Below are 72,089 nucleotides of genomic sequence, written 5' to 3' on the forward strand. Positions count from 1 at the left end.
TGCTACATTTGCTAATAGGAATGATGCATGAGTTTCCAGTAGTCCATTCAGTTAAGTGACAGTTGTGTCCAACAGAATAAAGGGCACATAATGGTACAATGACTATATAGAAAACAACACTATTACTAAGTCTCATATGAGTGTCACAGGTAAACCGCAACAGGAAATTTTAATTGAAAATGTGTGTTCCTTCAATGCTAAACTATACTAGCAGCCACAAACTATCATTTTTCATTTTTATACTTAGGGCAAGGAACATTACAGAAGAATTAATTAAATACTCCTGTTTTGGGACTAGCCCATGTAATTTGTTCAGTCACAAAGAGTTATGTGTTTTAATTGAAATACTTCACTGAATTTTCCACATAACTATTTTAAGGAAGCCCATATTATATGTACCACAAAAACACAAAATTCTAGTTCCAAACTACATCCTTTGTTGAATGATTAAATGTCATATCTGTAGATACAGATTATTTTGCAATTGGCTTCTGCTTTTCTTAAAAAAATACCATTAACAGCTTTTGTGCTTTCTAAACTTTGTATTTAAAATCCATTTTCTATAATATAGGTAGCTTATATATATTAATTGTATGCAAAGGGTCTTTAAGGACTCTGAATAATAATACACCAGATATTTTAGCTTTAGCTTTACAAAGATTTTTGCAATGGTTGACAGTGGGTATGCATAAAAGTATTTCAGATAATGTATTTTATCTGCCACATTTTCCCTACTTCTGAATAGGATATATTGTGTCTGAGAATCCCTCAATCATAAAAATGTACACAAGATAAAACATATAAAATGTGGTGTTCCTTTGCAGTGAAGCACAGCCCAAACCAAAGTCTTGCAAAATTAACATTTATTGTATAGAAAAAGGAAAAAACAAGGAAAAATAGACCTAGGCCCAGCCACTTAGCAAATACACTTACTCATCATAGTACACTGAACTCCATTGAAGGGACATGGCACTATACGATAGGAGGCAATGCAAGGCCAGAAGTAAGGGGGGGCATATGTTGGCATTTATGTACAATTGTTCAGGCTCACTTGAGCTTTTTTTTTCATGAAAAGCACTCATTCAAAAAGCAATTTGTGCCTTTTTGTTCCTTTAGTGATTTGTTCGCATATGATATGCTGCCTTTCCAATGATTATTCTGCTGTTTCAATTGGAAATTTAAAAATAGTTTCAAATGTTTTTCTAAAATCTATATCCATAGATTCGTGGAATTATAAATACAGTACATAGATTATGTATTTATTTTCAGCTGAAAAGGTCAAGAGTGTCTCCATGTCATTAACATCTTTGAGATTCCAGCTACTTAAATGCATTTTATTGCGGTGTCTTACAATATATAGGCAAGCAGCGCAGAAGAATATGACTTATAGCTCTTTATCCAAAGAATACTTCAAGGGGGGAAAAACATGTTTACCATGTTCTATAAACTCCAATACAGAAGTTACTGGATATTATGTCAGTGTGGCACCATGTCTTATAAAGAACTATGATGAAGATAAAAATGTGGTAAATTATTTGATACCAGAGTTTATGGAATAGAATAATTCAGGATATGGGTTTTTCTCATCATACTACTTTAACATTCATTTAAATAAAGCTGCTCCTACAATGGTAAATTTTCTGATACTGAAAGCAACGGCTTTAGATTATTTTAAAGCGTACTGTTGCTTTATTCCATGGGTGTCAAACTTGTGGCGTTACGTTGCTGTCACATGACGTATCATGTTTTTTCACGGAGCTGAGGTGGGCATGGCCTGTGTGTGATACATCCAGTCCACGAGCCACCAGTTTGACACCCCTGCTTTAGATCATAGAAGAGAAAGTCCATTATTTCTTTTCTTCCCCCCTTGGGGTGACTACTTGACCACACTAACAGCAATTGCACTGTATAAGATATTTATACAGAAAACTGGATTTTGCATATGGGTCTACCCGTGTGTAAGGGGGCCCTTGGTGTTCTTTGAGCTTGGTTTTCTTGCAGATATTTCATTATCCAAATTAGGTTAACATCACTAGTGCTGAATGTGAATAAGCTCTATGTAACTCAGTGGGACTCTGAATAGAAGTGCATTAAATTATGCTGTTAAGTCACTTAATCTTGAAAAGTAAAATTAGCAAAGGTAGAGAGGCTCGTGATTCTAATGGTTAAAAAATCACAATATTTGGCTCACACTAGGGTGTCATATGAGACAATTCCTGTTTTTCTAAGTCAGAAAAATGAGAGCTTGGCATGACATCCTGAACACAGAATCTGAGAGATAATGCTCTTCCTGTACCAGTGTCAAGCCTGGATATTTATTCTCTGAAAGCAAGGAGGATCATTTACTCCATTGTTGACTACCCTTATAGAGACAAACAAGTAAAAGGCTGCCTCAGCTCCTTGCATTCCCTTTATTTCATATATACATGCTGTCATCAAGGAGGTAAGCATTAAAATACTTTCTACAATGTACTTTAAATTTAAGTCCATTTAAATCATTCAGTCTGATTTTCACAATTACTAGAATATATATGATTCTGAGAATTCAGACTAGTTTTTATAAAGTCATTTTGTCTCAGAGGCTGCCAGCTCTTTGTATTCTTGTGACTTTCCCTGAGTATTCTTTTTTCTTCATGTACGTAACCTTATGTGCCTTTAAAAATATTTTCAGAGGAACAATGCTGCTTATAGAACATAATTGTACTTAATTACCTGCTGAGCCTAGATTTCCCTCTTAACATATCCCAAGATGCTTTTTCAGGAGGCAATGGGACTTTCTTGTTTTTTCTTTGAAGACATTTTGCTTTTTATCCAAGAAGCTTCTTCAGCTCTCTGTTGCCTCCTGAAAAAGCACATTTGGGACAACCATGACCTGAATGACTGAGAATCTATAGGCACTCTCTAGTTTTTGATAGCTCTAATTTAACAAACCAACCATATATGATTTAAGGGTACATATTATATGATAGATTGAATGTGGAAATATATTGAAATATGTTTTAAAAGCTCACAGCTGTCTGAAATGAAGCATTCCTTAATGCATTTTCTATTTCACTGTTAAAGAACAACTCTTTGTTTTGTTGTATCTATAAGTTTATTATTATAAAATTTATTATGACCTCAATTCAAACTGAAACTGTCATTTTTTATAGGCTGTTAAGGAAAAATGCCTCTTTTGTACTGCTGCTTAAAGGAGAACAATATATCTGTTTAAATCTAACACAATTAGGCTAAATGATTCACATTATTTAGAATTATGAATATCATTTCAAAGGAAAATAGATTTTTGGAAAATATATGCTGATTATTGATGTTTTTCTGCTCGGCATCAATGTGGATCATCAAGAGCAAATAAAATGTTGAGCAAATGACAAAGGATAAATTGGTTTTTAAATCATCCTCGATCATATATGCTCATTCCCTGTAATTAACAAGAGAACCCATATTATTTCTTCATTTCAGTTATTGGGATAGTGCAACTTCACCCACTCATGGTCTTTAGGCATTGTTCAGGTAAATTGACTTATGACTGTTTTCAGTAAAAAAACAACTCTGATCAAGTCAAGGCTACAACTTCATGTTTCCAAGAAGTCATTTGATTTCTGTCCTCCCTGAAAGTAGGCATGCACAAGTAGTGCTTTGTTACACCAAAGGCTGTGTTTTACATTTTTTCAGGGTCTCTATCGGGATTTTACCTTAGAAAGCTTATCAAGGAGTCCTAGGACAGCAACTGATGCTGTTTGGGTAAGTCATTCTACACTGTAAACTAGAAAAGGAAAAGCCAATTCTATCCCTAACACTGGTAAACAATGATCTGAGGCAGCAGGGGACCGAAGGGTGTCTTGGGCTCATGAACTGAACTAACATGGGGCCTTCCATTCACATGATGCTATTCTATGACCAGTCCTCAAGAGACTTAAGTATGTAATACTGGAAAAGTGCATAGAGCTGTTATGCAATATGCAATATGTGCATTAAACTAAATAATTCATAAAGGAATAACTCAGAAAATAAATGAAAAATATATTTTATATGGTGGTTGCCACCTTAAAAATATTAGCACTAGAATAGAAGGAACAACATTAGTCTAACACAGGTCTATTCAGTTGTAAAAATATTTTTACTTTTGCAGTTGAAGTCCTTGATTTAAAACTACTTTAAAAACCTGATTATGAACTTGTTAACAACTTGCATTAATTCCTGTGGAGCCATTGCAGGGCTGGGATAGTTAGGAGAGAAAGTGATTTCATGGGTGTCCCTAAACATAAAGTCCTGGATTCTGGCTGTAATGTTGCCAAGATCTGACAATCTGTTCTTTGTTACAGTTTCTCTGTAGAAACTCAGGAAAACCACTTCAGTTTGGTGGCAGTTCCTCCATTTGACAACTCAAGGTGATTGAGGGGGGTCATGCGGCTTCCAGGGGCAACAACTGCAAAAAGGGCAGGAAAAACGACAAGGTTTTCAGTAGCACATGACAAGGTTATCTTTCCGTTTTCCTGAGCCCAGTTGTGGGAGGAAAGGCCCGTGTCTGTGGCCTACTGAACCCTTGTCCTAACCGAAAATTTCATCACAACTAGCAGTCTCCCCCATCTGTCAGGATGAAGGGACAATAGCAGTCCTGCTAACGGGCTCCTTGTCCTTGTGCAAACTCCAATTGCTTCATGTACAAATCAAGGGAGCAAGTGGCGTTCGAGGAATAAACCCTTCTTTCGGGTAGTGAGGAAATATTTTGCAAAACGGGCTCGCTTTCTCCATGGGGGAAAGAAACAAAAATAATTAGTGGAAGACCGGTATGTCTTTTGTTAACTGGAGTAGATTCAAGATTAGCCAGCACACCCTTTGAGAGCTCTGGAAGGCGACAGCCACAATCGTGAGCGCATTGGCTTGCAAATAAGCCAAGTTTTAAATTCAACGAAACTGTTTGCTTCTGATTCAATCCGGCAACGGAGTCAGTTTAATTTCAATTTATTCTCAGTTGCTGCATTCCCGCCGGGCCGCTTCCAACCTAAGGAGCCCCGTAACTCGGGGATTGACGAGAAAACAGACGGCGGTATTGTAGGCGGACTTCATGCGTCCATTGTGCCTGGCTGTTGCCCAGAAAGGCGTCAGGTGTTGTTTGGCTAAAAGTAAGATTGTCTTCCGATCTTTAATAACGCCATCGCCTCAGCAGCAAGCCGCTGCAAAAGACACCGCGTTGTTCAAAAGCCCGGCAAATCTAGTTTGGCCAGAGGCGAAGCAGCAGCAGCAGAAGAAACAACAATGCGCGTGGGTGGTGGGGCGAAAGCCGGCCGTGCCTTTTGCTTTGGTTAAGGATTTCCGAATTGGCCGTGCGTCCTTCGCGCTCGTTGCAATGCCATTGAAATACGCCGAGCGCTTCCGAGTTGGAAACTCGTGCGGTCGGAGTGGGGTGGTTGGGTATGTTAAAAGTCGTTCCCGAAGCCCGCCGCGATTCCCCTCGCGCAAATAACCTTCACGCGATGCTCACGGCGGTTCCTTTCCAGGGCCCTGCCGGAGAGGGGCCGCGAAACCTCCCCGGGCGCCGTTCTCCTCTGTTCCTTCCCCTCCCGCCCCCCAACAGCCGGGGTGGGACCTCTCGGAAGGCTCCACCCCGCCAAACTGAGGGGAAGAAAGGAAGGCTGGTAGAGTCTCGCCGGGGAGACGCGGGCAAATGCTGTTGGGGGAGGTGGGGAGAGGGCGAAGGAGGCGCTTGCAGCCGACTGGGCGGAGCGGCTGTTGCGTCGGGCAGGGCTGTTTCCCCGCCAGAGGGACGCGAAGGGATTCGGTGCCATTGGGAGAAGAAGCGGCTACGGTGCACGACACACAGTGAGAGAGAGGGCACCATGCCTCAGCCACCTCCGCCCTGAGCTCCTTCCCACCGTCTCTTCCTCCTCCCCCTCTTCCTCCCGCCGTCCTCGAGGCCCCGGTAAGTGCCGTCTTCCTCCTTCCCGCCTGCGGGGCGCAGCAGGCAGGCGCTTTCCCTCCGGGATCTTTTGGAAAGGAGCCGCGCGCCCCGCATTCCTGGCCAGCGCTTCAGGACTCCCTTTCCCCACCCACTCACCCACCCACCCACTGGACTTCCCGCTCTGCCTCCTTCCCCCTCCGGCTCTTTCTGTCTTCCCCGGGATCTTTTCTCTGATGCCTCTTTTTTTTTTGTTGTTCTTCGCTCGCTGCCTGCCTCTCGCCCTTCTCCCTCCTCGGCTGCAGAGGCGCCTGCTTGGTATCCCGCGAGCTTTCTTTCAAATGCAGAGCAGCTGCCCCTGCCTCCTTGCAAACCCCGAAGGAAGCCAAAAAAAAAAAAATTGCTCCAGCCCCAAAGAATGGGGCCACCTTTTCTCCCTTTTCACTGAAGACCAAAATATGTCTGTACAGGTAGTCCTCGACTTAAAACAGTTCATTTAATGACCGTTCACAGTTGCAAGGGCACTGGACAAAAAGTGATTGATGACCGTTTCTCACAGTTACGACCTTTCCCAGCATCACCATGATTGTGTGATCAAAATTCAGATGCTTGACAACTGGTTCCTATTTATGACCAGCCCAGTGCCCCAAGATCATGTGATCCACTTTTGGGACCAACTGACAAGCAGAGTCAATGGGGAAGCCAGGTTCACTTAACAACCGGGTTACCTAACGTATCAACTGCAGTGATTCACTTAACAACTGAGGCAAGAAAGGTCATAAAATAAGGCAAAATTAACTTAAAAGCGGCTTGCTTAACCAAAATCTTGGGCCCAATTATCATAAGTTGAGGACTGTACTTCTCTCCCAAGACTGTTTTGTTAAGCTAACCCCTCAACAGTCCTCCCAACTCTCTTTGAATGCCCTACTGCAGCCTTTTCACCCCATTTTCTAGTTGGTGGTTGGTGACTGGCTTCTTAAAAGCAGCTGCTTCTACTGCTTAGCTGAAGGGAAAATATTTTAGAAATCACTTTTAAAAAAAGAAAAAAAGTGAACACAGTTCTCCATCCCCTTTTCTTTTCTTTAGAAATGCTCCACCCCAGTTAGGAACTTTTTGTGGTCTACAGCTTCCACATTCCTTACCAGTGGCTTACCTCAGGCAGCTGTGGCCACTGGTTGGTTAATGGTGTGCCATCAAGCCCATATCAGCTCTTGGCAACACTTAGATTTTCTCCATGATGATGTGTGTCTCTAACCTGACCTTTCAGATCTTCCAGTGGTGCAGCTATCATCACTGAAACTGATCACTTTTTTCCCCTGCTGCCTATCCCAGTATAGGGAAATGCTAGACATGCCTTTTAAACTTAAAGTTTAAAACTTAACCTGAAACTTAAACTTTTGTTGGTTTTTCATCCAAAGGTCAGTTTTTTTGTACTCCTGGAAGATCAGTTAAGCGCTCCCACCTAATGGGGCTAATTGAATAATGCTGGTTTATAAAACCTTGAAATTCTATGTATATATTTGGTCGCTGAACTCAAGAAGGATATTGCAATTTGAGAGAGTGCTGAAATTGGCAACCAAAATTATTAGAAAATTAAAATACGTAGACTAAAATTGGCAGCTTTTACCTGAGAGGGGAAACAGATACAGTATGGAAAGCGTGGAAAGAATTCTTTGTCTTCTCTCAATGTTAAATCTTAGTGTCATCTACTATGAGATTCAAGATAAATCATAGAAAGTTCTTCTTTTAAATCTGTCACAATTAATTTCACCAGCTTAGATGGTTTTAAAAGGGGTCTACCCAAGTTCATGGAGGATTAATTTCTGGCCTTGATGCTTGTAACTTGTGTTTTTCACACGTGTAACTCTATCTTGTCTATATCAAGATTGTATAGACCAGGGGTTCCCAATCTTGGCAACTTTAAGACATATGGAGTTCAACTCCCAGAATTCTCCAGCCAGGTATGCTGATTGGGAACATCTGTTATAGACTATTGCCAATGGTAATTCCACTTGCCATTGATTATTGACTGTACAGAGTGGGGTTGATGGAACTTGTAATCCAACATCAGAAGAATTCCAGGCTGATCCTGGATTGGACTCAAGGATCCCTAAGAAAGAAACTCAACATTGACACACACACAAACACAACAAAGGGAACTCAACACTCAACTGGCATTCCAGTTAAAAGCTACAGAGGAGAAAAAATACTATTTGTTGGCACAACATACATACACAAACACACACATACACATGTTCTCTGTATTGTAAGTCCGTCAGTCCATCTATTAAACATGATATCCTGTTCAAGACTGACAAATGGGATGTGGTCCATAGATTGGTCCCCTCAATGACTTATCACAGGGGCAAAATTGCCAGCACTCCTTTAGCTCTGCCACCTACTTTACAGGAAAGAATTGCTATGGAGTACTTGGAAATCACTGACCTGGCAGCATTTAGAAACTAGCTTGAAACAAGCTCTTGCTCAATGTTAGCTGCCCTACACTTGGTTTTAGGAAAAGTGGAAGATAACCAAAACAAATGCATTTCATGTGATAGTTCTAATGAGTCAAAAAGCTACGTCTTTTAAAATACATCTTGAATTCTTTAATGGAAAGTATTACATTCCTTACCTGTGCCAAGATGGTGTGTGGGTACTTCTGGCATGTGCATTCTTGCTGAAACAAAATGGAAAATCTTCGTTTAGTGAGTTCCTAGCCAAAACTTAAGTAAGAATACTCAGTATAATGAAATTAGACAAAAGGAAAACTTATTCTTACAGCCTTGGAGATGTTCGCCTCGTGGGAATTCAAGCGTTAGATATTAGCTCCTATCTAGTTTTAATAGTTAGCATGCTCAGTCAATCATAAAAGATAATATAGCAGTTACGATGTAGAAATGAGTTTTACAGTGATAGTGTACTATGCTGGCATTAACTCTGACAATATAAAGCTAATTAGTACAAACACTGTGGATGAAGGCATGATTAAGACCATTGCCAGAGGCTAGTTTAAAAAGTATCTTTATTTGCATTCAACATATGGCATAGTAGGTTACAAAGTTTAATTGATTAATTAAAACTTAAAAGGGCTCTTTAATTCTTGAAACAATGCATTTTTAATACAAGCACTTCAAACATTTACATGTTGTCTGAACAAGGATTCTCTTTGGAAAGGAAGAAATTTCTGTTCCTCTTAAAGAATATAGTATTGATTATGGGTAATCCTCAACTTATGAGCACAATTGGAGCCAGAATTTCTGTTGCTAAGCAAGGCAGTTGTTAAGTGAATCACACTCAATTTACAACCTTTTTGCCAAGGTTGTTAAGTGAATCACTGCAGTTCTTACTAATCGTGTAATTAAGAGAATCTGGCTTTCCCTTCCTGTTGCCTAACATATACTGATGCAAATTAGTAAAATGGAAAGGCCAACACATCTAGAAAGCACAAGCTTGGGCAAGGTTGGTCTAGTACAGGGGTCAGCAACCCTCGGTTCTGGAGCCACATGTGACTCTCATTCCTCTGCTACGGCTCCCTATCGCTCAAAATATGTGTCACAAGAGCCAATGTGTGATACCTGCCGGCACCAATTTATTGAGCTATTCAGCTCCTGGTAGGCCAACCATCGATAAATCCAAGAAAAGTTTCAGAAGAAAACAGAACATTTAATTCAACTACATATGCTAGTTCTGTGGCCACTCAGGAAATAGTCAGGCACGGGAAAGGTTTTGTGGCTCCCGGTGTTTTCTTTTCTGTGGGAAACAGGTCCAAATGGCTCTGAGTGTTTTAAGGTTGCCAACCCCTGGTCTAGTAGATTTGCAAATGAACCTGAACATTTAAAATCAGATAAAATCAAGGGAGCTATTTACTTCTTTCATTGTGCACCAGAATGTGTTAATTATTTAACACATTCAAGTTTATCTGCTTTACTTTTAAAACCATCATTAAGGCTGATGATATGAAGAGTGAAAGAATAGTAATACTTTAAGTTACATTGTCATATATGATTAGCATAGCTCAAGACTGTTGATACCAGTAAGATAATTAGAATCTTATTTTTTTTATAGCTTGGACATGTGGGAAAGATTTTTTTGTCTTGAAGAAAAATATTCAGTAAATTGGTTGATATAGCAAATCATTTACATATTCTGATATTTATTCATGAGGTGGGTCAAGATACTTTCTTAGATTAGCAGTGCAAGTGAAAGAAAATTTACATATAAAAATTGTGATTTCATTTACTAGACTTCTGACCTTCACTGACTAAAATGACTGCCATACTTATATAGACATACAGACAATCATAATCCATATTTATTATAATCTTTTCTCATATCCCAAAGACAATTTTTATAAACATTTAATTATTCCAATTTTGAGCATAATTGAATATTTGTTGAATTATTTTTGTATGCCTACATCTAAATCTTTTGTATGCCTAACTCTATAATGACCTAAAAGCATATCCCAATAGTGTGTCATATTGTATTACTGAATACAGTGATAGAAGTCCTTTAAATGTTGGTGAAATTTCCAAGCATGTTTCCTCAAACTTATGTGTTTATTTGCTTGACAAATCCCTGTATAAAAATAAATTGTGGTCAAGCTCGACTTAAATTGGGAAATTGGTTTCAGGTTTTTTTTTTTGGTATATTATGCAAAAGATGGGCCTCCTTTCATTGTAAGTAATTTTTCTTTTAAAAAATCATTCATTTATCCATTCTTCTGTCTTTGTATTATGTTTGGGGCTGCTGGAATAATCCTTTTTATTATTATTCTAGTGATTGTATAACATGCACACCGTTGGTCCCAGGGGAAGTTCTCCTTCCTTCCTTCAGGCACAGAATGGAAGCAGCTATAAGTCTGGTTATGTCCCAGGAAGAGTCGTCCCACTTCGTCCTCCACCACCTCCAAATAATCAAGCTTCAGCCAAATTTTCCTGTGCAAGACAGGAAGCTCGTGCCACAGTAGCCTCTTCAGGAGATCCACAACGCTGTCATGCAGAAGCAAGCAGAAAGAATAGGCACAAAAATACGTTTATTTGCTTTGCCATGTCCAGCTTTTCATTTTTTATTGCACTTGGAATTATTTTGGGCATAGCATCAAAGTATGCCCCTGATGGTAAGTTTCAGTAAGTCGTGCTCTTTATTGTATATTGCTACTGATTGGGGGGGGGGGGGCTCTATGTTGCTGTTATGTAAAAAACTATGCAGATTTTAAGTGCAATGATATTTATGATAATTAAAGCACAAATAATTATCCTAAATTTGGAAAATAGCATTTTTTTAATGATGACAATCTACTTTAATAGATCTCATTTCTCTGATATAAAAAAATCACAGAAGATACTGTAGTTGGTATAAGAGTTGGTTAGTGTGCATATAGTTCTGAAGTTGGTTTTTGGTCTGTTTTCTGAAAATACATTACATGCAGTCTCATCAACAGATAAAGCCTCTCCGAAATACAAAACTGCATTTTATACTGTACAGTACATGACATTTGCCACAAAAGCACAAGAAATACAAGCTTCACCTTTTTTTCCAAGCCGCTTAATTAAAGAGTGGAACTCAAGACAGCCTCAGAAGCGCCACCAAAAGTGGTGGCCAAATTATGTCATTAAATAATTGGGAAGATAACTTATATTTAATACAATTAATGTTAATTAGATTATAATGTAAATTAAATTTAATTTCCATGCTTCTGTAACCTGGACTTGACATATTTTGTACCTGACTTTTTTCATAAAGGCCAAATGCCATTGGATATCTCCAGTGTAGGAGTGACTCTGATACTCAGGTTTTTCTTAAATGTTAATACACACACATATCCATATGTGTTCTGACCCCCCCCCCCCCCGCCTCTGAATACACTAGAACACAGGCTTGGCTGTTTGCCACTGCTCAATTACTGAGATAACGAATCCTTTGGCTGAAGGCCCAGGCTACTCACAGTTCAATACAGTAGCTCTGCTGCAACTCAAATAATCCAAACGAAGCAACCCAGAGAGTCCAAACGAACAGATACGGCTAGAATACACGGATAGATTTTATTCACTACTAATTCGAACGGTTGCTTCCTGCAAACGTCCCCTCCCAAGGCCTCACCTATAATTGCTCTTGGGAGGGGCCAAACAACAACCACCTGTGCTTAAATCATCTTCTGTGAGGCTGCCTACGGAGTTGCTGCTTCCCTTGCATCAGGGACAAACTGCCTTTGATCCTCCCCACTGCTCCATGCCTCAGGCGCCTCCTGGTGGCCAACCAGCCTCTCTGGTCCCTGCTCTGAGCTGAACCCTGCCCAGAGTCCTCCACATCTTCCATGGCAGACTCATATTGTTCCTCACTATCTAAGTCCATCAGCAGCTCAACCAGATCCTGCTGGGCCACAACACATAGGTATATAAATATGTTTTCACATACAGGTGAAACTCAAAAAATTAGAATATCGTGCAAAAATTCATTTATTTCAGTAATGCAACTTAAAAGATGAAACTAATATATGAGATACTCATTACATGCAAAGCAAGATAGTTCAAGCCATGATTTGTCATAATTGTGATTACAGTCCATGAAAACCCCAAATCCACACTCTCAGAAAATTAGAATATTGTGAAAAGGTGCAATATTCTAGGCTCAAAGTGTCCCGCTCTAATCAGCTGATTAAGCCATAATACCTGCAAAGAGTTCCTGAGCCTTTAAATGGTCTCTCAGTCTGGTTCAGTAGGAATCACAATCATCGGAAAGACTGCTAACCTGACAGTAGTGCAGAAAACCATCATTGACACTCTCCATAAGGAGGGAAAGCCTCAAAAGGTAATTGCAAAAGAAGTTGGATGTTTCCAAAATGCTGTATCAAAGCACATTAATAGAAAGTTATGTGGAAGAAAAAGGTGCACAAGCAGCAGGGATGACTGCAGCCTGGAGAGGATTGTCAGGAAAAGGCCATTCAAAAGTATTGGGGACTTTCACAAGGAGTGGACTGAGGCTGGAGTCAGTGCATCAAGAGCCACCACACACAGACAGATCCTGGACATCGGCTTCAAATGTCATATTCCTCTTGTCAAGCTGCTCCCGAACAACAAACAACATCTTACCTGGTTTAAAGAAAAACAGACCTGGTCTGTTGCTCAGTGCTCCAAAGTCCTCTTTTCTGATGAGAGCAACTTTTGCATCTCATTTGGAAACCAAGGAACCAAATATGGAGAAAGAATGGAGACGCACACACTGCAAGATGCTTGAAGTCCAGTGTGAAGTTTCCACAGTCTGTGTTGATTTGGGGAGCCATGTCATCTGCTGGTGTTGGTCCACTGTGCTTCATTAAGTCCAGGGTCAACGCAGCCATCTACCAGGAGATTTTGGAACACTTCATGCTTCCTTCCACAGACTAACTTTATGGGGATGCTGACTTCATTTTCCAGCAGGACTTGGCACCTGCCCACACTGCCAAAAGCACCAAAACCTGGTTCAATGACCGTGGGATTACTGTGCTTGATTAGCCAGCAAACTCGCCTGATGTGAACCCCATAGAGAATCTATGGGGCATTGCCAAGAGAAAGATGAGAGACATGAGACCAAACAATGCAGAAGAGCTGAAGGGCACTATTGAAGCATCCTGGTCATCCATAACACCTCAGCAGTGCCACAGGCTGATAGCTTCCATGCCACGTCACATTGAGGCAGTAATTGCTGAAAAAGGGCCCCAAACCAAGTACTGAGTACATATGCATACTTATACTTTTCAGAGGTCCGATATTGCTCTATGTACAATCCTTGTTTTATTGATTGCATCTAATATTCTAATTTTATGAGATTGTGGATTTGGGGTTTTCATGAGCTGCAAGCCATAATCATCACAATTATGACAAATCACGGCTTGAACTACCTTGCTTTGCATGTAATGAGTATCTCATATATTAGTTTCATCTTTTAAGTTGCATTACTGAAATAAATGAACTTTTGCACAATATTCTAATTTTTCGAGTTTCACCTGTATACACATATATACATTTGAAAAGTAAAGGCTGTTAATTTCAAACTAATCTTATCTTTCAGGCAGTGTAGGAGCTCTTTGGAAGTGTGGGAGTGCAATGTGCGGTTGTCTATGATTCATTAAAGCAGCCATATCTCTTTGCAGGAGTGCATGGCTGCTATAGGGATGCCTCCACATTCTGGGTAAACCACAGTGTTTAGTTTGAGGGTTAGTTTAATCTGTAAACTCTGTATTTACTTAGTTGTTTGAAGATTGGTGACCTAACATACCAGGTGATTTGCATCTTAAGAGCTTAGTATTACGTGAGAACCAAGCCACTGTGGCCTTACTCAGTCAACTTTTTGTTTTTTAAAAACATGATTTTAAAATGTTCATGCTGAGTTTCAACATGCCTGTACAAATGAAATGCCCCTGCATTTTCAAATGCACTCTAAAAGCTCAAATGTATTCTGATCAGCACGACTAAAGCATATCAATATCTTGCAACCTATCCCAAAATGTAACAAGCCATATCGACATAACTTTTAACTAAGTTTTCTATGCTGATGGGTTGCCTTGGTTTGGTTGGCTGCTTGAAAAGCCCATTCTGGCTTTTTTTTTTTAGTGTCTTTCAAAAAGTAAAAGCTATAACTGGCTAGTTTGATAAATGCTTAGAATCTATATGATGGCTCTTCAGCCCTCTTTTTAGAAACTTTGGAGTGTAGTTAAAGGTGGAAAAAAAACACCCTATTTTGATTTGTAAACTTAAAGGGTGCAATGATGTCTGTATTATGCACTTGCGCATAGTGGATGCAATCCTTGTTACAGTTTGCTGCTAAGATTCATTTGAAGTTTTCCCTTTCACATTTTAGCTGCAAAGGAAAGAGTTACAGTACATTGCTGAGTAAGGATGTACCCATGATTAGTAGAGATTCCTTTGTTTTGCCTGCTACTAAGCAATGCAAATACTGGAAAGTCTACCAGGAAAGGATGTTTTTGGGGTTTTCCAGGTGGAGATTCTTTCCTGGCCATAGCAGCACAGCAGCTAACAATTGCTTCTATATTGTTCCATTCTGCCAGGCAAAAATTGCAACACTTGCGGGATCTATGACTAGTCAATTGATGAGAACAATTGGGGGGGGGGGGGATAGGACATGATAGCTGTCTTTCAATATTTGAGTTGCTGTCATAAAGAAGTAGGAGTGACTTATTACCTAGGGCACCAGCAAGCAGGAGAAGAAGTAATGGATGGAAGCTTGTCAAAGAGAAATACAACCTGAGGGACATTTTCTGACAATGAGAGCAACCAATCTTCAAGTGACTTTAGTAGTGGTTAAATTTGTTTGTCTGGAATCATTTACTAACTGCTGTAAGACTTTCTACTATCAGCACCTTCCCTACTTGTTGACTTTGATCCTTGTCATCCTTAGTCAGGCCTTTACCTACTTTTAATGACAGTAGTCACATCCATCAGTGGCTATGGCAACTGTTGATGACTGAGAATTTAGTCCATCATGTCTGGAGAAGACAGATTTAGAATATAGTTTGATTTCCGTACGTAACTTCTGACAAAGGGCACCTTACTTACCAGATAAGTTTTTGTGGAATATTCAAAAATTAATGGATTATAACATTAAAATATCCATTAGATCAATGTGAATTTGTTTTCAATTGTTGGCATTTTATTTTGATTTAAAAATTAACAGAGTAAGTGGTATATTATCACTGCTGTATTAATTTCCTGACTACTATAGCACTTTAATTGTAATTATTATCCCATTGTATTACAGAGAACTGCCCAGATCAAAATCCCCGCCTTAAAAACTGGAATCCAGGACATGATAAAGAAAAGAGAATTGTAATCCAAAAAGGAGATCTCTTCCGTCTGAATGTGGATGCCACGATGCATTCCATAGTTATACAGGATGGAGGTAGGCAAAGCAATTCATAATGCTAAACCAAATGGCATGAGAGCAAGGTCTTATTTGTTTATTTATGCATTAGCTGTAGTTACTTGCTGAATAGACTAGGCATCTTGGGTGGGGGGGAAATCTGCATTGTGCATTAAAAGTTGACAGAAGCATAGTTCCCAGCCATCTTTCTTTGCTCTGTTAGTGACTCCCAACCTTTTAGGCACCAGGGTCGGGTTCCGTGGAGAGAGTTTTTCCGTGGATTGAAGGGGGCATGGTTTCGCATGCTGCTAGCATCCGACGGATGGGGCTTCACTTGTTTGCGTGCCCAAGTTCTAGCGTGCCAGATACCGGTCCACAGAACAGGGGTTGGGGACCCCTGCTCTATGCAATCACTTTAAATACAGTTTTCCTCACCTTCATTCATTTTTTTCAAGAAAACTGGCCTTTTGTGATCAGATGGCTAAAGCCATGCTCTTAATTTCTTTTACCAAAAATATATTCTCTTTACCCTAGTTTTATGTCTGAATTTGGCAATCATGTATATAGTTAAGTTAGACTTTGATCCTTGACACCATCTTTGTTTTATGCTAATAGCTGTATGCTGCAGTACTACTATTAATTGAAAGGATATGAATAGGGAGCAGCAAGAAAAATGAATAAATAATCTTCTGCCACAGTTTTATTACAATAAATAATATTCATTGGCACAAAGGTTCCATTTTTCCCATTGTTACCCACAAAGAAACTTGCCTGGCCAGAGAAACTGATAGAGTCTTATGACAGTCCTAGCTATTGTGTCGTACTTTAAAATCTGATATGATTAAAGAGAAAGGGGAAATATTCATTGAATGAAAGTAGTATGAATTGGCTCATTGCTAAGATGTTTTTCTCTACTTTGGGTAGTTACAACAATTATCATGTTCAGTGTTATTTCATTTGACATCTTTTGAAAAACTGTATCCGTTCAGGCTATTAGTAGAGTTCCAAGAAACTACAGCTGTCATGCTGCCAATTACAAAAATCCACCCACATATATCAGGATTGCTGTGCATCTTGGCAGTTATCCATATTTACTGCAAGTGATATCCCAAGAAGGAAAAACAGTTGAATAACCACCCAAGTTTAGAACAGATACTTCAGATCATTTTATCGGAAGGAAGTTTCCTCCCAGTTCATTTCCTGTCCTTTGGAGAAGGAACACACAGTTAGTGTGATAATATATAATGGTGGTTCACCAAGCTGTCGCCTAGATGGTTTGAGGCAAGAATGTCCCATGTTCCAAGCCAGGAGAAACAACTTAGAAAGGTTGCTCAAGAATATTTCTAGAAAGAAGCAAAGGGAGAAAATGCACACGAAATTACAATAGTAAACTCTATAAAGAATCATGTAGAAAATAATGACAAATAAGATAGATTCCCCCCTCCCCCAAATTATTTGCCTGAAAACACAATTTTTTCTTCTTTTTTATACATATAAAACTAGTAGGCACCCATTTTGTAACTTGTTTTGTTTCTTGATATCTTTTCAGCAAGTAAGTTAAAAACAGTACTGCGCTGTGTTAATAAGTTTTCTTTTTCTCACTCTCACTATAACTATAGTAAATAGGACATTAAGTAGCTATTAAAATTGTGTACCCAATTCTTTTTTTATTTAAAACCACCTTGGTGTGTATATATAGTTATTTTGCCTTGCTGTCTTCTACTGTTGTGTCCCTTTTCAGTTTTTATTAATACATGGAATTTTTTATTGTATTTCTTGCAGCTCTGTCAGATATACCAAACAAATGAAATACTGCTTAGACATCAGTGTTTTAGGAGACTTACATAATAAGCTAACTTTACAAGAAAGGGACCAGATTTAGCAAGATATCCTTACATTTTAATGCATATTTACATTTTTCAATTCTGTTTAGTCCTTGTCCATCCTTTGTATGACCAAACCCCAAGAATGTACTACTTTCATACTGTGGATTCAATCCACATTCATTCGTTGCATATTATAACCTATTGCTTCTTGTTCTAACACCCACATTTCTCATTGCTTTCAACTTACTTACCCTGATATATTTAGTCCTCACTTCAGGAGAACAAGGTGGCATAAAATTTCTTTTATATATTCACATATCTTTGCAAACGTTCACACACAACACAGTATTTTTGAATCTGCATTTCAGTCATCATTTGCAGACCTTAACATTTCTTTCTCCATTTCCCCATCTTTAAGTGACATTTTTAAAAAGGTATAAAAATTTGTATCCTTATTCTAGATTTTTGCATTTAGCTAGAACTTTCAATTCATCATTCTAACAAACATTTTCATACTTCCCATTGATGAAACTCAGTAGTCTTCTATGCCATTCTATAACATTATTTTCATTTGCTTCTAAGGTGGGGGGTCTCAAAGCCCATTTGGAACCAGGCCATGGAAGTGGCAGGTGAACGCATATGTCAGGGGTGCATACGTGGCTCCATTTATGTGAGCAGCGGGCATGCATGCGCAAATGCCATTTGCACAAGTGGAGTGTGCACGTTGACCCATTGCTCATGCAGAACCATTCCTTCTCCCTCCTTACCAGTCCATAAAACCTGAAAGGTTTGGGGAAAGGATGGGGACCACTATTCTAAGTAGTTTCCCAATCCGTTTTTAAAATATCCATTTCCCATCTATTCTGTAGTGTATATTCTAATGCATTTTCATACAGAACTTTCACTTTGTCTCTGTATTAATTCCCCTTTCACTTGTACTTCTTCCATTCTATTTTTTCTCCAGGGTCCACTCTTGACCCCATTAAATGCTGTTATGTCTCACATTCAAAACCTCTCATTGTTTTCAGTGTCCATAATTCTTTTAACTCTTTCATCATAAACAATAAAACCATAAATGATCATCATAAACAATCAAAACATAAACAATCAAATTAATTTATTATTCATTCATTTTCCATATATATGCATGAAGCAAATAATATTTAAATCACATATATTTCTAAGCAGGTACTTGCCACTATTAGTCTCATTCATTCTTGGGTCTCCAAATATCCAGATCACTTTTTTTCCTATGCTTTTTATTTCCTGATATCCAATCACGTCACCTAATGGAATAATTTTTTCCCCTTTCACATTTATTCAGAATGTTACACAATTTTCCCCAAAGCTTGTTTTTCCCATTACTATTATTCACTGGAATCTAATAAACAGTGCTCATCTATCTTTCAACTCCTTTTTTTGGAGGGATCCACAACAACCTAGATAATATATTTTCTAGCATATGTTTTAGCCTTTGTTTCTCTACATGTATTAATCAACCCTGCTCAGCAAGATGAGATTATTTTTCTTCAGTTAGATTCTGTCCTTTCCATTTCTCTTACCTTCACCATCCGGAACATGTTTATTTTTCCCTTCATTAATTAATTCATTATTTTTACTCTATATTCTTCATGCTTTCCAAGTTGTAGTCTGCCATACATTGACTGCCAACAGAAGATTCCTGAAGAACAACCATGAAGAAGGACTTTATTATCCAGCTTGCTTTTGTTCAATAAAGTAGTCTTAGGTTTTTCAGCTTTACCATATCAATGCCTTATTAGCATTTATATCTAATAGTAAGGAAAAGTATCCATTTGTTTTGGGGTGTTTTAGAAAGTATGCTGCAAACATGTCAAAAGCCCAGTATAACTCCAAATATACGCATGGTATTTTATGCAAACTGGGAGCTCTAATCTAAAGGTTATCTGTATGGTGTTAATAGGAGTATATCCAATGATTTGCAGTTCTCAATTAAAGATAGACAGACAGACAGACAGACAGACAGACAGACACACACACACACAGATGGATGGATGCTAGATAAATAGATTGCTGCTATGTGTTTAAGAATTGCTTACCTAACAATATTATTTCCTATAGGATTACTTGTCTTTGGGGATGATGAAAGTGGATCTAAAAATATTACCTTGAAAACACGTTTTATCCTAATAAAGGATGGTGGAATGCTTCATATTGGAGCAGAAAAATGTCGCTATAAGTCCAAAGCAACTATAATCTTATACGGCAAATTAAACGAAGGTGATTATGTGCCAACATTTGGTGAAAAATTTGTGGGCGTGGGCCCTGGTGGAACACTGGAATTGCACGGCTCTCAGAAATTATCATGGACATCCCTGTCAAAGACGCTGTATCCTTCAGGGCTGGCCCCTGGATCCTACACATTTGAAAAGGAGTTTTTCCGAGCTCTGAACGTTAGAGTGATTGACCAAGACACCTCAGAAGTTTTGGAAAAGGGGAAGTTTGATACTCATGAATCTCACAATGACAGCAAAAAACTTCAGGATTTTCTAAAGGCTCAGCATTTCGGTCGCATTGTTGCTATTGCTGTAGCAGACTCGGCTGCTAAAAACCTACTAGAAGAAACAAAAAGAACCATTCAGGATCTTCTGGGAAGTAAGCTCGTCAAAGGATTGAGTTATAGGTAAAAAAAAAGTGTTTTGGCAAAAAGCCTCTGTGCTCTTGGTTAAAAATTTATTTTAAAGGTGATCCTTATATTATTTGAGATCTGACCTCAGCTTATTTTAATGCATAAATATAAAGGCTAAACACATTTCTTTTGGGGTATGATTTGCAGAGCCGCATCAGGAAGTTCCATAACACTGATCAATGCTTCACAATTGTGATAATCCTTACAAAAGACATCAATCTACTCCTAACTCCAACCTAAGTGATAAATTTATTTTTTGATGCGTATGGCTATCTTGGCAACTTGCCATCTTGGCAATTAATGTCTGGTTGAAGTGAGCAAAATCAACAAAAATCAAAATTAATCATGTCCCGTCATGTATTGAAATTTATACCCTTGTAAAACAGATTCGGCCAACTTACTTTCCTCCTTAGTGTCTAGAGGGGGAAAAAATCATATATTTCCTACCCCCACCCCAGGACACTTGATTATGGCATTAAAAATAAGTAAAGCAATTTCATGTTCCAAATCTAATTTCCCAGTATATATTTAGACAAATGCTGTTTATTTTCTCTTCAAATTCACACCACTGTCCCCACTCCCATTGTTTGTTTGCCACGGCCCGGTTTCTGGCATTCCACCGACCAGTACCTGTCCACAGACCAGGGGTTGGAAACCCCTGTTCTAAAAGAGGGCAAAGGAAGGGATTATGAGAAGATAAAAGATTGGGAAACAAGTACCATATCATGGTGAAATAACATGTTATATCATGACTATATTTATCTTCTATAGTCCTTAAATTAAAAATCATGAGAAAAACTTGGTTTGAGTGTCATGAGTCATAGGTACTGCTTCTGTCTGTCACAATAGAGAAACTACAACAGAAGGAATTTCCTCCCTCCCCACATCCCCATGGGTGAATGGGACAACTTGCCATGGCCAACTAGCCACAGGACAACCACTATGGGACAATTTAACATTTCTATTTAATTATTTACAATAAATAAAAATTGTTATATTTTTTGCCATTTACATTTCATTCTGCCCCTCCTTTTTTGCATCCTTTCTTTAATTCCATTCTATTCCATCATTTCTTTGATATTAGTGTAACTCTTTGTCGTACAGTGAGTTGTCCTGTGGCGAGATGACCGTGGCGAGAGTTGTCCTCCAGTGAGTAGGCCAGGGCAAGTTGGCTGTGGCGAGTTGGCAGCAGTGAGTTGGCCGTGGCGAATAGGCTAAGGCGAGGTTCTCATAGACCCTCCCCATGGTGCCAATTCTGTTCTGGAAGGTTAATGGAATATCATAACATGTGTAGTTAATGATTCAGCATTGAACTATATGGAAGAATGTCCAATTTAAATATTTTGTACATATTATAATAAACTCTGCTCCTTAATATTCATTAATGCATCAGTATTTACAAACAACAACCCATTCCCCCTCCATCCTAAATGACAGCCGAGGAGAAGAGAGCAGCTTTAAACTATTTGTAGTACTAAAAAAAGGGGAAGCCAGCCAGCCTTTAGCAAAATGCCTAAAACCATAAATTTTCTTTCAAAAGCTGTGGTGTTCTTTAATAAACACTTGGGTAAATTTTCTTAGTATCTAGGAAACCTGGTATTTCAGGAATAGATATTTCTGCTTTATTTTAGTATGGCTCTATCTTTGGATGCGTTTCTTATAAGCTGTTTGATCCTTGCAGAGGAAATGTTAAGAGTTTTAGCATGTAGAGAGGTAAGGATGTAGTTAGATATAGAGCTCTGTAAAAGCTTGATGTCCAATTACATCAGTTTGAATTGCATGCCTAAATTTTCAAGGCTGCCATTTATCTGCCTAACTAAGGACATGTATCTTTTGCGTAAGACTATAGTCTTACATTAATAACTGCTTTTTTCTTCTAATTGAGAGTAAAGTTGCTTATTAGTCCAAAAATCTTAAGCATTGGCATAAACTGAGCAAATGCTGATTATTTAAACTTTAAGTCATCTCTCTTTCCTCTTCTCCTTTGCAAATTATGTAAAATTTTGTTTTGATCAAGTGTTATGATAGTTGCAAAGCACACACATTTCTTTTCACAATTTGATTGGTCCTAATATTGTCTTATAGTGGATTTCTTCCAAAGTTTCAGTGTGCTGTATAGGTAGTCCTTATGATCACAATTGAGCCTAAAATTTCTGTTGCTAACCAAGACAATTGTTCTGTGAATTTTGCCCTATTTTACAACCTTTCTTGCCACAGTTAAATGAATCACTGCAGCTGTTAAATTGGTAACATGGTTGTTAAGTGAATTTGGTTTCCCCATCGACTTTCCTTGTCAGAAGGTCACAAACGGTGATCACATAACCCTGGAACAGTCATAAATATGAATCAATTGCCAAGTGTCTGAATTTTGATCATGTGACCTTGGGGATGCTGCAATAGTCATAAATATGAAAAATGGTCATAAGTCACTTTTTTTGAGTGCCATTGAATTTTGAACGGTAGCTAAATGAACCATTGTAAATCCAAGATTACCTTTAATAAGCTATTGCTTTCAGTAAAATAGAATGGCGGTTAAAATAATCTTTCCCAAATCAGATATATTGACTATAACTCCAAAATTTTTCAACAATGATTATACTAATTAGAGGATTATGAGAATTGAAATGTACGTTTCTAGAGGGCTCCAACACTGAGGAAAACTGAGTTAAAATGAGATGTTAATACATTAAGCAATATTTCAGTAGAAATGATTGAATTGTAATTATAATGATTATACAAGTGACTGGGTAACATTCAAGCAGTTATTATTTCTGATTGATTTGAGGGGGATTATTATGTTTGCTACATTCCTCACTGGAGGAATTACTTCATAGCAACATTATTAGTCTTGACTGCTATGGGATTTGCTGAGCTGTGGAGATGAGGCATCTGTTAAGTAAAATGAGTTTAGTGATTACTTAAGCATCCTTTCCTACTAACTGTTTAAACATAAATTAATAATAATGCCTAACTCTGTAGAGAAACATGTTACGGTTTTGTGCTATGTACAGAAAAATGCTTACATTTCATTGTTAAAAATAGTTGTGAATTTATCATGAGCCTTTTGTATCAGTGGTGGATTGTAGGCTGTACACTCTGGTGTGGGCGTATCAGAGCCTGCTCGGAGCACTGGATACCGTACCAGTACGGTGCTCCAGAAGGCCCACCCGAGCTCCTTACCGGTCTTTTAAGTCTTTGCCACTTATGCACATGGCATGTACAGTGCCTGCGCGACGCTCCGCTGAGCAGCTGGAGTGTTGAGGCACTAAGAGGCATGCGTGCACGCTGCATGCATCCATGTGGACGCTGCGGGCCCGTTCCGGAACCCACCACTGGTTTGTATCTTAATCAGTCAAGCTGTGGACTGCCAACACAGAGTGAGGTAGAGAGAGGGAATAAAGCAGAGAAAAGATAGAAGAAGGGGGAAAATACAAATTCACATGTGTTTTCAGGCAATTAGTATCACCTTAAGAATCTATATCAGGTCATAGCTGAAGCAGGCAAGCAAACAGCCTCTCTTTAGAAGAAATAAATCATGAATCGGGCCCCCAAAACATGGTTGTACAAACTGGCAAGTCTGTTATTTTGGTAATATGGAAAGAAATATTCTGCACATTGCCACAGAAACACTAATTTCTGTGTTTTACCAATGCTTTGAAATACTTGATTTGCAGATAGCCCTAAAACAAAGAGAAACAATCTGGGCAGTGTGTTTTAACATAATTTATTTTATTTGGTTTATAGGCTGCTCAATTTGAAAATGACTCATGAAAATTCCCTGAACTAATTAGAATTTGATCATAAAAATAATCATGTTCAGTGTATTAAATTTATTAGAGCACCAGTGGCATATTTCTGACCGTGAGAGCAGTTTCATTAATCCTCCTCTAGAAATTGAAACTATAAAGATGTGTTTATTCTATTTTCAAAATTAGACATGTCCTCAAAATTAGATTCAGAAAATTTCAGTTTTCCAAAGCAGATTTGGAAGAGTGGGAGAAGGAAATTTCATTGTGCAATTAAAATTGGACTGAATTCCATCCACAGATGGAATTATTTTTCCTTTGAGTGAACTGGATATTTTTTAATCCTTTGACTCAACTGAATATCCTTTACTTTTTTAGTTCCATGTTGTCAAAACAAATTAAGTCACATTGTTCCTCTTTACATCAATTTGCTGACTTGTCTTTGACCTGGAATTGGGGGTCTTGGAAAATGATGTTTCATTCTTGCTTTAAAGAAGCCTGTAATAGGTACACATTGATAAGCTACAAAGCTAGCATCTCTCCGGGAATTTTTTTAAGTTTAAGAGAAAAAGGCAGTAATTTAAAAGTATGGGAAATTTTAACATCACAGTAAAACAGAGTTGTTGTATATTATGATCTTGGCCTTTTCTAAACTGAGGTACCAAACTCTAGATCTGATATCAACAAAAACTCTTTTTTTCCTTCTTTTTTAAAAAACAGTTTGATGGAAACAGAAATACATCTTACTGTTGCATTTGAAAGTTGCATCTTCAGCAAAGTAGTAATTGTAATGGACTTAAACATCAACTACATTTCTAAAAGTTATTATCGTCTTAAATTTATTCACCTTAAAATAATATTTTATAATTCATCCTATTTTTAATTAAATCTCTGTAACATTATTTCAATGTTTCCATCCCAAATCTGTACATCTCTTGTATTTCCAGAAGCTGAGTTGCAGCAGAAGGATTCTTTCTCTTGTGGGTCTAAGAATAATGAATGAGTGTTTTTTTTAAAAAAAAAAGTTAATTGGATAGCGTGCTTAAAAGATTCTTTTAAAAAATGTGGCCAGTTCCTTCCCCAACTGTTCTAGATGTTGTAAATGAAATTATTGCTAGAAATGTTAATACCTATTAGCACACAATGAAAGGGTGGGGAGAGAAAGGGGAGGGGAGAAAAAGGGAAACCAGAAAATTGGTTCTGATTTTATAAAATCAAAAGTGTCTTAGTGTAGACCCAGTGTATAAACCAGGAGTGGCTATAAAGACAGAAACTTTCTGTCAAGAATGTATAAATTTTCAGAAGATAGGGAGGAGTAGTTGATCTTGGCTTACTTTCTAGCTTGAACAAGTAATTTATAGGGTATCTACTATGAGGCCTTCACGGCCAATTGAACTAAGATGTTCAACTGTAGCACTGAGACACTGATTCATTTCCTTTCTCTTCGCCTCCCACCCATCCCTGCAAATTAATAAGATTTTTGTGGGTATTTATAACTTCGTCCTTATATAATCTCCCTTTTTGAGGAAGTATCTTCAGTTCAAAGTTGTCTTCCTTTTGGGTAAACAAGCATGCACAATGCTTTAGCTCCATATGTTAAAAAAAAAAAATCCTTGACACACATACTGTCTCCATCAATCCTTACAGTATTACATAAAACTAAATCTATAAAACCACTGGTGCTTTTTAAAGAACACAATGTGTCCTTTGCACTTTTCATAATTTTGTTTTATTATCAGAGAAGGTTCATATTTACAGTAATGGGCTTTTTAGGTTAGAGTAAGTGAGAAGTGCTAATTTACAAATTGTGAAATAATTTGAAATCTAATATTTCTCTGCAAGTGTTTTTTTAACTGAAGCTTTTATCTCTTGGTTTGCATGTGAGCTTAGGAGTGTAAAGAATTAAGTTCAAGAGACTTCTGCAGTCCTTTCTTCGAAAGGAATTCTTGAATACATCAAAACAAGGTTCTTCAGCCACGTGACAACCGGATACTTGTCATAATGAGAATGTTATAATCTCCATTAGTCCCAGGCAATATGTCAAGTGTCTGCGACTGTTTCGTAGTCATGTGGCAACAATTACAACTGAAGGAGGTTAGGCTGGAGAAAGCTACTTTTCTGACAAATGAAATTGAACAACTAGGAAATATTCCTTAATGCATCAAAGTGAAAAAGTATTTTATTTGTTTTTTTAAAATATACTGATATTTTTCCATGCATTATTATTATTATTGGGATTTTTTTTTAAAGAGACCCTATTAGGGTAAGTATTTAAAGCTGTTCTCTCTTCTTACAGGCAAGCCTGGGCTTTAGTGAGTGTAATTGGTGAAGGAAATTCATCTTGTAATGAATCTGTGAGAGACTATGAAAATCACAGTACAGGAGGAAAAGCTCTTGCAGAAAAAGAATTTTTCACAGTGGACGGCCAGAAATTTATTGTGAGGGCTTTCAGTGAATGGATTGCTGGTAGGAATATGCTATTTTTATTTTATTTTAGAAAACAAAATTTAGTTTGATTATTTTGTGCAGCTAGATTTGCTATACTTAGAATGCATCTTTATTGCTATGTACCTTATGTTGATCATAAGAAGCTGTAGTCTGTTTGGAGGCCAGAAGTAAAAGAAAGAAAAATCTAAAGTTTAAAAATAATCAAAATGTCTGTTTTGTGTCGTTGTTTTAATAAGCGCAAGAAATATGGAGCTTTGGGATAGATATGCAAGATAGGTCTGCTGGCAAGAAAACCCAGTATTGCTTTCTTCTTCAGTTTTTTTACAAAATGTCAACCTTTCTAATATTTGTGAAAGGACTGTTATTTGTAGCAATCATATAAATTTTTTAAATCGAAAATGTTTACAAAAAAGCCACCAAAATTAATTAAAACGTTTTTCCCATAAGGGCATACATATGTCCCCTTCATACTTTTAAATAGGGAAAAATAAATCATGGTTTTGATAGCTATTTAATCAATTAGCTTAAAGCATGATGATTTGTCTACCTACATTAGAAATATTCCATATTAAAAATGTGCTTTGTTGAAAACTATCAAGTATGAAAGAAAAAATAGATTCCTATATTCCTGTCTGGCAGATAGGCAAAATTGGGAGGCTCATAGCTTATACCAGAGGTGTCATACTCAAGGCTTAAATCTGGCCTGCGGGGCTGGCCTGGAAATAGCAGAGGGCTGACCCGCGGTTCCTGTGGCAGCCAAAATGAGGTGCAGGGGAGCCTCATACGAACACTTTCTGCCCTGGACAGCCTCCTGCAACACTTTGCCTGGCAAAGTTTTGGCCAGTAAAGTGCTGCAGTAGGCATCTGTCCCGTCTCCCCCTCTCCCACACCGACCGGCCTGCAGAGGAGAACTACAATGCTGATCTGGCCCTCAAAGAAATCCAGTTTGACAGCCAAGTATGTAGTCCCCTAATTTGGGGTAAAGTCAGGGCAACTAGGTGGAAGTGAGTGTTTACTGGCCGGATGCCCTTCCTGACACCATGTGCAGTTCACAACAGATATTTTTTCTTTGTGCCCTAGGAAAGAAATATCTGCTGTTATCAAGAATTGAAATTTCAACCTTCTGTGTGGGAGGCGAATGTCTTCACCACTGGGTTACAGACAGTACTGGCAGATAGTATTGTAAAATAAAAATAATATGAACTTCAGAGTATTCTGCAGTTGCACCCTTGTTTTTCATCCAAGAAATCATTCTCTATGTGAGACAACCCTAACTTCTTACAAGTGGTGGCTCCTCATTCATAATCCACAAGAATAAACTTAAAAATACTACTGTAATTATTTTTGGTAGATGTTGGTGAAAAAACATCGGGAGTTTAGCTCTGTACTATCTTTGATCTTGCTGATTTGATTTGCATGTGCATTAAACTATTGTGATGTACTACAATTTGAGCATTTGCAAAGGTGGCAACTTTAAAAGAAAATTGAACCAAGAAATTATTTTTTTGTTCCAAGGTGTTCCAAAGTGGGGTTTTCAGGTTAAAGCTGTGCATGGAGTGATAATGGATTTGTCAGAAGATGTTAGCAGCTGGAAGCCTGGAGATCAGATTGTTGTGGCAAGCACTGATTATTCTATGTATCAAACAGAGGAATTCACACTCCTTCCTTGTCCAGAATGCAATAAATACCAAGTCAAAGTAAAAGGTACGAACTGAGAAGTAAAAATGAGTGTATCTAGTAAGCTTTGTTGTTGTTTTTCCCACAAGGAGTGGTTCTGCTGTTTCACACTCATGGTGATGTTTTGCTTTGAGAATATTTTTCTAGCTGCTTAATATCCACTCCTATCTAAAATCCTCAATTGACTCTGATGTGGCATGCATTGCATTGATTCTGTAGGCACAGTGCTTATGAAAGAAAAGACTGCTTTAAATTTATTTACTCTAAGATGCAAATCAGAGATTAGATGCAAAGTGAATTTGATTTGATCTGAGTTGATTAAACATTTGCATCCATGCTTTTATAATCCAAATGATGATTCTGTTCAACTAAAATTGAAACAATACCAATTCAAAAATGTCTATTATAACCAGTTATCTTTAAATAAACTTACCCTTTTCTATTGTTCCTCCCTCTCGTGCATTTTCCTTATTTGTGTGGTTGTCTTAAGCACCAAAGCCTTTAGCATACCATTGTTTCTTTCTGTAGTGCTTGTTTTATGTCTGCTACAGAGATAAATGATTTCTCGTGTTGGACAATAATGTTATTACAAAAATCCAGTCTCATACCAAGCAGTAAACTTTAGTTCAGGTCTTTACATTAAGAGATCAGGGTCTTTCTCCCCGCTCCCCCCTCTTCTCTGCCATTCTCTTATCTTGGATTTCTAACACTTACCACCTATAACTACATCTAGGGCTGGCTAACCAAAATTCGATTCAAATTCTTACTCAGAAAGATGGGTGTGTTTCACACGTTACGTTTCTTCGTAGCTTCAGAGATGTTAAGAAATATTCTGGTAGACAAAAATCATGCAAAGCAAAACAAACAATTTCTATGAAATTTATGAAATGTTCGAGAGGTTGGAAAATAGTGATCTATTCACTCCCAATGCACATTTTGCATTGTCGCAGCATTATGAAGTCCCATGATTGCCCTTTGTGACTTCCCTCTAGCTTCCCCATTGACTTTGCTTGTTGGAAATGAGCAGTGAAGGTCACAAATGGCAACCACCTGATTGCTGGATGCGGCAACCATGGCAATTGTGAACCAGTTGCCAAGCACCCAAATAGTGACCATGTGACCATGGGGATAGCACAATAGCCACACCTAAGAAAACCCATTGTAAATCTTTCTTCTTCAGCATCATTGTAACTTTGAATTAAACAAGGGGCCTTCCAACAAGAACTACCTGTGTTTAAAAAGTTAGGAACTGACGCATTGCTTCAGGAGTGATTTTGCAGTTGTCTGAATGTGTATTATTAAGATTGTGGAGCCTGGATGTAAGAAGGTGGTGTCACCCCAACCAGATTATTACTGTGGTGAAGAAGAGATTACTGTTATCTTAATTTAAATGGTGTTGAAGAGGACACAGGAATAACTCTAATATTCCAAGAATCGGTGACATTGAAATTTCTGTTTCCCTATTGCCTTTAATTTCATATGAATCCTAAGTATTCTCAGGATAATTTTATCTTGCTGTAGTGAGCTGTCCCTTCTGCTTGAAATATGGATCTCATCATCTTACTAGTGAAATTTTATTCTCTGCTTCTCTTAGTCCTCAGACTTCAGCATCTGCAGAAAGCTTGTGCCAACTCTCTCACATGAATGAGGAAAGGCAAGCAAACTATTCCCATATGGAAGCAGTTCCTCGGCTTTCTATTCATTTAATATCCAGTTTCCTTCAGTGTTCCAAAAATCTGTCAAGAGCTTCATCCCTTCCTACTTTGCAGGCATGTACAGTCCGGCTGGATTTTTCTGCAAGAAATCAAGTTGACTTTACCTGTTAAACTTTCAGCAGAGCCACTAAACATTATTTTTTTCTTTTTGTAACTGTTCTTATTTTGCATGTTGGTATTCACTAATTCTGAATTAGATCTTTACATCATCTGGTTTGAAGGATTTGTGTCTGGACAAAAATTATATTCTACATTGAATGGTTACAAAGAAAACCCCCATAATGCAGCGACCATAATGAAAAAGCCATAATAAAGCCAGAAGTCAATTTTTACAGATCTGCTATAATGAGATTAATATGCTGAGATTCAACATGTTGGTCTCATTCAAAAATAAGATAAAACAGCATAGCTACTTCTTTATAGTTAATTATTATTGTTCTATAGCACAAGGTTCATAAAGTGCAAAGAGAATCTTACATTTTATAAGGAAACATGCCAATCATATATTTTAATGAAGAAACTGCCATTTTTATGTGGAAACATTTGTTTCTAATATAGAAGATAAAGGAATTCAGGAGTGTTCATTACATGCTCAATTATTTTGATAATCTAATATTGTTCAAAAGAGCCGTTCAGACCTATAAAGCCATTTTGTCTCTTCAATTTCTGAAGCCATTACTGGTGCATTTGTCCATTTGTGGGCACGCCTGTACGCATGACGTGTATGCATGCATGCATGCATTCTATTCTAATACTTAGGGCAATATTTAAGTTTTTACATAAATTTCAACTACATAGAATTTGGAAGAAAGTAAATTTTTATTGCCTCATCAGATTCTCATTTTCAGCTTTATTGTTCATCTTTTAATTGATTTTTTAATGCAGACATATTGAAACTATTTTTTTCTGAGAATGCTATACAATTTTGATAGTCCTTGACTTACAGCAATTTGTTTAACAACTGTGTAAAGTTATACCAGCACTGAAAAATGTGACTTGCACCAGTCCTCACACTTACCATTGTTGCAGTGGTCCACACAGTCATGTGATCAAAATTCAGGGACTTTTCAGTGTATGCACAATGGTTGCAGCGTCCTTGGGTCACATTATTGCCTTTGTGGCCTTCCCAGTGGACTTCCAATAAGCAAGTCAGTGGGAGAAGCTGGATTCACTTAACAACCATGATGATTCACTTAATAACTACGCCAAAAAAAGTTCATAAAACTGGGTGCAATTTCTTAATGACCACATTGCTTAGGGACAGAAAGTTTGGTCCCAGTTATGATTGTAAATTAAGGATGACATGAATGATCAATTGGTCTACAGTTAAGCATGTGGAACAGAGCTAACTGGCATTATTATTATTTTTCGACTCATAGAACACACCTCCACTGATTTTAGTCCCTTTCACTATTCAGGCCCTCATTCTATGCCTAGACAATCCAGTAGATTTACATAACATGTAAGAGGGATAGAAATGCTATGATGGAAAACAAAGTGAGGAGACTTTTGGCCAGTCTAGTATACTTGGATCTAACCCACTAGGAGCATCAGTAAAATAGTGAAGTATTGAATGGTTTTTATTCCAAGTTTTAGTTGAAGAATTGTGTGAGCCGAATATGTCTCATCAACTCAGAGCAATAATCTATGCATATGTACTTTGCATTACTGCCTTGCATGTACATTCTCAAGTTGAAAAAAAATCCATTCCATAACCCTGCTTTGCAGAATTTCTCAGTCAAAGGCAGGGTTGGTACCAGTACAATATCCTTATCTACAGTCATTAGCCTTGTGCCCCTTCATGTATATCTATATGTGCCCCCAGTCTTATGTTGGCTGCTAAGATTTTGGCAGATTATCTGGCTTCTGGTGTTGTATTTCTACAGGCAATTGCACATCTAAGGAAATTGCTCAATCAGCAAGTCTGAGAAGTATTGAAAGCTAAGAATCTGAGTGGTTAATCAAAAAGTTCTTGGTTATAATCTTGCTTTAGCCTTAAAGTGGCTTTAGAGGTGTCATTTTCCTTATTCTCAGTCATTCTGTCTGCTACCCAGGACAAAATACTGACTTTGCAAGATTATTTATAATGCTTACAATTGCAAAATGCTTAAAGCATTTCAGTGTGCTAGATTATTAACTGCTACTATTAATTACAAATTATTTCTGATAATAATCTATTGTTATAATATATTTAAAAGAGAAAATTCTGAGTAAAACCAAAATAATACTTCTAAGCTAATAGCAAATCTCCTATTGCACTTACCAAAAATTGTATTGTTTTCTATTATATTTGTTTATATATTATTGTTTATACAGTACTGGGCAAAGATCTTAGACCACCATTACATTTTTGTTGTAGCAATAGTATAATGACCATATATAATTATGTATCACTCTCCTTATTAGATTACAACTAGAAAATACAGGAAATTTGTATGCAGTTTTCAAAAACAGGAAAAAGCAGGAAAAAATTGCTTCCATATGCTAAAGTGCCAAGTATTTAATGTTACCTCCCCTTGCACTTGAGCAATAGCAAACACACTGGGTCCTGTAAACCATTGGCCCTGAACCTTTTTGGCACAAGGGACCAGTTTCATGGAGGGCAATTTTTCCTGAGCGGGTGGGGGGGGGCACCACTTAGATCCCTTGCATACGCAGTTTACAGGTGGATTCACACTCTTATAAGAATGTAATGCCTGATGATCTGAGGTGGAACTGATGTGAGTGATGATAGCACTGGGGAACGGCTGCAAATACGGATTAAACTTTGCTTGGTCACCTACCACTTACCTCCAGTTGTGTGCACCCGGTTCTGTGGCCCAGGCATTGGGGACCCCTGCTGTAAACCTAAATGGAAAGGAACGGAATCCTAAATATGATCGTTGCTGTATCCTATGATTTCTTGCCAAAATGACTGTCGTGGAGAAAGATCTATTACACCAGGTTTGTGCTTGAGCATTACATACAGCACAGACACATGTTGTATGAGTGCAATTCATTGGAAGCTTGCCAATAAGCCCAACTTTCAGTCATATCATTCCAGTTAAAGTGCCAAATATCATAGAATTTGACAGACAAAAAAATCATTTTGTATCGGCAAGACCACTCAGAAAGGGAAATCAACAAACAAGGTGTGGCATTCAAGACCAAAAAATAATTATGGATGGTCATTAAAACTTTGCTGAAACAATAAAATGGCTGATGGCCTAAGATCTTTGCACAGTACTGTATATTATTGTTCTGGGGAATCACTTAAAACAAGTCTATTATTTTAAAAAATCAGATTCTGTGACAGAATTTCTACTTCCATAGTTTTCTTTCCTTTCTAGCAATTATCATCTATACATAGGATTAGAACTTTTGCATTGCTTTCATTGCCATTAGAGAAACATTTACTAATTCTTGGAAGAACCTTTCAGCTGTATATTCACAAATAGTATGGATAGCAAAGAGGTTCTAATTTTGCATAGCCTTGCCATAGCATGCCACAGTGTTTGCATTCCTGTTGCTCATTGCTGTCATCAAATGGTGAATGGGACTTTGCAAGTTCTTGATGCTTCAAAATAAGGAATCAGTAAAGCTTTTGTTTCATTGTTATTGAAAAATAATCATTTTTCCTAACTGGGAAAAACTTGGAATTTAGGGCATGCCATTAAGAAATGGTGTGATGTTTAGTCAAGAACAATTTTCTTACAAAAATAATCATGTTGAACACAACTATGTAAGCTACAAGATGGAGACCAGAAAAGAAAAGCAGATATACGTGTGAATGTTAACACATATAAATAAGCATATATCAAGTGACCTATAAACATAGATTGTGGAAATTATTCTAAGCTTGGTTAAAAAAAAATGTCAAAGAACAAGAGTTCATGGAGGCGAAATCCACTTTTTGTCCTATGCTAAATGAAAAAAAAAGGGTTAAAAAACCTTTTCCTATTCTACTTTTGATGCATTGTATTTTCAGGCATTGCTAAAAACCAAATCCTTGTAAACCAAATCTGATCTATTCAGAGGCAAGTCGCTGGTGGTTTTCTTTTTCTTTTTTTAAATGAAGCTAAAATAAGCATGATAATTGTACCAGTTGGCTACTTGTATTTATTGTAATGAAGAGTGTGTCATTTTCATCCTTCTCTTCATTTGCTTTCTCTGTTTTGAACCAGAAATGCCTCAATTCCTGCATATGGGAGAAATTGTTGATGGAGTGGATATGAGAGCAGAGGTTGGAGTTCTTACCAGAAACATTGTAATCAAAGGAGAGATGGAAGATTCCTGCTATACTGGCAAAGATTGCAGATTCTTCAATTATGATACTTTTGGTGGACATATCAAGGTATGGAAGGAAAAGTTTAATATCAAGGCTCCAGTGGCTTTTACTCTTGCAAATAGGACACAGTGGAGGAAATTCCATCCTGTTTCATACTATTTAATGTCTGCTGCCTGTTAGGTATTAGGTTGAGCAGTTGTGTGAAATATTGAACATGTGCAGCTCTGGGATTTCTAGGACCACTAATGCTGTTTTTTATGGCATGACGAAGTGAAGCTGCCTTTGTTCAGAACCCAAATTTAGCCCCCTAATTCTATTCTGCAACTACTCAAATTACAGTGATTCTTGATTTATTTACGTTAAAATGATGCAGCTTATGATATTGATTATTAAAAATAGGAGCTTTCCACCTGTTCTTCTAAATTTCATTTCATGGTTGAGTTACTTTAAATACTATGTTTGTGTTTAGATTAAATTAATACCAAATTGTAAATTAATTAATTGTTATTAGGCAATACTTAAAGCATTTAAAAGGAAAAGCTCTATACAATTCTTACAGCAGGTACGAGTTCTCTTGAAAGTCTTTACAAGTAAGCCTTGCTTACTGACTGCCTGATGCAGTGACCATTCAAAGCTATAACAGTGATAAAAAAAATAATTTTGCAACCAGTCTTCGCATTTATGATCATTGCAGTATGCCATTGTCACATCTTCACCATTTGTGTGCGATGCAAACTGACTTGAAACAAGCAGAGTTAATAATACAAAAAGCAGAAGTAAAATTCTAAGTCTTAGTCATGGGTTGCTTCATCTAATGACCATAGGTGAAATAAGGTCATAAGCTCAGTTATGCTCATGTGATTTTCTATTTAGTGACCACAACACTTAGCAACCATTGCGGGTCTCAATTGTTGATCAGCAAGAACTATCTGTATATGAGAATCTATCAGCTTAGGACTCTTTGCTATAAAATTTCCTTAAAGTTCATATTATCAAAGCATAAATATTTGGTTATAAAAAATCATATATGGTACTAAAGCTTCCTACAATTGCATTGTATCAGTCAAAGGCTTTATAGAGTATGTTGGAAAAACCATAATTAAGTTGATATTTGATTTCCTTTCCTGCACACTCAAACACACACACACATACACATAGGCACACACTTCATTTGAATGAGAAAATTGTAAATATTACAGAACTTACGTTGGTAATTAATTCTAGTGACTTTATTGCCCGCCTTATAAAATAGCACAGTGTGGGTAATTAAATTCATACTGCTAGGTTCTTCATTTATTATTAAATAAACATTGAAAAAAATCAGAAAGAATCTAGATCATTAATATTTAATAATGTAGGAGAGAAAATTACCATAAAAAGAGAACCCTGAAACTCTTTTAGTTTAGGAATTTTCTCTTATAAATGTTTTCCTTTTTAGTAATAAGTTACTCTTTGTAATATTTAATTAGCTATGCTAATACAGTTAATCCTAGATTACTTGCATTAACCCAAATGTTAAAAGAATTTAAAATGGAAATTTAAAATTTGACATTTTGTCCTAAACTCCTTCTCAAATTGTAGTATGTTGGGATACATTTTGCATTACGCTGCATATATTTTAGTTGATTGATGATGCATTGTTTGTTTAATATTTTTCTAAGAGGTCCAAAGTATTTTCACTGAAGAAAATGTGGACAGTAAATTGGATTATTTTTTTCATATTCTTCCAGATTTTAAAGAATTTCACATCTGTTCATCTCTCCTATGTGGAGCTGAAGCAGATGGGTCAACAAGTACCTGGCCGTTATCCTGTTCACTTTCACCTTTGTGGTGATGTGGATGAGAAAGGAGGATACACTTATAGGACTTACGTAGAGGGGCTCTCAATTCATCATTGTTTCTCCAGATGTGTGACAATTCATGCCACAAATGGTTTGCTGGTAAGAGCAATGAATAAATGAAAAGTTTGGTCACTAGATGTGCAAATGACCAAAATAAAACCGGTCTTTCAGTATTCCTGACTTTGCTGCCAGCCTTGATTACAGACGTACAGAAAGAAATGCTTTTCTTTTGTAACCTCAATCCATTATGTTTATGGCATGGCTTTGCTAACCATGATTTCCTCCAAACCACAGATTATTTAGAAATGTAATTGGAATAACCTATGTAGCATTATGTTTACATTTCAAAAACAAAGCAAGAGAAAATTTATGTATGAGAGGGCTGCCCCGTTCTGACTTTTTCTAGATCAGATTCAAACCTTTAAGCCTTCTGATTCTTCAGATTGCATTGATCCTGCAGATCTTGAATTGTTAGAATCATCACTGTCTATAGACAGATAGTTTCATTTTCTCCATCTCATAAAAGAGAGACTATGGGACAACTCTTTTGTCGAGAAGTATTAAACATGATTGTCTAACACCTAGGGACATTTCATGTGTTAACCTGGCTGTGTCATAGCTGTTGGTGACTAATTAACTTGTGAAATAAAATAAAAAATGTCAGAAATTAACCTAGTAGAAACAGGTTCAAAGGCATCCTGAAGATTTGTTTGCCAAGGATTTATTTGGGGACTTCGGGGAAAAAACATAATTGAACTGTAGTCCCCAAGGAGAGTCGTGTTTCCATAGTTATATTTAGAATTACCATGTTTCCCCGAAAATAAGTCAGGGACTTATTTTCTTTTGACCCCTGAAATAAATACTTGACCTTATTTTCGAGGAGGTCTTATTATTTTGAGGTGCAGGAGGCGGCGAGTGTGGTCACTTCATGGCTGCTTTTGTGTTACAATATTTTTGGGGAGGGCTTTTGAGTGCAATTGGGCTTATTATCTGAGGAGGTCTTATTTTCAGGGAAACAGGGTACTTATGTATAGAGATATTTGATGAAACATTTTTTTTTATTTCTGCAGATAAAAGACACTGTTGGATACAATACACTAGGCCATTGTTTTTTCATGGAGGATGGCATTGAGCAAAGGAATATATTGTTTCATAATCTAGGACTTGTCACCAAACCAGGCACCCTTCTTCCAACAGACAGAAATAGCACAATGTGCACAGCAATCAGGGATCATGTCTATGGAAACTATGAACCAGTACCAGCCACGGATTGTATGTGAGTAAATTAGATATTTGAATACTCTGATTACAGTCTTGATGGTCTCTACATAAGACATTCTCTTTTTTCTGACATAATTGTAAATAATGTGAATGGTACAATAAGTAAATCTAGATTCAAATCACATGTAATGCATGAGGAGATTTTAGGCTAGTCTGAGAGAGAGAATCTGAGTCAGAATCAACTAAATATATGTTACAGCTTGCAGTGTGTACCTGAAAAAGAACCTAAATAGGGAGCTTCTTCTAGAATCAGAAGATCTCATTTCATTATCCATTGTTTTAGTGGAAGGTAGATCACCACTGATCTATTTCTGTACTGTTCCAGAAGATTCACTAACCCTGTAAGGGTTGGGAAATCTTTCCCAATGTTCTGAACAACACTTTAATGTACTACTAATGCAATGAGGATTGTTCAAGATGGCTCACATCACAGATATGCGATATTTTCCAGAAAAAAATCCATTTCAAGGTAGTCTTTTATTCTCAGTATTTACAAGCAAGCATTTTTGTAAGGGCAATGTAAAGATCTCACAATCTTTGCCAGAAAATCAAATTGCTAGAGATCTCTGTTTCTGAATACCAATGACTGTTGTTTACCTAACACTATTTTCCTGTTATTAGACTTGAGTCTTATGTCACTCTTAATTGTGTTTCACGAATTGTTTGCAGGGCTGTATCAACATTTTGGATTGCTCATCCCAACAATAATCTTATCAACAATGTAGCTGCTGGCTCTCAGGTGAGAGATCTGACATATTGCAATAACTAACCTTTTTTCTCTGGGGCACAAATATATTTATAAGGTCATTTGCTTTCTTTGAATTTCATTTTGGTTAACTAGTTCTGTAGCATTCTAGATGTTAAGCAGTATTTCTTAGATGTATAAAAAAGGGTTAAAATCCGGATTTGCATCATATATTTTTATCATATATCATACAAATCATATATTTGTAGAACATTATTTTTTATCAGCATTTCCTGATATACAGAAATATATATCTCTGTGTCTTTCATATCAGTTGAATTGTTCAGCTAACACACTGAAATGCTCTATTTCTAAAGAGAACAATTGGTATAGTTAAAAGTGAAGGTTTCAAATTATACATAATATATGTGGATTAAACAGTCACTAAGCGAACTGTTATAAGTCAAGGACTACCTGTAATATATTGTAGAGCAGAGATCAGTGAACTAAATGCTCTTTTTAGGACCTCCCAAAATCTTCTAAGATTGTACCAAATTTTCCATTCATTTGTCAAAATAAAAAGTAAAACAAAGTCTTCCAGAGACTTTTGATTTTAAAAATGGAGAGAAGAAAAACACCCCGCACTCCAATATAGTCCTAGACTGTGTCAATATTAGGCTGCATTAGTAGCCAACTCTCTGTAGCTAATTTATTGAAATATTTCAACTTTTTCTCCTCAGCATGTAAGCAAGTCAGCGGTGTTAACCCCCCCCCCCCCTTCTGGATTATGAAATACCTCAACAGGAACATTTTTTTTTTTGCCTTATGCCAGAGAAGGAAAGCAACTTTGGAACTCAATTTCCTCAGGAAGAGAAAATCAAAAGAGTCTATTGCTAATAGTCTTGTAACAGCTAGCCAACTTTGTCTAATTTTGAAAAGCTAAGCAGAGTCAGATCCAGTTAGTACTTGGATGAAATACTACCAAGAAATTTCAACTCTAGGCTAGCCTGGGAAGTCAAATAAACATCCCAGAAGGAGTCAGTGGCAAGCCACTTCCATAATGTAGCCAAGAAAACTGTGTACACATGTCCACAAAATCACCATGAGCTCAGCTCCATTCAAACAAGGCTTTATCTTAAGAGCCAGAAAATTACCCAATAGATAGAAACCTACGGTTTTCTTTGGCCACTGTAGAATATCAATTGGGGTTTTTTATTTTTAAAAAATATACAGTAATTTTCAACTTTTTAAGGGAAGAACTGTGCTTAGTTAACTCTAGTCCAGTATTTAGATTATCGTGGCAGCTAACCACTACATTTAATGACAATAACCCTTGTGGAGCCAAACTGCGTTTTGGTTTTAAAACCCAGAATGGTCCTTCGTCGTGTTTTGGTTTTCTTACCCAATGTTAAATGCAAGTCCCAAACTGTTGAGTATTCATTCTAATGATGGAGGTGGAAAGGGACCCAGATTGTTGGGGGCGATATGCTGACTCTGTAAACCTCTTAGAGAGGCTGAAAGCCCTATGAAGCGGTATATAAGTCTAACTGCTATTGTTATTGCTATTGCTAATTGAATCAGGGGTGGCCAACTACGACAACTTTACAACTTGCAGACTGCAACTCCTAGAATTCCTGAAACAATATGGATGTAGGGAATGGCAATATTGTGTACATTATCTTGAACTCCTGGAGATAAAAATCTAACAACAACAACAACAAAAAAAGAATGGCACATCCCTGAAATTCATTTTTTATTTCTAGGATGCTGGAATATGGTATATATTCCATAAAGTTCCTACAGGAGATTCTCATGGATTGCTCCTTGAAACAAAAGCTGAACTTACCCCCCTAGGAATCTTCTATAACAACAAAGTCCACTCCAACTTTAAGGTAATTGAACCTATTAATGATTTATATGTTAAGTGAATGGATTGTGATCTAAGTTAAACAAAACTGGTTGTGCTCATGCAACACAAATCATATAGTTTAACCAAAGGCATTCTTTAATATGAGAAGTCCTGCTGTTTCACTATAACTTACTTGTAATAAGTATGCTTAGAATTATAATTATGATCCTTAAAAAGTTCTGTGTTTCATTACACTGATTCATTTGTTCATTTTTAAATATTCATTATGTTATTTATAAAATCAACCATATAACACAGAAATGTGAGTATGCATGTTACTAAAATCTTTACAAAGATTTAGTATCTTTATATGCACATCTGATATGGTATTGTGTGCTTACAGGGAGCATTTTGTAGATTTTTTTCCCTTACTGATCCTTCAGGAGAGGTTCCTAAAGAGCTTGAATAAAGTATTAATCTATATTTCATTATTAAAACTGTAGATCACATATATTAACACTAACATATTAATATATGTAACATATATTACATATATTAATATTAACTGCAACTTCATAGTCTCACTTATTAGCAGTCATACTTCTTTTAAGATTAGTTCCTCTGATCATTTGACTGAAAATATTGAGCAGGGACAAAAAACAGAATCATTTGGTTAGTATTTATTGAAACTTGGTTACGTATTTTTTTGGTGGCCGGAAGTACTTATCTGATATATGCTTTGACAATGGAATGTCTTTATCTATAAAATATCTATATAAATGGTTCTGTATAAAATACAGAAAACTGTTTTAAAGCATGTGCAGATGACACAGTTTTATTCATTTTGTTAACATCAACCCAAAGTCAGACATTGGTGAGTTTAAGCAGTGATTAATTTTAAGATAGTATCAGTCATATCTTTGTTCTTTTTATGCCTTTGCCACTTTTTTTCTCAGTAATTTGAGAGAGGATTTTTTTAAAAAAATAAAGAAAACAATAAACTGCTCATATCCTTTATAATCCACAACTCATTATGTATACACATTTGTAAGTATGGTTTCCTTCCTTCCTTCCTGAACTATTTGCCACTGGTTTCAATGAACATAATAAAAGTTATGTACCCCTACTTAAAAGTAATCCCCACTGAATGCAGTGAATCTGGTCCCTGAATAAATAATGCAGTGTGTATTCAGTATCAGGATATGAGAGAACAATCCGTAGTTTCCCTAACATTTTCAAATGATCAAAAAAACAGGATGGCCTCCTTGTCCCTACTCCTTCTCTCATGGGAATATTTGTCTGTTTCGCTTACATTCTTTCAGTGAAGCTATTTATAAGCTTTTTTTCTTTGAAAAAAGATATATTAATTAGTAGATAATAAACTTGCATGTGATTTTCTTCTCAAGCTCCCCCCAAAAAACGATGTACAATAATTTGAAACTACTTTGTGGGCATTTTCTTTTTGTTTGTATTAAAAATAATAGATTAGTTGCTGTAAAGTTGTATCACTAAGATGCTGGTCAATTCAGATATGTTGAGTCTACATACCTAAGTAAATATGCAAATTATCTGGTTTGGGAGGGAACGGAATGATCTAACTTTCAGATATTATACAAGTCACGTGTTCGGCTCAAAAAGAGGATCCATAATCTGCCTCTTAACTCCTTCACAAAGGGTCTTTCTGAAATATTTAATGATCATTGTCACAAGAGTGTTTTAATATATTTTAATATGAAGGAGTCTCAAGTACTTGGAAAACCTAATTATCCCTTGTTAGAGGATATCACTTAAGATTTGCAACAATATCTACAGATTTTCAGTTGTGGAAAAGATTAATTTGTTTTTTTTTTCTTTATTGAGGCTGGCTTATTCATTGATAAAGGAGTAAAAACCACCAATGCAAGTGCTGCAGATAAAAGAGAATACCTATCTTTGGACAATAATGCAAGGTAAAATGAAATTTGGGGATAGGGTGCAGAATGGTTAAAGGTTGCATCTAGAAAATCTTGCCCAGAACCTTAATATCATAATGCAAAGCACTTAGCAGTCTTTCAGACAGAATTGTAAAATGTAAGAACTGGAATGGACCATAAGGATTCTGCATCTAGACAGTGTAGAATTCCACTACGGGTAGTCTAATTTAGCTAAATATTGACTATTGATCTGCTGATACCCATTATTAGTTAAATAATACAATATTCCAGTTTTCATTTTATTCTTGCCTCCTTGATCTCTTTGAATGCTTTCTCCTCATCTCTGATTGCTGACTGTTATTATGAATAGATCTATTACTCCATTCCAATCAGATTTTTGTCCCATTTTCTCTGTTGAATTGCTAAGCTACTTGATGTCCTGGTGATCTCAATGTTAGAAATTTATCCTCTTCATTGCAACATACCACTTTATGCTATAGCACACTATATTAGGGATTGCATTAGAGGTATTTGAATCTGACCACCGAGCTTTGCCTACAAAATTGGTGATTGCTCATAACTTCAGTGCTTTCCTGCCTTCTTACGAAGAAATTGGAGAAATAAAGAATATAAGGAGTGTAAAGTATGTCAATATTACAGTGCACTCTTTTTCTCCATTTCAGTGAGAGATTACTATAAGAAATTAAACACTCTTTAAGTGAGAGGGTGGAAGTAGACTGAAATTGGAAGATAACCATGTTAGACTTACCCTGTTTCCCTGAAAATAAGACTTCCCTGGATAATAAGCCCAGTTGGGCTTTGGAGCGTATGCGCTAAAATAAGCCCTCCCCAAAATTTTGCAACAGCAGCAGCCATGAAGTGACTATTCTCACTACCTCCTGCACCTCAAAAATAATAAGACCTCCCTGAAAATAAGGCCAAGTACTTATTTCGGGGGTCAAAAGAAAATAAGACCCTGTCTTATTTTCGGGGAAACACGGTGGCCAGCGTGATAGTTTGCAGTTTAACAACTGTGGTGCAACACAGATCTTCTGTCTCTGTTTCTGGGTCAAACCTAAGCCAATTTTTAAGTTTCTATTTCATTTCTTCGGACATGTTTAATACTGGAGCTGATCTACTATGTCAGCCAGTAGTTTTAATATTTTGGACATGTAGGCAGATTTGCTTATAGCCAATACAATTCTGTCTTGTCTTTCATTTATAAGGTTTCGGCCTCATCAAGATGCAAATCCTGAGAAGCCCCGTGTTGCTGCTCTTATAGAAAGACTAATAGCCTATAAAAACAATGACCATGGGGCTTGGGTCAGAGGTGGAGACATCATCATTCAGAACTCCGGGTGAGTCCTCCAGAGCAAATGTGAGCATGTTGCTAAAGTAAATAATTTAGAACAGGGCTGGCAGAGCTGACAACATCCATTAAATCTACTCGTGTTATTTTCTTGGAAGGTAGCAGAAACATACTGGATTAGTATGCTTAAAAATACACAAACATATTTTTTTCGGCTGTTATCTTTTTAAGTTTGCTTTGAACCAGCCGCTTGTATTTATGGGAAATGGGTTCAGCTGCCAAGCTCTGATTCAGCATCTTCTCCTTGCCTGGCTCAAGTTCTGAGCCGCAATTTGAAAAATGTATTTATTTTAATGCTAATCAAAAGAAGCTGCTTTCTAAAACAAGGTTTTTTTCTCTCTCTCTATCCTAGATTTGCTGACAATGGAATAGGCTTAACATTTGCAAGGTTAGTATTGTTTGGCTTTATTTTCAGTGGTTGCCATTTATTGGAGACCACTGGACAGTGTACACACATGTAAAATCATTTATTATGTTTTATTTCTCCTCTTAAATAGGTCAGGGTAGCACACCCTCTTTCTATTTTTATTTCCTAGCCGTATTGCCAGATAGTGACTTTCAAAAAAATTAAATTTCACGAGATTTACTAGTCTAGTTCTCTAATCAGGCCATCATATGGATGAGATGAAGCACAAAGACAAAACCATGCAAGAACACACAATAATGGTCATTTCTTCTGTTAAATGTGGCACCAGCCTTGCTAGAATTAAATCTTTTACATCTGCTAAAAGTCACCTGTCTTTGATTTTGGTTTTGATAGTGATGGAAGCTTTCCGAGTGATGAAGGGTCCAGCCAGGAAGTCTCAAACTCTCTGTTTGTTGGTGAAAGCAAGAATTATGGCTATTTAGGAGGCCAGAACAAATATTGGGGGACTGGAGGGGTAAACAATAGAACACGCACATTGCCTAGAAACCGGTAAGTATTTCATAGCCTGGATATGTGCTTCAACTTGTTGTCTGTTTGGTTTTGTGGTGGTAGCAAGGATAGCTTTTCATAGTCGCCATGACTTTATTACTTAGTTAGAAGCCTAGTATCCTGTTTTCCTGAAAATAAGATCCAACCAGAAAATAAACCTTAGCATGGTTTTTCAGGATGCTGGTAATATAAGCACTACCCCGAAAATAAGCCCCAGTTAAGATCATCAGCCAGATGGATGCAATTTGTACCGTATTTTCCCCCAAAGTAAGACCTAACCAGAAAATAAGCCCTAATACATCTTTTGGAGCAAAAAATAATATAAGACCTGGTCTTATTTTCAGGGAAATATGTTACAATTTAACTTTGAATTTATACTGCAGAATCTTTAGAAACATACTACAACTGTTTTGCAAAAGTGAGATTCAAGGCAATTTTATCCATCAGAATGTTGTGGAAAACACTGAGCCCAGTACATCTGACCACTTGTATGTTTTTTTTTTCCCATTCTTTAGAACAATGCAAAGTGGATGTCGAGTTTCTTTAGGAGATAATGCATCTTTTTTTTTTTGAAAAGGGAAGTATCACTTTCTTTAAAAGTGGTGATAATCAGATAGTTCCTGAAGAAAAGTAGCTTGCCCCTGGAAGATGTAAGCTGATGGATGGATACCAGCATAGATTTCTTGACAAGGAGTTAACATGGATAGTTGCCAGCCACTTTCAGTCATTCTTCTATTACTCCTAAATACAGCAAAACATAGCCAAGAATAGCAGATATAACCATATTATCCTCACTTCTTATCATCTACGCTTGTCAAAAAATGATTGCCATGGTTTTAACATGGTTTTAAACACATTTTGTATATCATTCCTATTATTTTAAAATGATACTTTTAAACTTCCCAGAGTATTTACTTAATTAAATTTTTTAAAAAGCTTAGCAATAAATAAATACATATACACATCTTTTAACAGTCTATATATGTACTGCAGAAATCCAGCCCAGTTAGGATTCATGTAGAATTATGATCAGCTAAACTGTTTCTATAGTAATAAAAGTATTTTCCTTGATTATGTGCCATGAAGCATTTTCTATTCCTAGTGACCATATGGATAGATTTTTTTCCCATTACGATAATTTTCTAACCGTTCTTTTAGGATTTCCACTGCTGCACTCATAACTGAGTCCATCCACCTTGTGCTGATCTTCATCTTCTGTTTCTTTCCACCTTTGCCAGTATTAGAATGCTTTCCAGAGAGCTGGGCCTTCACATAATATGTCCGAAGTAGGGATAATACGAGCTTTTTGAATTGTGCCTCAAATGAGAACTCACAGTTGATTTGTTCATTGATAATATCAGTTTTCTTGGCTTTCACAGCATTCTTGGGAGTCTTGTCCAAACCAAAGGTATCCTTAGTCTTCCTATCCTGCTACTTCAGCTTTTGCTTCTCTAGAACAGGGCTCTCCAACCTTGGCAACTTTAAGCCTGGAGGACTTCAACTCCCAGAATTCCCCAGCCAGCAAAGCTGGGAGTTGAAGTCCTCCAGGCTTAAAGTTGCCAAGCTTGGAGAGCCCTGCTCTAGAGTGTAACACGGAATTCCATGACTCATACTGCTCGGGGTACAGATGGGTAGGAACCGACCCATCAGCACATCTGAAGATCTTCTCCAAGGCTTCCATGGATGTTCTGCTGAGTGCTAGTCTGTGGCATATTATTTCTTGACTGCTTTTTCCTTCATGGTTGATCCTAAAAGGTAGAAACTAATATCATTGTAGTTTCTTCATTTGTCTTGAATCTGCTGATTTATCAATATTGCAAGGACTGTACCTATCTATTCTCCAATGTATTGGAAATATGACTCAAAATTAAACAAACATCCATCTGTTCCTTGGTGTATATTACCCATATAATTATTATTCTTAAGGAGCTTCAAGAGACCCCACAGCCTCCACTTGCCCTTAGGGTAATCCGTGGGAGAACAACAAAGATCAAATTCAATAACTGCAACTTTTACACTGAGAGCTGGACTTTGTCTAAAATATAAATACACACACTTATGTCATCCTGTCTGAAATTATTCCTTGGGACTAAAGGAGGTGGAAGGTCCAATAAAATATGGCCCAGAATAAAAACTACATTTGAAAAAAACAGGATGCAAATATTTTGATAAATTTTGTCATAATGCAAACCTTATTTCACTGAGTCTCATTATATTTAATAGCTTTTATTCCCCAATAACACTCCTAACTCTTATTTATTCTGTAAATATTTATACCAGCAAGAAAAGTAATTTTTCTAAACATTTTTCTACTTTTATAGGACTTATCCAATCCGTGGATTTCAAATTTATGATGGACCTATTCGCCTCACCAAATGTACATTCAATAATTTTGTGCCAACTACTGATAGATTCACTAGTGCAATTGGGTTCCTACTGAAAAATACCTGGCAAATTACACCTCAGAACAATATTTCCCTGGTGGCATTCGATGAAAATGTAAGGGTGTTTTTTTTTATTCAAGTTGCTTTTTCCACATGAAAAAGGAAAGGAGTTTGAAGACAATAATGGTACTTAGTAGCATTAGACTAATGTCTCTGTGAGGAAAATGGATAGTTTATAACTTAAATAATAGCAATAGCACTTAGACTTATATACCGCTTCACAGTGCTTTACAGCCCTTTCTAAGCGGTTTACAGAGTCAGCATATTGCCCCCAACAATCTGGGTGCTCATGTTACCGACCTCGGAAAGATGGAAGGCTGAGTCAACCTTAAGCCTGATGAGATTCGAACAGCCAGTAGTCAGCAGAAGTAGCCTGCAGTATTGCATTCTAACCACTGTGTCACCACAGCTCTTAAATAATTATAATATTATGATAATATAATATAATAAATATTAATGTACTTTTTGTTTTGTAAGGTTTCTTTAAAAGTCTTTTTTGGTAAACCTGGCCCATGGTTTGAAGAAGCTGATCTGGACGGTGACAAGAATTCAATATTCCATGATGTTGACGGATCGGTGACAGGTTACAAGGACACTTACGTTGGTAGAATGGATAACTATCTGATTCGACATCCAGACTGTTCTAACTTTATCAAGTGGAATGGTGTCGTCTGCAGTGGGACTTTTGCTCAGGTTAAGAGAGAGATGTCAATGTTCTCTTGTATGCATGAAACATGAATAGTCCAATTTCTAGAGGAAAAGATTGAATTATTGATTTGTATTTACATTTAAATTCAGCAGTTTGAATATTTTTTAGCTGAGCATGTATGTTCTATTTTTCTATCTTCTCATCTACACCCATACAATGGTTGGGTTTGGATTATAATCTAAACCACAAATTATCCTCTTTTACCCTGTGGAACAGCTAGTTATGGTTCAATGCAAACCCAGAAGATTAAGTTAATTCAGGAAATGAAAAATAGGTGAACATGAATAAAAATACAGCTCCACAATGATTGTAGAGCCACTGACTAAGATAGATGGTTATATAGAACATAAATAAATAAAAATTAAATAAAGAAATGCATCAGTCACTTGCCACCATCTCTATTTCTAATTATTTTTAAAATAATCCAAATTAATGTAAAAGACCAGGATGAAGAAAGCAAATATAGGGTCAGATATATGAAGAAAGAATAATTCCATTATATTGTTTTATCCATACGTTCACAATTTTTCCAATCCTTAGGACACGAGAGAAGGAAGTATAACAAGTTGATGTGTCTGGGCTTGTTCTGTAATAAAATTGCTTTGTTTGAATAATGCACTTTTTAATGTGTCATATTGTGTATAAAGATTAGAGTAGAGCTATGACTTCACAAGGAAGAGATTATGATAAAACTAATCCTGTTCAAATTTGGCTTAGAGGGTTAGAAAACTTAAATATCTGACTCATAGGCTCTCCAGCATTTCTGACTCTGGTTTTCTTTCTGACTTTAGGGCTATCTAAGCTTAATTGTTCCTCCAGTCATGCAAGATTACTAGTCAAATCAGAAACAATTCAATCCATATGGTTTTTTTTATATCAAAGTATTATTAGGATTCACTAACAAAAAAGAGAGGGTAACTGCTCACAATGAGAATTTCCTAACCCCCAAAACCCATACCCACTGCATAGATTTGATTGTATCATTCTGCTTATTGTTTTCCTTAGATCAGTGTTTTTCAACCTTTTTTGTGCAAAGGCACACTTTTTTCATGAAAAAAATCACGAGGCACACCACCATTAGAAAATGTTAAAAAAAATTAACTCTGTGCCTATATTGACTATATATAAAGTAATTTTCCCACAGCACACCTTACACTATGTCACGGCACACTAGTGTGCCGCGGCACAGTGGTTGAAAAACACTGCCTTAGATCATATAATTCTTTGCAAAATATAGCTTTCTTCATTCAGCGTTCTTACATAATTGAGACTTACTCGTCTTACATCCAGGTCATTCACACTGCATGTGTTTTTGATATATCAGGTCTTCGTCGTTTCATAGGACTTAGCATTTCCCTTTGTTTTCTTGTTGTAGGTATATATCCAGACCCGGAACCCACAGAATCTAATGACTATGGTACGAGACGAGTATCCTTCCAACCCTATGATACTTCGAGGTATTAATAATCAGAAAGCTGACTTCCAGCAATACCAGCCAGTTGTAATGCTTCAAAAGGGCTACACGATACATTGGAATGGACAATCCCCACAAATAACTTTCTTGTACCTCATTAATTTCAACAAGTACGTTTGCATGTAATGTTCTTTTGTGATAGAATGCTATACTATTGAAACATGTAATAAAAACATGTATTTATGGAACTTTTAAGTCCTGTGGAACCTGACAGTCCACAGGAGAATGTAGGTAAAACTCTTTATTGTGGTCAATCACCAGTCCATAAAACATACTTGTGTATTTGCTCGTAATATTTGATACACAGAGCAACTCAATTTACATATTACGCAACTAATTGCGACTGTACTTAAGGAAATGGAATCAGTGGAATCTGAAAGTTAAGGCTTTAAATAAAATTGATGAGAGTTCCCACAGTATTTAATTAGATGGCATGTGCCAGCATAAAACAAACAGCATAACAAAACTTTGTTTATTGGTTTCAAAAGCTTTTTCACCAGATAGGCAAAGTCTGGAATTTTCAGCTCTCATAATCTTTGCTGAATAAGAAGGTTAAATGCAACAAATCATAAAATCATAAATGACAATGTTTTCCATCAATTCTTTTTTTCAGAAATGATTGGATTCGAATTGGCCTCTGTTACCCCCCGGATGCCTCTTTTCAAGTCACCTTTGATGTATTCCAGAGACAGGCATCTGCTTTTTATAATATGGAGGATTATGTTGCCGTGTCTTCAATGGCTGAGCTGCAGAAGAGACGAACAGAGAAAATTTTCTATTTTGATGATAGCACTGGGTAGACATTTTCCATAAAAATTAAAAGTAGAGTTTTGTATAGTGTCTAAAGACTGTTTGGTCTGGCTGTCTTAAGAGTTGAGAGAGGTAGCATGGATACAATCCTTGTGATTTGTGGTTATGAACAGATTTATGACTGAAGGGTCATTTTTCTAAATGTTAGCACAAGTTAGGATGTTAAGAATGCCCAGAAAGTGTTTTGCATCCAGTCATCAATTTCATTATCTATCTTAAATCATTCTATCCAGGACTGTATCATATCTTCTCCATCAGCTTGAATGTGTCTTTACTCACACAAACATTGTTTCTCTCATCTACACATACATGGCATGTTAGAAAGAAGGAGCTCTTCTTTCTAGCAAAATGGCTGATATATATGGCAGAATGAATGTGGTTCAAAATCTGAATGGGGAGTTGATTATATTTGAACAACAACAAAAAATGAAATTAATAGCATTGATGGGAGATGCATAAAATAAGATGCACAAGTAAACAGTTGTGCCGTTGTAGCATCTTTTGGAATGGCATGCGCTCTGCTTGATATTTTCCTACTTCTGAATTCCTCGGCAGGCTGTTGTTTCTGTACCTGCAAGCCAAATATCACAGAGAAGGGCACAGTTACTGTTCATCTCAGGGATGTGAAAGAGTCAAAATACAGGCCACCTTCCAGTCAAAGTCTTACAGTAACTGTTCAGCAAACGCTTATCCAAAGTACTACCAGAAACCAACTGCTGTGAAAAGAATGCCCACAAAAATAACTAACGTCTGTCAGAAATGTGGCTCAGACCAGGTGAGAAATTATGTAAATATTGAATGGTTTATCCCATTGCAATCTATCAGGTTGGCAGGTGAGTTGCAGAAAGAATTAAATATATTTCTCAAGGAAAATATGTTTGGGAACCTGTCAAGCACAGTTCGCAGAATTGTTGCTTGTGTTTAGTAGAACTGGCAAAAAATATTATTTTATCAATATGAAATTTATTTGCTGTCCATCTCATGTCAAATGACTCTGGGTGGTTTATAGCATAAAGTATTAAAAACATTAAAAACAACAAAGCAGATAAAAACTATTCCCAAAAAAAGTCTAAAGTTCTTTCAGTAGAACCTGGATGTTCTTTAGAATAGCAGTGTTTACTATTTAGAAGATCTTTCATTTGGGGAAAACATCATTAAAATACTGATAATAGCCCAACCCACACTAAGAATGCTTCAAAGTACTAGCTGATCCTAGCTTCCTTCAGAGTTTGTATGGGTCAAAAAAAAAAGCTTAACATTAAATCCTTACAAGATGGATGTGTTATTTGTCACATTTCCACTATTTGGAAGTGGAAATGCCTTCCCGAGGTATTCCTAAATCCATATATGGATCCCATGGCCAGAGGAGGGATTCTGAGTAATCGTGAAAAAATATCTTCTTAAAAAATTTAGTCCATTGATTTATATTATTTTTATAGCAAGCCACCAGTTTAATGGACTAATGGTAAGAGTGGGTATCCAGAATGTAATTTTATCCATACATAAAATGACAAATGGGGTTTTATACATGCAGTATATATAAAATTGAACAGGATTTTACCAATGTGGAAATCTACAGGATCCAGTAGATCCCAGGACCACTATATTTTAATTCAAATATGTTTTTAACAACTTTCCTTTGATTCAATAAATATATATTCTTTCTCCTTTTATCTTATATGGATGCTTGTACATGATCTATCAAATAATACTAAAAAAAATACTAGTTTTAAATATATATGGTATCCTTAACATTCAGGTGGTATTTACCAGTGATCTTCATCAAACGTACATCTTTGTGAAAATCCAAACTTCAGAACCACAAGAATATTCAATCTCTGTAAGTATTCTTGTACTTTTCCTGGGCGTTATGCTCCTTTCAGTGTGAGAGACTTATCTTTCAAATTTGTAGATATTTGTCAATAGATAGTTAGGGCCAGTTGTGGGATTCATTTTTTTTACTACCGGTTATGTGGGCGTGGCAGGGGAAGGATACTGTAAAATCCCCATTACCTCCCAATCAGCTGTGACTCAGGAGGCAGAGAATAGATGAGGGCGGGGCCAATCAGAGGAGGTATTTACTGGTTCTCCGAACTACTCAAATTTCCGTACCGGTTCTCCAGAACTGCTCAGAACCTGCTGAGTACCACCTCTGGTTAGGACAGAGGTGAAGAACCTCACCTCTTTTTTGGCAGCATGAATTATCTTTGCCTGCCTTCCAAGAGAAGCTGTGGCCGCAGGCTACTTCCCCTTGTGAAAAGGGCACGCTGCCTATGAATCTGGCCAGCCCAGAGAATCATCTCCTGGCTGCTTCATGAACAGAACAAAGAAGATCTTGCTTAGTGAAATAAGGAAAGGGTTTGCTCTAAGCTAGTTGTCCCCGTCCCCCCACCCCCCCGCCGGCCTGATATGCAAATAAAACAACAGATGAGAAGCAGACCAAACAATCTTTCTGAAGCATGGATTGAAGGAGGTTCCCAGGTTTATCTCAGTTTCATGCACAGGAGATAAAATGAATGCAAGCTAGTCTCTTGTCCTATAAGGAGAAGAGCTGGATTTAACACACACACACACACACACACACACACACACACACACACACACACACACACACGAGGTAGCAAACTGGATCTGTTTTGTTTCAAACTGCTTAATCGGCTTCACACATTTTTGCAAACAGGAGGAAAAAAATAAGTGAGGGGATTGTCATTTTCGGCATTCCTGTTGCTGAATATATATAAATTTTTAGAATGCCTTTGATAAATTTCTATGGGAGAATGTCTACATTAACACACAATAGTGATGTTTTAATACTCTTCATCCTTAGAAGAGAAGCAGTGTTTTAAATGATTTGGGGTGTTTGTGTGTGTGGAGGTAGCATTAATTTGTCTCCTTCCATTTTTCTACTTCTGAACACAGAACTTCAAAGTAAATCTTTCCGTTAACTAGCATTTATGTCCTAGAGCTTAATGCAAGCATTATCCCGATACTGTGATCAAAATTCAGGATTGAGGGGAAAGAAGTAGACTGAGGGTTTACTAGCGAGAGCTTTATTTAAATCTCAAGGCAATTGAAAGGAGGGCATAAACTGCAGACTGCAGTGATAGATTTACCATTAAAAATTCTAAGTAAAATCATCGATGGAAACAAGTCTCTTTTCCAGGGTTCAACATGTGTCCTCTGGACACACATGTGGTTGCCATAAAACACCGTTTTTAAAAGGAGGCCATTAGACCCTTCTTGCTGGGTCATCAGTAGTAATTGTCCACAGCGAGAAATTCAGCACAAATAGTCCTCAATATGACTCAAATATGACCACATTTGGAACTTCCATTCCTAAACAAAGCGGTTGTTAAGTCAGTCGCATTGAATTTTACAATGATCTTTTGTGCAGTTGCTAAGTGAATCTCAGGGTCCATACGGAAACTTGGCTTGCTCATTGGCTGCTTGTCGACTGTGAAAGTCGCATGTGATGATTACATGACCTTGGGATGCTGCAACTCTTGTAAAATATATGTTAGTTGCCAAGTACCCAAATTTTGATCTGTAGGGACACTGCAATGGTCATAAGTGTGTGGACTGGTCGTCGGTCACTTTTTTCCAGCACCATGGTAATTTCATACAGTTGCTAAATGAATAGCTGTAAATTGAAGGCTACCTCTATTGCAATTTATAAGACAAAGCACATCAAAGACAAGAGCCTACTATTAGTGGCAGAAGATTACTGTATTTACAAATGACTCTCAGAGGCATGGAAAAATTAATGATTTAAGAGGTTTTTCCTTTCAGGTCAATGGTGTCAAGTTTCCACTGAAAGAGGTGGGCCTTCTTGCCATAGTCATTGATGCCTGTGTGGGTAAAGTAACAAAAGAAACTTTTTTTCCCAAAGAGAAGATCAAGCTCGTAGAGAATTATATAAAAACTGGAATTCCCCAAAGGTAGGTCAATATGTATATATAACCATCAGCTAACTAGTCGCCTAAGTGGATAGAGAAATGAAAATGTAGTATTTGTTTTTAACCCCCCCTCCCCCCAAATGCTGTCAGAATAGTTATGGTGCTTTTGTAAAGGAACAAAGACCTTCCTTTATTGCTGTGAATTTTTCTTTAAAATTCAGAGTGCTGGAAGAACTATCATGCTCTTTTATGAAAACTGCTTAGTCGTGTCTAACTTGTGCTAGAAATAATTCTGCAGGTTGATCAGTTTTGGAAATTGAGCCTATGCACACACATTGTTCTGTAGATTTAGTTGTATACAATAGATGGGAAATCTCAAGACAGCATGAAACATTTCCAAAACCTTTTTTGTTTCCCTTGGCTTCTTAAGACCTCATCACTTATTTTAATTATCTTTCTTTCTACTCACAAAAAAATCCAATTTTTTTTTGAAGACGAGAAAGAAAATAGAAATTCTAGTATTTTTTAGAGAGTGTCCCATATTGTGTGTTAGCACAATGTGTAAAAGAGGTTATTGCTTTCAAAATCTCCCATTCATGACACATATTTATTACAGTAGCTGCAGTAAATCATTGTTTGTCTTTCTGCTCTCTAAGTTTGTCTGATCAGCATTTTTCTCTTAGGTCTTTAGTTGTGTTAACCAGCAGAGGGGACATAACAGACCTTAACATTTCTCAAGCCTTAATGACCCTGGGGACAGCAAAACCACCAAATCTTCACAATGCAGGTTTGTTTATTTCTGTACATTTTTTTCACAACATTTGAAATCAAAATTTAAGGAACGTGCAGATTAGAATTCATGTATATTTTATGAGATTTGGGGCATTTTTCAAATATGCAGTGTTACCAGAAAAAGACTCATTTTTTTCTGATATAATTTGTCTGTTGAGAATAATTGTGTCAAATATAGAGTTTACTTTATTGATTATCCCTCAGGGCATATCACAGTGCAGATTTCCAGATAAATATAAGTCAAATATAATTTAGACTTTCTTTTTTTCCCCTTTCTCTCTCTCTTGTCTGTTTCAGAACACATTCGTTTTCTGGGATTCAGAGGAAACTTTAAGCCATCTTGGGTAAAGCTCTTTAAAGATTCTGCCGAACAGGACTCAAGTGTGATTGAAAAGTACATCCCTTTGCAACTGGAGGAATACGGTTGTGCCAGAGTGAATACAAGCAAACGGAAAGATCTTGAACTCTTAAAGCAGGCCCTAAGAATGCCATAGAAATTAAAGTGCCTAGGAGTACTGAAGACAATGTGAAAAAAAAATTATTTATTTGTTGGGATTTTAAAATATATTATTATCCCACTTGCTGTTTTGATCTGGACATATGCCTAAACCAAATGCTTGAATGGCAGCCTGTGCACCTTTTGATTGTACAAAATATTAAAGAATTTAAAAAAAATATTTGTTAAAAATATCAATCCTTTGGGAGGTATGCGTCTGTTGTTAGTGTATTTTCTTTAAAAATCCTTTCTTTTGAGAGATGGCATTGTAGTTTCAAGAAAAAGAAGTATTGGAGAACTAGGATTGTTTACTTTGGACTGTTTGAAAATCTTAGCCCAAAGACTGGCATATTAATGTGTTATTCGAAAACCAGTTTCATTGCCAATTTTGGAGGTTATTTTCCTTTAAAAAAAAAAACTTGTCCTTATGGCTATGTACATGAATAGTGAACAATTCAGACAAAAATTGATATATTCTGGCAATAATTCTCTGGATGAGGGAAGTTATATTTTTAAAGTTTCTCCAGTTATGGATGCTGTTGCTAGGGCATTCTGTCATCTCATTGAGCTATCATTGGATACAGAGAAAACAGGTTAGGAAACTTAACAAAATTCAGTGGTGAGAAAAGTAAGGCTTTGGTAAGACCACACGTGGAATATTTCATCCAGTTTTCATCAACACAATAAAAAAAAGATGTTAAAATTCTAGAAAGAGTACAGAGAAGAGCAACAAAGAGGTCTGGAGGCTAAAACATACGATAAACAGTTGCAGGAACTGGGTACCATATTTTTCAGAATATAAGACGCACCTTCCCCCCCCCCAAGGGTGAAAATTTGGGTGCATCTACCAAATGTAGCCCGCCCACCGCCACCAGAGGCCAAAAACATGAGGCATGGAGGGAGCGATGGTCTGTGGCAATCCCTGCAGCCTGGAACAGCTAATCGGGGGTATTCCAGCAGTCTGATCCACCCACCAATCAGCTGTGCTGAATCAGGTTGCAATAAGTGCTGAAGCTGACATGGCTGGTCAGAGTTTGCAACAGCAATCACATTTGGAAAGCACAGTAACTGATTCAACAGGATTCATCATAATAATACACAATACATTACCAAAAGCAGGTTTTCCAAGGTAGCAGTAAATACAAGCTAGAACAAGCAGTTTCACTTTCAGTTCCCAGCTAAGCCAGGCTCCTTCCTGTCTCCTTGTTGCTCACACAGCAAATACTGTTTCAGAGTCCAAATAGCCCTCGAGTGCCTTATAGTCCAAAAAATACGGTATGTCTTGTCTAATGAGGAGGATTATGGGTGATATGATAGCAGTCTTCCAATATTTGAGGGCTGCCGCAGAGAAGAGGTGTTTGATCTATTCTTAAAAGCATCTGAGGGCAGGGCAAGAAGTAACAGATGAAAACTTAACTAGAACGAAGGAGAAATTTCCTGACAGTGAAAATAATCAGTGAAAAGCTTGTCTCCAGAAGTTCTGAGTGCTCCATCGCTGGAGGTTTTTACAAAGAGCTTGAACAGCCACTTGTCTGGAATGGTTTAGAGTTGGACTAGAAAACCTCCGAAGTCCCTTTTGGATCGGCCTCCCAGAATACCACCATTTGGAATACCATCCTTTTGGATGCCAAGAACTACCTGCTTGGCATTTAATTCCAGACTATATGTAATTGTTTCTTTCTAAGGTGCCTTGGTTTGTTTGTAGGCTTTCCACATCATCTGCTAAATTCATGTCTAATTCTGATTTGTGTGCTACAGTACTCAAATCAGCCTCTTGTTTATTTGGAGGCATTAGGGCTATGTTCTGACTTCTAGAACAACTGCTAGATAGAAATAGAATAACAGAAGAGTCAAAAGGGACATTGGAGGTCTGATCGGCAGTTGGATCGGCCTCCTGGAATACTGCCGATCAGCTGTTTTAGGCAGTGGGGATTGCCTCCGGCGATTGCTGACAATTGCTGCCACTTAATGGCGATGGTGATCGGTGGCGATAGGCAGCAGCTGCAGCGATCTCCACCGAGTAGAACAGCTGTTCGGCGATATTCCGGGAGGCCAATCCAACCACCAATCAGCTGCTCTGCAGCGAAAGCTCCAGTGTTGCCTGGCGGCGGCAACAACTCAACTTAGTTTACTGGTAGTGGGCCCAATGGAGCAGAGCTCTGGTGAGCCACGTGCTGAAGCTGACCAGGCTGTTTGCTGTTGGACGCTAGCCAGATGGATGCTGGGAGGCAGAGGCAGATTTTTTTTTCTTGTTTTCCTCCTCTAAAACTAATGTGCCTCTTATGGTCCAGAGCGCTTTATAGCATGAAAAATATGGTATATAACAATTCAAGTTGATGAGTCTCTGCTGATTATGGCAATATGTGACAAATAAATTGCTCACTGGTCGAAATAATGAAAATAAAGGGTTGAATGGAGTTTTTACTCTGCCAGCGGGAGCCAATGCCAAACCACATTTAACTCAGAAAATGCCCTCTAGCAAAAGAGCCAGAAACAGTTCTCAGTTTTGAAGAAGACTCACTGTTCCCAATGCTGTATCAGAAATCTGCCACAGGTGCTGCTCATGAAAAGCTTATATAGATTCAATCAAAGATGATTCAGATATGAGCAATTTGCCCAAAGCCGGTCTTACATAAGCATCACATGCATAACACTGCCATTCTCTTTAGAATGACAGGCCTTCACTTTTGATGAGGAATTGTACAATAAAAAGGAGAGGGATGGTGTGTTATTTTGTCTACATTAGTGATAATAGGGCCATATTCCCTATCTTCAGTTTACTACTTGGATGAGTTGCAAATTCTCAAACAGGATGAAGGGTCAGAACAGATTGAACAATTACTCTCTGGAATCAAACTACCAGTTCATAGTATTGTACTTACCAGTGTGGTTGTTGAAGCTACACTAGATGTTTTTGTTTAATAAATTTAGAAATCTCCTAACTCACATGGCAACTCTGGGAAGTGTGGAATTCAAAACATAAAAACCATATAAAATTATAATATTTCAGTAAAATGAGGTATTTAAAACAAGGATGGATTAATTAAAGCTAAAAAGACAGGAGGGGGGCCTTCAAGGAGCGAACCAACCTAAAGATCAAAATCATTCTGATCTTGGAAACATGTCAGCCAAAATTAATTTGTTTGGTTTGAAAAAGACCAACTACATTTATCAGTGACTGGAAAACCCTTATGGGCTTTTTTCTGAAAATAAAAATTGAAAAATGAACTTGTGATTTATGGGTTTGAGGATTAGAAAGGGTTGCTTATGGAAAGAAGGAAATTATGATGTGACCTTAGAGAAAGGGAGAGTAAAATATAAATGCATTCATAACCACTGTCAAAAGGATTGGAAGCTACATCTTTATAACCTTTTTCATTTTTCCCTTTCTTACATATTCACTATTCTTAATCTCTGCCTTTCTTTTTAATATTTGCATTTTTTTATCTTGTTAAAAAAAACTTCAATAAAACTATATAAAAAAATATGTCACCATAGCTTGGATTAGAAATGCTGCGATCAATGAAACTTAGTACACTTATTCTATGACCTTATTTCTAATAGAATTCACCTCTTGTACTGGTAAAAAATCAAGTCTAGTTCAGACACACCGAAGATAGCATTTTTATGTAATAATAATGGATATAAACCCAAAGGTCAACAGTCCGAGAATGCAGAAAAGCTACAAAAAGCTGAAAACCTTCTGTCAGAATGCAGACAACAGAACCATATAATCTAGTTGTCCTGGTAAGATAACCAGGTGCTATTTTTTTCCCCTATAAAGTTGTAAGGAAACTCTGTGACAGAAGAAGCAAGTAATCAGCCTCTGCAAAGAAGAAAAACCCTTTCCAGCTGATTTTGGTAACTGAAAGTCATCCAGCCAGTGTGGAAAAGATAATTTCTTCCAAGAGGAAATGGTCTGACAGCAGAAACATCAGCCCATTATTAGTTTCCTTCCTCTGTTTTATGTCTTCATTTATATAACCTTATCTTACCCTGGAAGGGACGTGATAGCTCAGTGGCTAAAACACTGAGCTTGTCAATCAGAAAGGTCGGCAGTTCGAATCACTAGCACCGTGTAATGGAGTGAGCTCCGGTTTCTTCAGTTCATCAAATTGTCCAAAATATCAGCAAACAATTAGAAACAAAAAATGGTGATATCAATCAAAGCCCTTTTAAAGAAGTTTGTACAATATTAATAATTTCCTAAAGCTTAAGAACTGCCAACCTAGTAGTTCAAAACCATGTAAAAATGTAAGTAGAAAAAATAGGAACCACCATTGGTGGGAAGGTAACAGTGCTCCGTGCGCCTTCGGCATTTAGTCATGCTGACCACATGACCACGGAGATATCTCCGGACAGTGCTAGCTCTTTGGCGTTGAAATGGAGATGAGCCCTGCCCCCTAGAGTCGGGAACGACTAACACATATGTGCAAGGGAAATCTTTACCTTTGCCTTAATCCTACCCTGCTTGCTATAAGTTTAATGTCACAGCATCGGAAGATCCATATGCAACAGCACTTACTAGAGTCAGCTGTTAAAAGCAAATCTTAAAAAGTTTCCCTCTTAAAAGACAATCTGTACTGTTGTCAAAGATGAATATAAACAAAATACATAGACATAAACAAGGGCTAAAGCGAAAAGAATTGGAAGAGGAAATTAAAGGGAAAGAGTTGGAGTTAATATTGAATCCAGGCGATACAAAGGTTAAGGAAGCAATTACTATATTAAAATCCCAATTTGATATGTTGATCTCTGATCAGGTAGCCACTAGTTTATTATATGCAAAACACAATACTTTTTGTAACGCAAATAAACCGGGCAGATGGTTAGCTTATCAGATTAGGAAAAAAATGAAAATTCGAAATGTAACCAAATTGATTTATAGAGGGAAGGAGGTGTTTCAACAGGAGGAGATTCAAAAGGCATTTCGGGAATTTTTTACAGAATTGTATAAAGGGGACAAAATTAAGGGTTTAGATATAGACAAATACTTAGATAAAGAGAAAATACCCCTAGTTAGAGAAGAGTACAGACAAAAGTTGAACCAACCAATAACCTCAGGGGAAATCTTGCAGATAATTAAGCAACTAAAGTTAGGGAAAGAGCCAGGCACAGCTGGCTTGACAGCGGTTTACTATAAAAATTTACAGTTAGAAATGGCAGAACCTCTTAGAGAACTATTTAATAAAATTCAAACGGAAGGTAAAGTGCCCCCATCTTGGAAGACAGCGTTTATATCTTTGATACCCAAAGAAGATCAAGATACTACCCAACCAAAAAATTACAGACCTATCTCATTACTTAATGTAGATTATAAAATTTTTACTAAAATACTAGCAAATAGGTTAATGGTGGTTATGCAACAATTGATACATACCGACCAAACAGGTTTTATACAGGGGAGACAGATGAAGAGTAATGTTAGACTAATTATTAATGCATTAGAATATTTGGGGAAAAACAACCAAATTCCTGCTGCGTTCATATTTCTGGATGCTGAGAAGGCCTTTGATCGAGTTAACTGGCAATTTCTGTTGAAGATATTGCAAAAAATGCAGATAGGAGATAGCTTTTTACCGTCAATTAAAGCAATATACCAACAGCAAACAGCTCAAATCATAGTCAACGGAAGTTTAACAGACCCTTTTCAAATCGGAAAAGGTACAAGACAGGACTGTCCTTTGTCCCCACTATTGTTCATTATAACTTTGGAAGTATTGTTGAATAAAATACGGGACTTGGATGGTCTAAAAGGGATCAAGATTAGGCAGCAAGAATACAGAGTCCGTGCTTTTGCGGATGATTTGGTCATAATATTGGAACAACTGCAGGAATCTAATATGGTTTTAATGAATACAATTAATCAATATGGTCAAGTGTCTGGTTTTAAAATAAATTTAGGAAAAACAAAAATATTAGCTATAAATATGAATACTAAACAAAAGGAAGAACTAGGAGGGATGCTAGGATGTGAGGTAGTCAAAAAAGTCAAATATCTTGGGGTTAATATTCTAGCCTCAAACGGGAAATTATATAAGCACTTTGGCGGAGTATACAGATAGAGATGAAAAAATGGGAGAAAGTGCACTTATCTTTGCTGGGCAGGATAGCAGCAGTGAAAATGAACATCTTACCAAAAATTTTATTTCTTTTTCAAATGTTACCTATACTTAAAAAAGATGCGAATCTTTTAGAATGGCAGAAGGGTATCAACAAATTTGTATGGGCCGGAAAGAAGCCGAGGGTAAAGATGAAAATAATGCAAGATGTACGCGAGAGAGGAGGCTTGAAATTACCTAACCTAAAATTATATTATGATGCAGTGGCGCTATCCGCAATTAGTGATTGGACCCATTTAACCAACGATAGAATACTGAATATCGAGGGACACGATCTGGTATATGGTTGGCATGCTTACCTGTTATTCATAGTAGGGATACATAGTATGTGTTAGATTTTAAAGTAACGTGACTGCACTCGTATACTGTTGCTCTTTAATTCCACTGTAAAAATAGGACAAGCTGAATATATTAATAGATTGTAGAAATACACCGAAGGGAGGAGTAGAGGGATAGAAGAAAGAGGGGTAGAGAGGGTGGGAGAGAGGACTGGAGGGAGGGGGAGAAGGAAGAGAGAGAGTGTATCGGGAGAGAGGAGTGGTAGAGGGGGAGGGGAAGTAGGGTAGAGGGGAATGATGGAGGGAAGATGGAAAGTTGGAGGGGGGCGAAAGAAAGGGTGTATGGAGGGTCGAAGAGGTACATTGGGTTTCTATTTTTGGGGGTACTGCTGATAAGAGGAATGGCTGTGTTTATTGTTTAATGTTATATGGCCCCGTTATGCACAGTATATATGTGACTGTACGAAAATGAAAATGGAAAATAAAAACACATTTACATCGGAAAGATGATGTTCATTTTATTCTGGTCAGATTGGGAGGAAGAGAAGCATTCCAGAAGCTAGAAAGCATCACGAGTTTTTTTTTCTATTGCAAGACCAACATCTGCTCTTCGCATGTTTTGGACTATAACTTCCACAACCCCTTAGCACTAGCTACGCTGGTCGAGGCTCATGGGAATTAAAGTTCCTAACACCCTAGAGGGCATCCATTAGTCTGTAACTGATATAGTGCATAAACAGTAATCAAGAGGATTTCTGATGATGATTGCTATGACCAGCCACAGGAACAAGGCGTTCTTGCTAATTCGCACCCACCTTTCCTCTGCCATCCTCAAATGTTTTGTCAGAGTTTGTTGCAAAAAATCAAACCCAGAAAGCACGCACAGATAACTGATTCAGCTGGATTCATTAACATCTTTATATACATAAGAAGAGATGAATAAATGTACAATACCAACAGGTGGTTTTTCCAAGTAAACACAAGTCAGAGTTGTTACAGGCAAACACAAGCAGTTAGCTTCATTTCAGCAGACAAGCCCAGACAGACTGCTAGTTTACTTCTCAGAGCAGCAGACTGCTTAAGTTTCTGTTCCAATTCTCTGCACAGACTCAGATCTGTTTAAGCTCTCATTGGCTGACTTAGTTGTTATACCTATTCATTGGCTGACCTTGTTCCCTCCTAGTTATGAATATTTTAACATGTTTACAATTGTTTCATATGTGCAAGATAGGTTTCCTTGGTCAGTGACTTCTGCTGACCACATACAATTGCCAATTTCAGCTAATATGGCAACAGAATAGAACATATTTTGCATTTCTTAACTCAGCTGAATTGGGGAGCTCTTCCAGCTGGGGATTCCTGATACGTACAGTACTGCCTGGTGCTTGCTACAAAGATGGCTTTATTGAGGTTGATCTGGGCATTTGTCCGATGGAGGCTGATGCCTAAACAGAGTTCCTAGAAGACAAAGAGTTTCCACAAAGGACCACCCATCATTCTGTCTGATTAACTTGAAGCGTTTTTCAGAAAAGGTCACTTTAATCATTAGAGTTAATGCATGCCTGTAATTTGAAACTGTAATGAAGCAGGGCCTTGAAATAACCTCTAGCTCAACCAAATTAACACTTCCTTGCAGAAGTTCGGGGTAAAGAAATACAAAAGAGCTGTTGCTATGGCTACCAGGGAAAAGACGTCTGGGTAGAAGACGGTTTACAACAGGCATCACAAATAACTTTAAGGAGGAGATTTTCCATTTCTGTAGTTTCTTACTCTGGAGAATTAATTTCCAGATAAAATTGTTGTTACAAAATCTTTAACAGATGGAAGCTACGAAAAGGTACTTGTGCATTTTGGGAAACTGATTAAGCGGTAGGATCATCCATCCCTGGATAATTGCTAGTAATTTTCTTCTTGTACATTTTGGGGTTGATTTTAGGTAACAGCACTAGCTCCAGAGAGTTGGCTGCCTGAAGCAGGTGAGCAAACATTACTTCTTTTTCCATTCATCTCAGTCAAGCTGAAGAGTATCCAAACCCAGCCAAGTTATTGTGGCACACAGGGGAAATTTTCCCATTTCTCTCCATCCTGGTGATGAAAGAAATGTCCTTCAGGGTTCAGCTCCAAGTGGGGAAAAAGATACTGGAGACATGGAGACTGCTTGGAAAGATGGTTTATTGGTGGACAGGACGACATGGCTTGAGTCCTGAACAGAAAAGGTGATCACATGCTTCAATGTTGGTGGAGAAGCAGAGAAGGAAGGATTGAGATGCTGAGTCCCTGGTTTTATGCCCTCTCTGGCCTTTGATCTCGAGCTTGTATCTGATTGGTTGTCAAACTCCCATGGGGCCATGCAGGGGCAACTCTCTAGGCTGCGTTTTGTATCTCAGATGGTTGAGTTCTCAGATGCCATGTGGTGAGTTGGGTAAAGGGCCAATATTATCATGCCTTAATCCTATCCCCTGGAGCTGAAGGGGAGAACTATTTATTATGTAAAGGGACTGGCTTGGCCTTCTTATTGGCCCATTGACAAAGTGGGTGGGGGCAGGAAGCTACAGGGAGCTATTCTCAATTTAAAACATGTTTCTTCCTTTTCACATCCAGAGAAATATAATATTCTGCCTTTTCAATATTTCCTAGCATATTTCATTTTTCTGGGAGAGGGCTGGGTGATAACTTTACACACTGGCAAAGGAAACACAGTCTGTATCAATTCTCTGCCCTTTGGTGATATTCCAAATCTGCCTTAGGTAGGATTGTTATGCAACTCAGAGAACAACAGAATTATTTTTGTGTGTGATACCACTGAAGTGGTAGAAGTGGGGTAATTTTCTGATTTCTTCTAGCTAAAGCACTAGATCGGGGTGTTCAGCCTTTGCAACTTTAAGATCTATGGCCTTCAACACCTAACACCCTGTCTGGGGAATTCTGGGAGTAGAAGTCCACAAGTTTTAAAGTTGGTACAATTGGATACCCCTGAACTAGCTTATCCTTTTAGATTTATTATGTATCTTATTCAGGAGGGGTAGGAGGGAGATTCCCAAACCTGTTAGAGCCACACTGTTTTTCTCGATCTTTAATACATCTTGTTCAATTCCTATTTTCTGGATTGCACTGGCAGTTGGCAAGTCTTTTTCCAACCATTATGCTGCTCAGTGCCAGATACTGATGCTAAAGGAGTTATTCGTCCCTTTAAGCAAGTGGAATATATTTTTTTGGTTTTTTTATTCTCTTTGGAATCTCCATATGGTTTCAAATTGGCAGTAGGTATAATAAAACAATCTGGGAAGATTAAACAGGAAAATCCCCAGCCTTGTGTCCTATTGACGTCACTTGCCTAAGGAGGGCTAAGCAGCTGGCTTGAGTTCTTCCTGCATCTTTCTGGGCCAAAAAAAAAAATTATATGTGCAAAATTAATTTGTGGTATGGAGTCTCTGCATAGGGTTTCTTGTGTCCTTATCAGCAAACCACGGAATTATCTTTTTTCTTGTCTTTCAATTCCCGTCAGGCAACTGTAGAAGGATATTCAAAGGAAAGAATCCAATATTGAAGAGTAGGATGATGCTGATATTTTTTGCGCTGTCTTGTGCTAGGATGATGGAAATGAATGATCTGCTCTAGCAGTTCTGAAAAAGCTTCTCTTCCAAGTAAAACGATTTCAAGGGGGGAAAAAACCAAGAAAATCCAGTTGTCTTTCGGAAAAACACCTTTGAGAATAGACTAGAATACTTTATTTGGCCAAGTGTGGTTAGACACACAAGAAATTTGTCTCCAGTACAAACCTTTATCTAGCTGACCATTTCCATTTAATAATACTGTTGGAAGAAATGTCCTTCTGGGTTCAGCTCCAAGTGGGGAGAAAGACACTGGAAACATGGTAACTGTTTGGAAAGATGGTTTTAATGGTGAATAGGACCACATGCCTTGAAGATGTTGGGTGAAGAAAAAAAAAAAGAGGGGATGCTGACAGTGCCTGAGTTTTAAACCCTCTCTGGGCTTTTGAATTTCAGCTTGTATTCTGATTGATTGTCAGATTCCCATGGGGCCATGCAGGGGCAGAGGTAGATCTTTGTTATGTAGAATAGACTGGCTGAAGCCTTAATGACCCATTGACAAAGGTGGTGGTGAGAGGTGAGTTTCTGCCTCACTTTTAGGGGAAATATTCTGCCCTTTTAATATTTCCTAAAATATTTTATTTTTCTGGAAGAGGGGTGGGTGCTAAGTTCCTACAATACATAGTTCAAAAGAATATGGGAATTTAAAAATATTAAACCTGGTCTCCAGGTAAAATTAGTTAATATAGTTACTGCTTCTCAGACCATAATTAGTTGAGGCTCTAGCAAAAACATATTTCAATGAAGCATTATTCTCATTGCATCTTCAATAAGACAATGATTCACTCACTATTACACAATACGTTATTGTAAACACAGCTAAGATTCCAACAATGGCTACATCTAACTGAAAATAATTGTTCCTGGCTGGATATATATGTTTGGACTCTATTATACTATCCCAGAATTGATATTAGCAATGTTGTGAATGTTTTTGTTTTATTTTTTAATTTAAATAATCAGATTATATTTAGTGATTCTACTTTCTTTTGTTAGGGTTACTGTTGTGGCCCAACAGGATCCGTTTCAGTTGCTGATGGACTCCAATAGCGAGGAACCCTAGGACCCTGGGCAGGGTTCAGACTCAGAGCAGAGAGGCTGGTTGGCCACCAGGAGGCGCCTGAGGCATGGAGCAGTGGGGAAGATCAAAGGGAGTTTGTCCCTGACGCCAGACAACGTAGGGTGGAGAAACGGAGGCTGCAGTTACGGAGACTGACTCATAAGAGATAATCAAGCCCAGGTGTTGTGACTCGGCCCCTCCCAAGAGAGTATATAAGAAGAGACTTTGGGAGAAGTCCTTTTGCAGGACACAACCGTTTGTAACAATCTGGAGAAACTCTTGTCTGCATTGTCTATTGGAGTCTGGGTTGCTGCCAATTTCTTGCCTGTGAGTCATGTTTGGGCTTTCAGCCAACAGGATTGTAATTGCTGTAAATAAAGAGTGGCAAACTACTAAGCCTGTGTCGGCGTTAATCACCGGACAGAGGCGGGTCAGAACAGGTTATCTACTTATGGTGTGTTGGTTTACTTCAAAGAATGTCAGCATATTTTGAAGCTGCATGTTGAAATAATGGATTATTTTATTATTCATCAAAACCAAAACTGGAATGACTACACATCTCAAATCGCTCCTCTGAATGCAATCAAAATCATTCTGGAGAACATCACTAAAGGAACGTCCAGTCCACCTACTTGGCCAATTTGGGCTATGGAACCAGAAGTGTAGCTTTTTCTCTACTTTGTCAACACTTGGTCTTGGGACTTCCCATTATCTGTAGCAGGGGTGGGTTCCGGCAGTTACTACTGCTGGTTTGCTCGTGGTGGGTGTGCTGTGCAGGCATGCTGAGCATTCATACATAATATAGTAAAAATTGTTCTGCACATGTGCAGAAGCAACAAAAAAAGATGGCAGAGCCTACAGGGCCGTCTGGAGAACCAATTCAGGAACATGGCAGGCCTGGATCTCTGTCAGTTCCAGCAACCCAGATCACCAAACTACTACTGGTTCAGCCAAACCGGTCCGAACCGGTAGGAACCCATCACTGATCTGTAGGCCAATAACCCTTGGGAGAGCAAGGGGATGAGACTTTGAATCCATATTCCACCTAGCCCACAGAAGCTATTGGGAAATTGAATCTGCTTCTTGGGGCGCTTTCACTTCTTCCAGTGGTGGGTTTCAAATTTTTTTAGAACCTCTTCTGTAGGTGTGGCCTGCTTTGTGGGAGTGGCTTGCTGGCCATGTGACCGGGTGGGCATGGCCAACTTGTAAAATGTGGTGAAACTCACTTAACAACGCTCTTGCTTAGCAACCAAAATGTTGGTTCAGAAACTCTGGCATTTGAAAGACGCAAATCTTAAAGCTCTCAAGTTACAAGACCCTTGTACCCCTAACCCTTTAGAAAAAGAACCCCAGGGGTGTTCAAACTTGACAGCTTTAAGACTTGTGGACTTCAACTCCCAGAATTCCTCCTCTCCCTCTTCATCTTGAGGATGTGCAGACGGGCGGGGGGAGGGAGCTGGAACCGGTTCTAAACGGCACTGTAGATTTGTGGAACCTCTTCTATAGAAGTGGTTAGAACTGGCAAGAACCCACCCGTGAGTTCTTCACTCCTTTTACGAAATAGTTTTCTTCCAAGATAGCAAGCAGCCTGCCTACATGAAGAAACAAAAGGACACGAAACCTTTAGGTCAAAGCTGGACCAGGCAAAAGCAATATTAAGCAATGAAGATAGAGAAGGAAAATTTAATATTAAAGAATTAACAGGAGGTTTGCCACAAGGTGGCAGAAATGGCTAATTTGGAATTGAAATAACTAAGATAACTCTCACTGGAATAATACTAAGAAGGTCTTAATCAGCAAAACAGAACACGCATACCAAATAATATTCCTTCACTAAGGATTTTTGGCCTCTTTTCAGGCCTTAAGAACAAAAATAAGAAGAGCACTTTGTGGTCAAGAAGTTCAGAATACTTTTGCAGGAAACCTGCTAATTTAATAATTTAATTTAATAATAGTTGCTGTTGCAAAGTGAGGTGTCCAATTAACAGAGCTTACTCTCTGTTAAGAATTCTACAGGATTAAAAACTGTCCTTCTGAAGTTCTTTAATTATTGTGTTCTCTAATAAAATCTAATTATACAGCTGATGCAGGGAAAGGGGGAAAACATCAGTCAGAAGGTACCTGTGTTAGATGCATTTGGTGAAAAGAGCTGCCACTCATGAAAGCTTCTGCCTTTTATAAATTTTGTTAATGAAAAAAGGTGATAACAGACGCCTGTGTTTTTTTTTTTTTTCTGGCTGCTTTTTAGACTAACACTGCTTTAGACTAACACTACATTGTTGCCATGTAAAACATTGGAACCTTCTTTCAATATTGTCTAGGCATAAGTGTAGGAAGTTATCACCCAGCCCTCTCCCAGAAAAATGAAATATCCTAGGAAATATTGAAAAGGCAGAATATTTCTCTGGATGTGAAAAGAAAGAAACATGTTTTAAAAGACAGCTGCCTATAGCTTCCTGCCCATCCCCACTTTGTCAATGGGCCATTAAGAAGGCCAAGCTAGTCCCTTTACATAATAAAGACTTCTCCACTTGAGCTCCAGGGGGGTGGGATTAAAGCATGATAATATTGGCACTTTACCCAACTCACCACATGGCATCTGAGAACTCAACTCAAACCTGGATTCAAAACGCAGCCTAGAGAGTTGTCTCTGCATGGCCCCATGGGAGTCTGACAACCAATCAGTGTACAAGCTCAAGATCAAAGGCCAGAGAGGGCATAAAACCAGGGACTCAGCATCTCAGTCCTTCCTTCTCTTTTCTCCACCAACATTGAAGCATGTGATCACCTTTTCTGTTCAGGGCTCAAGCCATGTGGTCCTGTCCACCATTAAAACCATCTTTCCAAGCAGCCTCCATGTCTCCAGTGTCTTTTTCCCCACTTGGAGCCGAACCCAGAAGGACATTTCTTTCATCATAAGAAAAAGGGAAAACAAACAGAAAGACACGTTTTTTCATCCAGCTCCCTCAATTTCTGCTTAAGAGCAGAGTCATTGGGCGGCATCTAAATTTAATGAATAACGAAGAACAATACAGATTAGCCTGTACTGTTACTCAATTTGCAAAGCTGCACAATATGGCAACAATGTCAAGATCCCATCGTTTCTTTCAGTTCTTTATTTATTGACATTTTTTTTTAGCAATTAAAGTGTGGTTAATTTTATTCCAGCCATAGGGGGAGGAAAGCTACGGAATTCAGTTTGTGAGCATGGAATTGTCTACCAGGTGCGGCCTGAGCTGTGCTTTGGCAAATGTCTTGATTGCAGTACCAGGACTGTTATGTCTACATTTACGTTAACATGACACCACTATGTAAAGAGCACAAAGGATTGCTGAGTATTGAGAAATGTTTTCCTTCTTCTTTGTCTGCCTCTTTGACAGGAAGGGAAATGGGAGGTGATGAAAGTTTGGCCTCTATAAGATGGCCTGGGAATAATGCCAAACATCGTATTTCCCCCACAATGTGACTCACAGATCATGTTAAGCCAACCTAGATTCATGACTCATACAAAGTCATTCTTTGATTTGCTTGTTTTGTGGTTTACTGCAATCTGTGTTCAATTGTCATTTATTCAGTAATTGTGGTGAAACACATCATGCCTTGGTATAATGTGCGGAACTGAATGGAATGATCAGATATGTATTAAAATGCACATTCCCAACTCCTCAAATGAATCTGTCAGAATGACAGCCGAAGGGTTAATTGTGCAATCGGTGTCAGTGAAACCAACCGAAGCTTTAAATGCAACAGAAATGGGAGACGATATCGCTGGATACGCAAGAGGAAGCAGTGATGTGATGCCAGTGGGAAGCAGGGGAGCAATACGGCTTTCAGAGCAAATTTATCAGCTGTTACAACATCCAAATAATTCAGGGATTTGCTATGCTCTCAAGTGAATCAAGTAAAAATTCAACTTTTGTATTCATTCACAGGAAGGCAGAAAAAAGAGACAAGTAATGAAATGGGATCAGCATATTTCTTTCCTTTTGACTTTCTAGCTTCAACACTCGGAGTTTGGTGGGAATAATTATTGGAATTTAAAAAAATATTTCATTTGGCTGAAAGTGCTCACATGAAATTATCCAGAAGTAATAATACACCATGAGTTTGGTGGAGCTTATTTTGAGATAATTTTGCCATCATGGTTCTCCTTATCTGCTTTTTATGTCATGTATTGAGGTTCTTTGAGAGGGATTATGTAGGGTATCCCGTTCCATATGGTGCTAATCCTTGGCGGTGTGAAACACCCCAAGATCCCATATCCCTATTTAATCACATTTCAGGTAATTAAAATACAAAAAGTGATATCATTTCTCTAATGCTTTGGTCTGAACATGTTCTGTGATATACTTAGTGTAGCCTCACTTTCTTTTTAAAAAAAATGTTCTTAACATGCTATTAAAAGCAGCTATTAAAAACAGAAAAGACAAATTGTAAAACCTCTTATTAATATTAAAATGCAGATTTCTGGGGCTGAAGAAGATGAATGACCAAACTATCTAAAAAAATTAAAATAAAATATAATAATCTGGACAGGCCACAAGATGGCATTTTTCTGCTATAAATTGTTTTTTTCCTTGTCCGAATCTCTGGGAAGATGCTGGAGAAGCATCAAGTTGCTAGAGATTATAAAATCTAAGTTTCCAAATGCAAGCTCAGCTTACACACTGTTCCTAATTAGTACAGGGAAATAAGAACATTGACCAGTGAGGCTTGGCCATTCAGTACAATATAGAAAACAAAAATATCATAATATCTCATGCAAATTCCTACTCGAGGCTTTACCTGCAGGTACTGAAAGAACCATCTTCTGCAGCAAAAGTTCATCTGCTTTATTTACCTGGACTTTCTTCAGATTGGAAACTTGAAGCTTAGCTTGGAGGCTGCGAGAAATGATGGCTAATAATGTCCTCCCTCTGGAATGTTTTTTTTTTGTTGGAAGAGACCCAAACTTCTTATGTTGTTTGCAGAGAGAAAAGCTAGTAACCTGACACTGTTCACGGCCAAGATCTACATATTCTGGCTGAATCTGCAATCTACAATTTAGTAAGCAAGCCACAATCACAACACAATCATTGTCAGATATGATTATTATGATAGGGAGGAAGGGCAGACACATTTCTGATGGCCTTTATTATTCAAAATCAAATGGATATTTGAGAATCAATCAAAACTCATCTCCTCTGGTCCCCCCAATGTCCTTTATTTGTCGCTATTTGCAACAAGGGAACTGCGAGTTCTCTGCTTACAGTTTACAAATAAGCCGGGTTGCTAAATACAAGGCATCTGTACTGTTTATTTTTGTTAGTATGTCTTGTGGTTAGATGGCTGCTTGCTGACTGGGCAGCTGTGCAAATAAAATCAAATAAACATTCAGCAATTTTCTGTGTGAACCTTTGAGTTTGTATGGACTCCTGGCAATTGTCTGGATTAGTCCCTGCAATTTTGGGGGCAAGATTTGCAGAAGTGATTTACCATTATCTTCTTCCAAGGGCTGAGAGGGAGGGTCTGGCTCAAGGTCACCGCTTGGCTTTGTACCTAAAGCAAATTTGGAGCTTATGGTTTCTTGGTTTCTAACCTGGCAACTTATTTAACATGACACAAACTGGTTCTCCCAGCAAATGTATCTTTGACAATATTTTTTTAAAAATGGGAGTTAGAGCAAGACCCACGGCCCATAAACAATTAGTAAGATAAACCTTAAACCAGGAGTGTCAAACTTGATTTTATTGAGGGTTGTGTTTGATTTTGGGGAACTGGGGTGGGCGTGGCCACCTTGATGTCACTCATGTCAGAAGTGCCAGTAGCGGCCTGAGTGCTCTGCCAGTGAAAACGGGCTCCCAATCTCCATTTTCAACTGGGATAGCCTCCTGCAACCCTCTGCCAGTGAAAACGAAGCTTGGGAGAGCTGGCAGAGGGTTGCCGAAAACAGAGATTGGAAGCCAGTTTTCACTGGCAGGCACTGTAGGCTGGTCCTTCGCTGTTTCCAGGGTAGCCTCATGGGTCAGATCTATGAACCCCATGGGCCAGATTTGGCCCCCAGGCCTTGAGTTTGACATCCCTGCCTTAAATTAATTCCAACACTTGGACAAAATCTCCTCTACCCTGTAAATTTTTCACCTTGACCTGAGTAAAGCAACAATCACTTTCATGTTGTACTGGACCAAATAGAGTTGTGTGGATTAATCCTTAGGATATGCTAGATAAATTCTGAGATCTGACCTAATTCAGTGCCTGGATTTGCACAATGTGTTTAGCCCTAATTAGCCAAAAGCATTCAGTTGTATTTAATTGCTGGTGTTTGCATGGGCAAATGTTCATCAATCTTTGTTTACATTAACAATCCTTATTTATTGAATTTCTATTGAATCTTGCCTCTCTTAATGAAATGATTCTGGGCAGCTTCCAGCAATAAAACATTAAAATCCTAACAAATATG

General features: G+C 37.6%; 1 protein-coding gene across 1 annotated transcript; it reads left to right on the forward strand.

Moving 5' to 3' along the window:
* Positions 1–5,671: 5,671 nt before the first annotated feature.
* CEMIP2 (cell migration inducing hyaluronidase 2) lies at positions 5,672–54,760 on the forward strand. Its single transcript, XM_014061698.2, has 24 exons — positions 5,672–5,923; positions 10,679–11,018; positions 15,656–15,796; positions 19,684–20,245; positions 26,294–26,463; positions 27,961–28,149; positions 34,001–34,170; positions 35,835–36,044; positions 37,016–37,221; positions 37,896–37,965; positions 39,675–39,803; positions 41,621–41,709; positions 42,900–43,031; positions 43,395–43,430; positions 43,803–43,958; positions 46,280–46,457; positions 46,880–47,095; positions 48,487–48,695; positions 49,199–49,381; positions 49,951–50,170; positions 51,155–51,235; positions 53,185–53,333; positions 53,975–54,078; positions 54,381–54,760. The coding sequence occupies exons 2-24, from the start codon at positions 10,691–10,693 to the stop codon at positions 54,575–54,577; spliced, it is 4,125 nt and encodes a 1,374-aa protein (XP_013917173.2). The 5' UTR covers positions 5,672–5,923; positions 10,679–10,690; the 3' UTR covers positions 54,578–54,760.
* The last annotated feature ends 17,329 nt before the right edge of the window (positions 54,761–72,089 follow it).

The sequence above is a fragment of the Thamnophis sirtalis genome, unplaced genomic scaffold (assembly GCF_051295495.1).
Source record: "Thamnophis sirtalis isolate CommonGarterSnake01/CBP01778 unplaced genomic scaffold, rThaSir2_p1.2 scaffold_5, whole genome shotgun sequence".
NCBI classification, from domain to species: Eukaryota; Metazoa; Chordata; class Lepidosauria; order Squamata; family Natricidae; genus Thamnophis; species Thamnophis sirtalis.

Excerpts from the sequence above, each read along its gene's own strand:
- CEMIP2 (XM_014061698.2), top strand. The coding sequence starts at position 10,691 with ATGCACACCGTTGGTCCCAGGGGAAGTTCTCCTTCCTTCCTTCAGGCA. Across the intron at positions 15,797-19,683 it reads CATAGTTATACAGGATGGAG|GATTACTTGTCTTTGGGGAT; the intron begins GTAGGCAAAGCA and ends TATTTCCTATAG. Across the intron at positions 46,458-46,879 it reads TGGTGGCATTCGATGAAAAT|GTTTCTTTAAAAGTCTTTTT; the intron begins GTAAGGGTGTTT and ends TTGTTTTGTAAG.